We start from the raw sequence: 71278 nt of genomic DNA, 5'->3' as shown, positions 1-71278 counted from the left end.
TTTATCTACATTTAGTTACACAATTATATAGGCTAGTTTAGCAACGCTATACGTACATTCATAGTTTGAAATGCCAAGGAGACTTCATGCAAAAATCGTATGAAGACCCTTCTATACCGCCACAAAACCCAATTTTGATTTAAATCTCAATCATTTGGAAGATCCAACTTATTTAATCTCGGTCTATAGCTTAATGAATGATCCGGACTAAATCATAGTTGGATCTTGTAGCTGCTAGGGGGAACCTTCACGTGAACAACCAAGATTACATCAAAACTAGATCCTGCAACTATTAAGGAAGTTTTCACACCATTCCATACAAAGGCCCCTTCATAGTTGGCACTTCGAAGGTTAACTTATTACTTCAGCTAAGCATGGCTGAGTTCAAAGCTCCCAGATGCCTTTCTAATCAACCAACCTGCATTGTCTCCATCCTAGAGGAGAGGACCCACATCAAAAAACCTTACAAGTTTTACAACATGTGGACTACTCATGAAGACTTAAATCGGCTGGTGGATAGAGGTTGGGAGCAAGCAAATGAGCTGGACCACACAGCACAGTGCAGACTTAAGCTAAAGCTCAATCTATTGAAGAGAGATCTAAAGCAACTCAATAAGCAACATTTTCATCACATTAGTGAGAAAGCTGCTAGAGGAAGGTGCCAATTGGAGAACTTGCAGGAGGCTGGGCTAACAGGAGGTCAAATACAAAGAATTGCAGAGAGTAGCCATCAGGTTTACTGAGGTTGAATATCTCTTCTACCTGCAGCATGCCAAGTACAAATATTTCAAAGAGGTGGATAGGAACACTGCCTTTTTCCACTCCCCGGTGAAGAGAAATAATAAGAAGAGGAAAATAATGACTGTGGAGAAAAATAATGGTGAAGTAAACACTGCTTTCGCTCAAGTAATGAAGGAGTTCACAGATCATTTCCAGTTTCAGCTAGGTGTACCAATCGAAAAAACCCCTATCCAGATGTCTTGTATGCAGTATGGGAGGCTCCTCACAACTAAGCAACAATCCAGCCTTATTATAATTCCAACAGAGGAGGAAATCAAAAAGGCTCTTTTTAATATTGGCGATCAAAAGGTTCCAAGACGTGATGGGTATGGGTCAAAAAATTTCCAGCATGCCTGAAGCACCATCAAGGCTGAGTTTATTGCTGCTGTATTAGTTTTTTACCAACGGGCGGCTGCTCAAACAATGGAATCACACTCTTAATCATATCCCTGATGCCAAAATCAGCCCATGCAAGCAAAATAAATGATTATAGGCCAATCTCGTATTCCACTGTCTACTACAAAGTGATCTCTAAGCTACTAGCAGCACATTTGGCAGATGAAGCAGACCACCTCCTTCACCCAGCTCAAATTGCATTTGTAAAGGGCACAACCATAATGGATAACATCCACTTAGCTCAAGAGCTACTGAGGAACTACAACAGAAAGAGGCTATCCCCAAGATGCATTTTGAAGGTGGACCTCCAAAAGGTGTTTAACTCTGTAGACTAGGATTTCCTTAATCAAGATGTCTTCTTGTAGTTCTCGGAGATATATATTTCATAGATCAGAGAGTGCATCACTACTACATCATTTTCCTTGGCAATTAATGGTGGCTGATACGGGATGTAACGAGCAAACCCAGGACAAGACATGGCAGTCAAAGTCAAGGGGACGTGGCAGTCAAAGTCAAGTAAGGGGACATGGCGTTCAAACATTCCCCAACCAGCTTTGTTATTCGCCCAGCGCTAAGGCTCGCAGTGCCAACCTAACCGAATTACAAGTCGTTCGGAATAGAGCCGACCGGCCCTTAAGCCGATCGGACATAGGGGTTTAATGCTTTACTCTTGAATTGGGAAGCTGGCACGTCTGGTCATTCAATAGCTGACCGAGTTTAGGGGGTGCCTGGCCCACCTCGCAATCGATCGACCATAGGTCCGGTCAAGGGAAAGGTCAAATTCCTTACTCTGTACGAGCCTCTCGACACATGCCTGGTCGACCTTATTATGGGTCATCCCTATGGGTTTCCACCCGACAATATGCTTGTGTAGCCGTTCGGTAATAGAACTGGACGAGTTTATATGGCTCCATAACCGTCTCTTATATGCACAAATGTAAGGTAACTTTCTTTAAAGATTCAGTCAGAATTCTAGGTTCACTTTACCTACAAATTATTATACACTCGGCCGAACAAAAGGCCGACCGAGCCTAAGGCACTTCGGCTTAAAGTATCGATCAAACCTCTCATAACACAGCTTCATTTCTCTGGGCAGCTTCATTTCTCTACGGTCGGACAAAAGGCCGATCGGACGTAAGGCACTTAGCTTCATATTGCTGCCCGGATGGATTCCCAACACACACAAGTTATCAAATGGATTTCCAGCATGCACAGGTTATTATATTGCTTCTCAAATAGACTTCCAACATGTCCAAGGTATTATATTATTCTCCGAATGGATGGCTAACACCATGCAGCACTTGACCAAGCAATTTAATGTAAGGACATGCATAAAGACGGCCGACCAAGATATATACTCAATAGAAAATATGAGGAGAGAATCCTAACAACCTATCAGAATAACAACAATATGTCAGAGAATATTCTTCTGGAACTTTCTTCAAGGATTATTATGTTTCTCATCAGCTGACCACATATAACAACATATTCCTTTAATCACCTTGTCAATGGCATAAGATATAAACGACAAAGGAGGTACACATGTGGATAAGGGAAGATTCCTCAGAAAATTATTGCACAGATTGTACCCTTTCCGTAACTCGACAACGTCTGACATTCTTCGCCACATCATGATTACGGAGGTTATGAGAGGTGGTATATAAAAAGGGTTCTCTCTGTTGGCAAGGTCTGCTCTCTGAACATCTCAAGCGTACGCTCACATGCACGTTCTCTACTGTTCTTCATTCACCCGTCCGGAATTTATTCTAACTTGAGCGTCGAAGGACCTTCGCCAAGGACTCCCCTTGTCTCAGTGTACGCAAGATTGAAAGGAAGCCTCTCCATGGAGTAAAAAGTCTTCTCCCAGTCAACAACCAAGCCATCGTTGTCAGCACGTCATCTCTTCAGTTTTCAAACAGAATCAGTGGCATTTATGGGTATTTTTGAGAAACCAAAGGTCTTAGGCAAGGGGGCCCATTATCTGTCTATCTTTTGGCATCTGATGGAGTATATAACATGACTACTACAATAACACACCATACTGTCTGATTTTCACTCTCACTCAAAGTGTGAGCATCTCAGAATTGCCCACTTAGCTTATGCAGACGATCTGTTACTGCTAGCCAGAGGACATATACCTTCAGTCACCATCTTGGCCACATGCTTGGCATCATTTGGAGAAATGACCAACCTTTATGCAAATCTAGTAAAATCCTGTATCTACATGGCAAGAGTGGAAAAGCCGAATTTTGACCATCACGAGCTTTTAGTAAGGCAACATACCTTTTAGATACTTTGGGACCCCCTTGACCTCAGCAAAGTTACGGATAGCATATTACATCCCACCCAAGGATTCTTTCTGGGCCAAAGAACACCCTATCATATGCAGGAAAAGAACAACTTATCACCTCAGTGCGGCAGGAAGTAGAGTGCTTTTGGAAGTCCATTCTGTCGCTGTCATGCAGTGTTATTGACCATATCTATAGCCTCTTGAAGGGTTACATGTGGGCAATCAAGCACCCTCTAATAGCATGGGCAAAGTTGTGCAAACCCAAGGCGGAGAAAAGGGGTGAACGGTGATTGGATTGATGAGAAAATAAAATCCTGGGTCGCGAACAGTGATTTGGTTGATGATGAAGAAAGAGAATTCTTGGTTCAGTTCTCCACCTTAACGTCCAAAAAAGAAAAAAGGATTGATCAAATTCTATTGAGTCTGACTCATAGTGATCATTTATCAAAGAATGACTCTGGTTATCAAATGATTGAACAACTGGGAGGTCTAAGATTGAGGGATTTGAAAGCATTGAATCTTGTGTTCTCAGCCAAGGTACTATGGCGAATTCAAGAGAAGCAGGACACACTATGGATCAGATGGGTTCATCACACTTACCTCATGCATGTGGATATATGGGAATGACAAACCAAGTACATGGACTCTCCGCTGATCAAGAAGTTACTACAGCTTAGGGACAACATTTTGACTACAGTTAGCACCTCAGAAGCTCCAGCAAAGAAGTTGGCATCATGGTTCAACCAAGGGAAGGGGGAGTGCAAAAAGCTCATGACCACTTAAGGGATGTGGGCATGAGGAAGGCATGGGTGAGCACTATCTGAAAGAGCTATCTGCAACCAAGCCATACATTATGGATACTGACACACAGGATGCTGCCCACTAGAGACAGGTAGGAGTACCTTGAGGGCAGGAGGTGCACCTTCTGCAGATTGGTGGTGGAAACATAGGAGCATGTTTTTTTAGATGTCAACCAATTAGGGAGTTGTGGAGGAGAATTATCATGAGATGTTCACATATTGGCGAATGCTCAGAGTCTTCAAGAAGTACTATCGAGAGACCAATAGCTCGATGAAGGCTCAATACCTTGCTATGTCATCCATGATCCACTATGTATGGACGGTAAGGAACCGAAACATGTTTGAGGGTGTGAATTTCAATGTCAAGCTGATTTTTTAGAAAAATACATGTACATGTCAACCAGTCTTGGGATCTACTCAGATTTGTTACTTTATCAGACATGAGTAGCTATCCTTGGCCAACTTTGTACACTTTGCCTCTTTTATATCTACATTTATCTTTCCATAAAAAAAAACAACTTATTTTGTAGGGCAGGCACATGTCCTTTGCCCCTTGGTTAAGAAAAAGACCCAACAAGCCATTTGCTACTCCAAGACGATGCCTCTTACTCCATAGTCCTTGGCATAAAGGCTATCCAATTCAATCGACTTAACCGTTTCATTCATTCGGGGTTCGACTCAGTGCAAAAGTCTGCACCAGTAGCTCGAGATCAAGCCACTTAACCAGTCTGCACGAGTCTGGTTTCAAATACACTAGCTACTCCAATTACTCTACTTCTTAGTGATTAGCTATCTATCACTCACACAATTCCAAGAAACAAGTTTTTCTGCTCAATCTCAGGGAAAAAAATAATGGAAATTTACTTTCAAATATGATCTCAGGCATTGTAATTGAGTAACATACCTGGAGCACCAGCAGGAGCACCGGCAATGGAAACTGCAAAGCAAACCCCAAAACACAACTCTCTCAACATGAACAAGGAGGAGGAAGAAGAGGAGAAAGCGGGAAAAATGGAGGAAAATTAATGGAAATTTTCTGTAAAATATGACCTCGAGCATTGTAACTTACCAGGAGCAGCGCCAGGTGCACCGGCAATGGAAACTGCAAAGCAAAACCCAATACACAACTCTCTCAACATGAACAAGAAGAAGAAGGAGGAAGAGGAGGAGGAGAAAGCTACAAATATGGGGGGGAAAAGGAGGAGTTTTGAGTAAGGGAGAAGAGCATACTGTTGCAGTTGGAAGCTGAAGGGGTGGAGACGCCGCAGGCGGAGGGCAGGGTGAGGGCCTTGGTGACGTTGACATTGAAGGCTTGGCCTTGGCTGGATAGGTAGCAGAGGCAGGAGGCGGCCTCCTTGATCACCTTTCTGAGGCCGGAGCAGCACTGGGCGTCCGGCTTGGCAGCGGTGCTGCCGTTGGAGACGAAGGAGAGGCAGCCAATGAGGTTGATGACCTCGGAGGAGCAGTCGAGGGAGGGCGATGGAGCGGCAACGGGAGGAGCAGCTTGGCTGACGTGAACGCCGGAGTTGAAGCAGAGGAGGAGCAGGAGGGGCAGGGAAAATGACATTTTTTTTGTGGAGAGGTTGCAACTGGAGGGGGGATTTGATCGGAAAGGAGAAGTGCAGTGTGGAATGGAGAAAATGGGAGGGTCTTGTAGATGGAGGTGACCTGTCGGAATGATGAGTGCAGGTAGCGGCGACGGCGGTGGGCTGGTGGATGTGGGCTGGGGAGAGAGCTGGACCACTGGTCGGTCGACTGCTTGGGAAAATGGGGAAGTGAGAGGAAGATTCCTTTATCTTTTTGCCATAATTTATTTCTTGGGTGAAAATCTAAAACAATACGCTTTAGTTAAAACCGTTGAATAATAATTTTAATTAAAGGAAAATTATTCAAAACTCCCGATAACAAGACATGAAGTCATGCTCCCACACTCGGTTCAATACATACTAATTTGTATGTACATATAAAAAATTGAAAAATAATTAGATAATCTAAAATAACATATAATTCTTCTTAAATTTAATACATTTAATTAGAATCTGAGAATCATATTAATTAATATACTATTTTTTTAAATGATACTGAATATAAAAAAAAATTATAACTCCTTTTAGATTTTTCGTACATATAAAAATAAATATAATTAAATAAATTGATATCCATTATATTTAATTAGGGAGTAAAAATAAATATTTTTTTATATATAAACGAAAGATAAAGTTTAAATTATGTTTGAAATTTTTAAGACAATTTATCGTTTAATTTTAATTTAATTAACACTAAAATAAATAAAATACTTTTGATTAATAAATATGAGTGTTTTTATGATAATATTGACTCTTTGATTTTTATTCTTATTTATTTATTTCTTTCCCTACTTTATAATTTTAAATATTATATCTATTTTATAGTTTATAAAATAAGTCTAGAATATCATTTGATTTTTAAATATAGAATAGGATCCTTTCTGAAAGTAATGAAAATGGTTAGTTGAAAAATGTGACTTTATCGTTGACTAAATTAAGATTCGGTACTATCCTATAATATAGAGAGTATTAGTGACGGACCAGGAAAGGGGTCTTCGATGTTGATCATCTGACGCTCAAGTTAGTGATCAATTTGTGAAGAGGAAATAATGAAGACGAATAGTAGCAAATAAGCGTGTAAAATTATAGAATATCACATATCATTGCCTATAGATGAAGACCCCTTCTTATAGTGTCACTGTTATATCTATGCACATATCTCAAAATATTTGCGCATTTTTCAAAGCACTCCTAAGAAAGAATAGATCATAAAGTGATTTTGACATCTTTCCTTAAAGAGATCCATAAATCCCTGTGATATGATACGATGGAAACTTCGAAGGCGCGATTTATTTGCAAGATATTCCTTGTCTCTCATGAAACAAACTTCCAAAAGAGAGTACAAAGCCATTGGTCCTTGGGGCCACACTAGACCGGCCGACCATTACTCAAGAACGTCACCCGCTTAGGCTTGTCGGACGGGCTAAGTGAGTCGGTCTTCATTCGGCCCTTTAGCTCGCATTAAGGACGTCATATGCCTAATCGGGCCGTAAGTTTGATCGGCTGGTCGGAAGGCCCGATTGGCTAGGTTTTCCCCTGATTATTACACCCTAAAGTCTTGAAGCCCGATCGACCATCCGATCAACCATCCAAGACTTGAACGGGCCACCCCAAGGTTCGACCAGCCACTCGAGGGTCTCCTTATGGCCCATTCGGGTGTGTCCCTAGCTCAATTGGTGACTCTGAAGATTGACCACTTCTTAACTTTGATTGCCATGCTAGTCGGTCTTTCACCTTATGACCTGTTTGTTGAATATATGTGAATGGAAAAGAGATGGAAAAGGATAAAAGTTCCATTGTGAATGAGATTTTAGTCTCACATTAGGAGTTTCTTGGCATATTGGTTGGTTTATATTGATTCATATGCATTGAGGATGTGAACAAATACATGGGGAGACTCTCTCTCACGCGTGGGTGCCCGGAGGGCGAGGCCGCGAGGGGTGTGTAAATCTAAGGCTCGGATTGCATTGAACCATGTTGACTCGTGTGCGGGCATAACCTGCGCGAGCCGAATGCCGGACCGATCGGGGCAAAATTTACCCAAGTGGAACAACTAACATTTTACCATGTACATCGTTTGCTGCTATGTAACAGATGCATTAAATTCGAGATTAATGCAGAATCGAAACGGTTGATTGATAACGAGTGAAACGATGGACATTTCACTGCTCGGCAAGTAATGGTCATTAATCGATCATTAACGCAGCCATTGATCTGAGCTCCTATATAAGAAGGTTGTGATCATATGTTTACAGACACACTGAAAAGTAGCAGAAGCTCTTCGCCTGCGTTCCCTCTTCCTCTGTCGTGCAACTCCTGCTCGGCGGAGTGCACGTGATAGCAGTTAGGTACCATTCAGTTCGCTATGACCACCAGTGCTTGGTGGAATCACGGTTAACCGTTGTATCCTAGAAACAGAAGACCCCAGTAAACCTCGAAGCACTACCAGAGGTGGGGCGAATCTATTTCAAGAAAACTGTGTCAATCGCAGGCCTCGGTCAGCTCGCTCAATCTCTGCATCCGCTCTCCTAGTCGGTCTCCTCATCCGCTCGGTCGACTTCTTTGTCTGCCTGATCGGGCTCCTCGTCTGCTCGATTAGCCTCTCCGCTCGCACGCTCAACATCATTGCTCGGCCGGCACCAGCTCACCCGACCGGCATCGCTCACTTGGCCTGTCTGTCTGCTTCGCCCGACCAGCCTATCGATCGGCATGTCTGATTGCCCGACTGGCCTCTAGCTCGGCCTGTCTTATTTCCCGACTAACCTATAGCTCGGCCTGTCTACTCTCCCGACCGACCTCTAGTTCGGTTGGCCTCTCTGTTGTACGACTCGGGCGCGGGGTTGGTCGCTCACCCGCTCAGCCTAACTGCCTGGTCGGCCACTCTGCACTCTTCCCGATCGGTCAATCTATTATTTGTCCGTCCGACCATTAAGTCTGCTCGGACATTGCTACTTGAATACAGAACTCGGTCTACACTCAGTAATTAGCAAAAATCGGTCCTATTGACAAGCTATTTAACTAAGCTCCAAAAAAAAATCTAGACAATGTATTATTTCTTCCAACACTGTTTTAGGGTCCACTTTTATAGCCGTATCAGGATATATTTCAAAAATTAAAATAAGATTAAATTTTATTCCACCGACAACTTATTCCTTTTATTTATCATCTTATATTATTACAATATGATAAAAAAAAATGATATGCTTCCAGCTATATAATGTTCTATTAGAACATATAATAAAAAAAATACAAGAAAACGATATACAGAGTTCACGTAATAAAAATGTTTTTTTCAATCCATTATTTTGTTGCAAATTGAGTAAAACTTTAGTCCACAATGTAAAGACAACCATAAGTGCATTATTGTAGCTTCCAGATTTTTGTTGTTTTTGTTCGTATTATTTTTTTTTTAGATTTTTCTATTAATTTATTGGATAAGAATCTCTTCTATAATTTATTATTCTATTATACAAAAAAAAAAAACTAATAAGAAAAATCTTAACTAGTTGGTATGAGTTTATCACTCCTAGAATAGAAATTTAGGAGGCATTTGGTTTACGTTTTTCATGTTGTTTTCTATTTTTATTTTTTGATAAAATGGAAAACGCGTTTAGTTTGCGTTTTCCAAGTTTATTTTTAAGAAAATGAGAGAGTGTTTTTTAAGAAAACGAAAAACACGGAAAAGTCATTTTCTAAAAAATAAAAAACATGCATTTTTCAGAAAATGAAAATGAGACAAACCAAACGTATTATTTTCTTAAAAAAAATTCTAGCTTTCGTACTTTAATAAGTCTTTCGATCAAGATCCTTTAAGTCTATTTTAACAAACTACAATCGCATAAAACTCGTCTTAGTACCCGCATTCTTCTCTTTGAATTCATGCCTCTTCGATGGTGTTCGGTGCATAAGCCATCACCGCTTCTCCGACTGTGAGGAAGATCTTCTCCTGCCCTATCAACTCGATGAACTTGGCCAATTGGAGCTTCTCGATCACCGCCGGCCCGGGATTCGCAAGAACAAGCTAAAGAATAAAAAAAAAAAAACACTACATTCAACACTAACTTTGAGTTTTCGATACTTTAGCTAGCTCTAGACATAGTTAACCTGGACTTTGCGCTTTTTGAGGCTCCTATACAACTCTTCCAAGGCATGAATACCACTGGTGTCGATATCCGTCACAGCTGTAGTAAGTATCAATAAGAATTGTCACTATACTCGATCCAACTAAAGTAGAACAATTTAGAGAGATGTGTGTGGCTTATTACGCGACATGTCGACAATCAGTAGATTGATTTTCGGTAGACGGTTTTCTTTTAGTTGCTCCTCTTCGTCTCTCAACCATCTAAGGATCCTGTAGTTCGACATTGAAACTCAAAGAGATCACCAAAATTGGAGGCAAAAAAAAATACAAAAACTAAAATGAAGTACCTTTCTTTGGCATAATTTGAATTTGTGAAGTAAATAGCAGAATCAACTCTCACAATGAGAGCCCCTGGAACCCTTGTTGCCTCGGGATATTGTTCGATATTTCGATATATACTAGTTCCGGGAATATTCCCTAACAAAGCAGTCCTTGGCCTTGTCACTTGCAGAAGGATCTTCGCAAGTGAAATTGAGATCTAACAATAAACTTGGTTTAGCTGGTAACAAAGAAATTAACCTCTTTGGAAGCCGGTCGATATGTAGATTCTTACCGCGACTAAGAGGCCTATCTCAACTGAAATGAAGACGACACCGAAGAAAGCTCCGACGCATGCAATGAAGTCGAATTTGTCTACCTTCCAAATGAGAAATGCTGCCTCATAGTCGATCAAACCAATCACGGCCGAGATTATGATGGCGGAAAGGATGGCATTCGGGGTGTATTTGAAGAGAGGTGTGAGGATCAGCAAGGTTAGCATCACTACTACCGACATAACCACATTCGAAACTGATGTCTGGCAGCCAGCCATAAAATTCACCGCTGAGCGCGAAAAGGAACCTGTGAAAAATTGAAAAGAAGATTGAAAAAAAAAATTATGTTCATTTCAAATTTAAATTTGGCGGTTCTTTTGTTACGATACTATATGTGTTCAATCCTATACCGGTAGACACATAGCAAGATGTCATGGAGCCAACCACGTTCATGGTTCCTAGTGCCACCATTTCCTTGTTTCCATCCAATTGGTAATCCTTCATTGCGGCAAATGTTCTACCGATCGCGACCGCTTCCTGATAAAATTCAGAAATCAATTAAACAGATAGACAAACCGACATCCGTTTTACGAATGAAATGGTGTTTCTTTCGATACTTACTGTCAAAGCTACTACTCCTGCTACCATCCCGATTCTTAGTCCTTTCGCGGCAAATGGACCAGTGAAATGTATCTGATGAGCCGACGGCGGGTTGATCCCCTTGTCTATGTTTCTCACCTTTTAGTTCAATGATTCTTTAAGTATAGAAATAACCGAAGAATTATCGAATCAGAGAATCATGATCTAACTACTTACAATTTTCACACCGTGCTCATCGGCGCGAGTGATGTAGACGAAAGAAGTGGCCAAAACAACAGAAGCTAATGGTGCGACAGCAGGAACCCAGAAAAGGTTCCTTTTCTTCTTTCCCTGCAATGAGTTCGTTTTATCACTAACCGAGTCAAAATTGAATCTTACTCAGGCCGAGCAACAAGAAGTTCATACAATGTATCGAGCCACGAGAAGGAGAGCCGAGAAGGATGAGCCTATCAGTATTGTCTGCCAATTCCACTGCAAAAAGATTCACAATTTGAAGAACAAGTTCGATCGAGAAATCTCGGCCAAAGTAAGAGAGAATTAGTAACTTTACCCCATGGCTAGCCGAGTGAAACACAGACTTCATAACCGAAACTATATCGGTCTGCTGGGTGAACTTGTCTATGCCTAGAAATCCTTTGAGCTGCTGAAGGGCTATCGTAACAGCGGCACCCCCCATGAATCCGACAATGGTAGCATGAGAAAGGAACTCGATCAGGAAGCCTAATCTGAAACACACATTTGAAGCATGTGAGTTGAACAATTTTGAAACCTTACTGTCCTTAGTACTAACAAAAGAGTCACGGAAGTAATATAAGGTAAAGCTGCGTACAATAGATCTTACTATCACTTGAGACATGTCTTAGTACTAAAATGATACCTTAAGAATCCCAGTGCTGCCTGAGTGACACCAGCAAAGAAGGTTGCAGTGAATGCTAGCCTCTGATACTCCTCGACATTGTTCACCGGATCAACTTCTGCTCGAAGAAGGGTCCCGAGTAAGAGTGACACGACTGCTACTGGTCCGATCGCAATGTCCCTCGAGCTGCCCATCACTGCATAAACTAGAGGTGGAACAAAACTCGAATCTACAACAAAGAACGATTGCCAATGTTATCGAATTAAGGACCGATCGAGACCAAGGAACATTTGAATTCAGCTTACACAGTCCATATTTTGGCTCCATGTTTGCGAGTTTTGCATACCCGATATCCTAAATTCATAAAACCCCAAATCAGTAGCCTAACCGAACAACATCGAGTTTCCGGTCGATGCCTAAATATATACCTGAGGGATGCAGAGACTTGCAATTGTAAGTCCAGCAACAATGTCCCGTTTGAACTTGCTCAAGTCATAGTCCCTTCCCCATTCGAGAACCGGAAACAGAAATCTAAGCCCCAACAAGAGCTTCTTCGACCGCGGTTGATCCTTGTAAGGCCGTAATGGATCGTCGGCAAAGAAGGTCTCTTTCAAGCCGTCGGTTAAACCTCTCGCAAAGTTCCTTCTCGGGGGGAATCCAACCTTGTGCACGGGTGAGCCCGAAAGGTTGGCCATGTCCATCTCCTTGTTCCTTCAATGAAGTGCGTTGCTAGGAGATCATTTTATAGGGAGTTCATCATCATGGCAATTCTGAACATGGATCACAATCCAACCACATTCGGGATTTGATAAAAGAATAGAAAAGGTGAACAGGCACTGTTTTATTCAGTTGATCGTCACGAGGACACTTGATGGTTGATGAGTTTAAAGCAGGTGAAGGGAATAATTTGACTACAACCAACGCCACTACCAGAGAGAAAGATTTGCTCTGCAATCTTATGAATCTCTCATGTTCCTTTCAATCTGTCTTTCTAAATAGGAAAAAGGACATGAATGGTTGTGAGTGGTCAAACGATCTACGGTTTCTGTTTTCCACAGACAAAGGCACTTCTGACGGCTATTATGAAAAGAACAAGCTTGCTCTTTTAGACTCGGGTAAAAAAAAAGACAAAGCCTATTATATATATATATGGCACATCCTTTCATTTTTTCCATTTTAGGAAAGAGGAAAAGCGTAATAAGAGAAAGAGTAAAAATAAATTTACACGAAAAAAAAGGAAGAAAAAGATTAAAAAAAATTTAAGTTTAGGCGTGTCAGATATCCATATAGATTGTCGCTCATGGTTGCTCGTATAACGATATGCAAGGTATCAAAATTATAAATATATAACAGTTTGATCACATGGTTGGCTTGGCCACTGGCCACCTAGTGGCCTGGCCGTGTGATTGGCTTAGTCTCTTGGTTGTCTGACCGCGTTGCCTCCTAGCCAGTTGACCGCCTAACCACGTGGCGATGATAGATCGACTTGGCTGCTAGACCAAGGTCGGACTTATAGTATAATAAGTGAGGCAAGTGCCTCAGGCCCAAAAATATTTGGGGCATCAAATTTTTTTAAAAAACTTATTAATTTGATAGGTTCATGAGTCCATTTTTAAGAAGTCCATAAGAAATAGTTAATAAATAAGTCATATCTTAATTTGTATCCTAAAAAATATTCTATCTTAATTTTAAACGTGTAGAAAAGAAATTGACAGATTCAAAAAATATTGAATAAGAGAGAAGAAATCAATAAATCATCAAACGAATAAGAGAGAAGAAATCAATAAATCATCAAACATTTATACGCTGAGGAGAGAAGAAATCAATAAATCATCAAACATTTATACGCTGAAGAGAAGGAGAAGCTTATTTCTTTTCTCCAAGAGTTTAGAAAATCTAGATTTGATCAAAGCTTGGTTGTAGTTGAACATATCGCAAGTGAAATAGGAATTAAACTTATTTTCCAAGAAAAGCGCATGATTAAGAAAAAAAGTAATTTGATGAGATAAATATTGAAAAGGTATCTTAATCTCCTAAAGAAACTTTTTGAGTTAATTACTTCATATTTATAATTCATCAAGCTCATTCTTCACTTCAAATTCGATTTGAACAATTTCAAAAAGTATAAAATTTTTTTTGAATTTTTATTTAGTTTGGAGAAGTTATAGTCTATTGATGATGATGCTCTCTTGAGCTCATGTATCAATCTTCAAAATTCATCAACACATGATGGACATTCCGATGTTGATGAATCATATTTATTTCTAGAATTAAAGTTATTAAGACACTTATTACCTAGAGAAGCAAAAAGAGCGATTGGTAATTATTTGAAAATAATGGATGGTTGTTATTCAAATGGCTACATCGCTTATCGAGTTTTGCTGACTATACCAGTTACAGTTGTATCTATCGAAAAGACAGTTACAGTTGTATCTATCGAAAAGATTTTTTTTAAGTTGAAGTTGATTAAAACTTATCTTCGATCAACTAATCGTAAGAAAGACTAAATGAGTTAGCTATATTATCAATTGAGAAAAAAATTATTGAAAAAAATTGAATTATGTAAATTTAATCAATACTTTTAATTCAAAAAATGGGAAACATAGATTTTATATTTTGTTTAGATTTTTTTATTTTTTTTAATATTTGCTTACGATATTATTTTTGATAATATATTTTATCTATATTTTATTTCTAGATTTCATATTTCAAATATTATTATATTTATATTGAAAAAAAATATATGAACATTAAACTTTGAGGGCATCATGTTTTATGTTTTCAAGCCTCAAAATCTCACGTCCTACACTGTGGCTGCGCGCTGATCACGGGGCCGCCGGATCATATGGGAAAGATTTTTTTTAATTTTATTTTAATAAGAATGATGATATTTTACAAAAGGAAGTGCACTTTTTGAAAAATATGAACTTATGATACGAAATTCCGAAACTCAAGTGGGCCTTTCAAAAACAAATCTAATGAGATTAGCTCCGGTGATCGAGAACAGGAAACGAATAAAGAAGTCAACGTTTTGCGAATAGTCAACGGCTTCGTAGGTAGGGACAGCAGACGAGGGAAGGCGAGGAAACAACTAAAGTAAAATAAAATGGAAGAAGAATAATTATCATCAATGAGAACGTTGGAGATATCAATAAAAAGGCCCTTTTATGTTTTGAATAATTAATTAGACAAGTAAAAAATCTTCATTTTTTTCTTCTAAATTACCAATAAAATTTCTTTTTTATGTGTTTTAATATTTCGCGACTGCCTGCCCATGATTTCGGGCTTGCCGATTTGAGCAGCCTTTTGGAAACTCTTAAAATATACTGAAAATTTCAAGACTGTAAAGCGCATTTCAAAAATAAATCAACCTTCGAGAACAAAATATTTTTTCCTAATTTTTTTTTACTAAAAATGCTAAATTTTAGTGGAGAAAAGACAACAGGTTAAGTTCTGAGAGATAATACACACACCATAATCAATCTTTGGTGCTAACAGAATCTACAACTCCTGATGTTTACTTACATACAATAACACTAACCTTGTTCTTTGTAAGGAGTCCAGATCAATTTAGTAGCATCCACCTCCAAACCTCCTCGTCCAGCAGCCTTGAGGTGACGATCCAAGACCTTCGGGTCGGCGCAGATGACATGCTGGCCCTTCCTGTATTGTATCAAGTCGAGTGTTTGCAAAGTGCTTAGAATGTCATCAGGTTTTATGGCAGTCATGTCACTGAGTTCCTGTTGACAAATCAAGTTACATTAGATAGACAGTTCAGACATGATTAGCTGTGACCCTAAAGTAACCGACGAGAAAACATTGTGGTGATCACCCATTAGAATTATCCTCGTTAAATGATACAATTCCCTTGTTTTCATAAAAAAGTAGTTCGCTCATCAGTTCATCACTGTGTTGTGTCATATGAAAATAGCAACTAAGACTTTGCTCAGACTGATTCATTTGTCACACGGCTGAGACGAAAACCATGTACAAAATTAGAGAATAACATTACGAGAGGAAAACAGTTGGGCAGCGACCATTACCTTGATGGAGATGTTGCCCTTGTGCTTTTTTAATATGTCCAGAAGAACTCTAGTCCAGTACCCTCTATAACTTAATAGGCCAAGATCGGACAACGGTCTCTCTGGGGTTCCAACTTTACCCTCCTTTTTTGAAAGTTCATAGGCTGCTCAAGTTCACAAACTTTGATTAGGAAAATCATGATTGATATCGAAAAATATAGCAATAGCTACAACACACTTAATGCCAAACTAGATTTTTTTACTGTGGTTAAGACTTGAGGTTTCATAGAAGTGAATACTGTCTAAATAATCATCCTGTAGTGAAATAAGTGTTCCCTAATCCAAACTACTATATAACTGATCATCTAAACTTAGAGAAAGAAACATGAAATAACCAACAAAGCAAACAGCATGCCAATTGCGCTAATGTCAAGATCTAAATAACTTGAATTATTTTAACTATTGATATAGGTATAGCAAACCGTTGTTGAAGAAAAACTAACATGCAACCGTAATAAATGGCATATTCCAAATGACAGTCATGATTTTTCTCCAGAAAACTATCATAGCAAGCAGCGCTTCCATTGGATCTCAAGGATGCTGAATGACTGGAGTAGTGAAATATATTAAAAAAATTTATAAGATATGATACCGTGTTTTTACTATGAATCACCAGAAATCAGTACAGAAAGAGAATAGTTTCGAACAATAAAATCAAGGATTCACACAAATGATAAGGTAAGAAGATTACAGAAAGCAATTAGAAATTTCCCATATCCTTTCCTCTGATAAGGAGGAAGAGTGAGAATGCATGCTAAATTGTAAGCCTCCTCTGAATGTTTTTCCTGCATAACAATGTAAAGAAAGCATCATCAATACTGAATCAGACATGGAATAAACGGAGGAGAATTATACTGCAGTAAGGAAGAAAAAGTAGTGTGTGTATATATATATATATATATATAGAGAGAGAGAGAGAGAGAGAGAGAGAAGAGTTATACTGCACCCCAGTCGTACGCGGCAGGCATGCGCGACTGAGGGACAGGAGCCCACGTGGCAGGGGACCACGTAGGGGGCTGCCCCTCAGTCGCGCACAACTAGGGTGCAGCATATCAAGTTTCAAGATATATATATATATATATAATTCTTTGCATAACTTCTAATATAAATTCTTTTATCAAAGAGTCAACAAAATTATCCACCTGGAATATTAATTGTAGAGGGAGAGACTGAACACCAACTCTCTCATGTGATCCTCCAAGTCCTCAACATCAAATTGGAAGGTGCATCATGAAAGGAATTATTTTTTTATAAGCATGATTATGTACAACAACAGCTGGAATTCTTCTATTCGTGAATCTACCTAATTCTAATTACAATTATTATTTAGAATGGGGCTGAGTGCTAACTATTGAGTAAGTTTTAAGGACATTAGCTAATCAGCTTGTGACAGTTGTAAGCTAATCAATTTCTAGGAGCAACTTGGTATTCAAAGACAATTTATAAAACAATATTGACTAATTAACTGGTTAGAAAATCAACTAGAGATGGAGATCATTCTCTGATAATTCCTAAACATCATTCAAACATGGCATGGAACAGGACTCCGGCTAAAAAAAGTCACATACAAAGGGGATGGATGACATAAGCCAGCTTAAGTTAAATGGAAGAAAGACACAAGGAATGTTTGTGGAAGGTTAGCTAAATACTTCAAATTTGTAACTCATTGTCCATGGCTTTAACAGAATGAGAAAAAAAAAAAATCCAAACCAAAGTTGACTTGTAACCAAAAACTGAATAAAGAGAAGAAATATAATTGTATTATAAAATTAAACCCTCAATGCATAATATCAGCAATAAAACAAGAAAAGAAAACACAAACAGGACCAGGAAACTGTAAGATGGATAATATTCTTTGCCCATGGTGTTGATAATTCTGATAGAGTAATCAAGAATCTGAGTTAGAAACTAAGAAAACAATATTAGATAAAATAAATAAAATCATGCAAGCTGATGAATTAGTAAATCCAATGACACAAGACAGCTCATTTCATGTCAAAAAAAAAAATCAGAGAGATTTGTAAGAAGGGCACAAGGGCTAAAAAAATATCAAGGTTTTACCTTTGAGAAATAACCAACCATGTGGCATCCTCGATCATCACATTCACAAAGAATATAAAATAGAAATAGATCAACATCATAGTAAAGGGTCTTGTGATCAAGAAACAATTTAGCCAAATAGCAAAGATTCTGCCCATAAACCTTGTTCTTCTTGCCATCAACCTGTGGGAAAGCTTCTATTAGAGCAATAAAATATAGTTCACAAACAGTGGTAATCAACAGAGATAAAGTCGATTGAACAAGGGAAAATTTCTGGAAAATGATTCAACTGAATTCTATGAGACAATTGGTTGTGTTTGAAGCACCAAATTAGTAGATAGGGCCAAAGGGAGTGGTAATGGCATCAACAAAAAGGAAGAACCATAGAATGGAAGCCACACAAAGCTTTAGGACATTTTGTAGATCCATTAACCATAGATCTCAGTTAACCCAGTAACTATAAAAAGCTGCTTAACATTAACTAGCTTGTCATGATCTTAAAATTTCTCATGAGAAAGTATGTATTTTAATCTAGTCTGAAGGAAATAATTCAGGTAAGGAATGAGAATATGAAGATCACCTCAAACATAGAAAGGGTGCCACTTCTGTATATCTCATCACCAGGAGGGTGCTTAAGGTCACATTTTCTCTACAAAGTATAAGAGAGCATGTTGAGAAAGCAAAGAAATATCAGAACAGATAAAAGGAAATTTTATATACACATACATATACAGATAAGACAACAGAAGTGTGTGTGTGTGAACCAGGAAGAATAACAATGCTTTTGCAAGTCAAAAAGCTGGCTCATGGTTGCACACTAGCATAAACTTTAGTAGATCTCACTAGTCACATTGCCAGCTAGACTGAAAGCAAACATAATCAAGCATTCATTATTGGTTGGACAAGCAACAAGAAAAAGATTATCTAACTTCAAATACACCCTAGAAACAGCTTAGTGAAGATATTTTATGACAACCAAAATTTTGGATTATAAATATTAATCTGTAACAAAGACCAACCCATTACCTTGCTAACAGTCTGCATTTGTTAAGCTTAAGATAATGTAAGTTACATAGGACTCTTCTGTTCTGCTATAGGTAAGTGATTAACCCCCTTAACACAAAACTAAATTCATCTGTCTTTTTCATGAAACTTTGATTCCATTAGAGTATGATACCAAACACCAAAATAGGGAAGGAAAAAATCCATATAGAGTTAAAGAGAATAACTCAGAAAACATTCAGAGTAAATTAATACAAACAATCAATTAGTCACCAATTCTTTTACTAGTCTTCTTATTAGCCAAATTATTTGTATAGGTGAACAGCTAACAAATTCTAAAGAATTTGTATCTGTAGTGAATGAGCTACATAGATGAGTCCATGCAAAACTTACCAAAATGGCTAATAAACTAATTCTACTCTCTACTACTACAAAGTAAACCAAGTAGGATCAATCACATGTATTATGTGCACACAAATGCCTATTTTGGTCTTTTTATACCTTCTTTACTTCACATCTGTTAGGCAAAAAACCTAACATACAAACCGTCTAAACCACAAGAGTTCCGCTTTCCATAGAGAAATATGCACTAGCAGATTCCAGTAATCCTTTTAGTTTTAGGATACTTTGATACCAGCACTTATTTGGCAAACTAAATCACTTATGAATCCTTTTGCAGACGCAGGCTGAAAGCATACAAAAAAAAACCTACTCAACCTGATAAAACTTATAGAATACAAAAGTTTTAGTCCGAAAAAATATAAGTATACCAGTTGAAATACACAGGCCAAGAGAACATCTATTCTTGTCAATATTATTTTTGATCTATAAATTTATAATCACAATTATGCACACAGTCCAAAAAACTTATCAACTAGTTTACTGATAAGAAATACACCGATTAACAGAAACACAGAAAATCACATGCAATAACTTTTCAGCATCATGTAGGAACAAAATGTTCCATTCAAGCTAGGCATCCCAAACTACACATAGTACTGAGAAAAAAAGACCAGAATTATTAAATTGTAATATTTCCAATGTAACAATAATTGTAGGGAAAACCTATAAAAGTGGGCAAACATGTACTTCAATGGCTCATATGTAAACAGTGCACAAAACTAAATTTAATAGGAGGACCAATCAGAAGGTCAGATGTAGCTCACCATATGCCTTTGAAGCTGCTCTTTGCGTTTCATAAAATTGAGGCAGAACTCACAAAAATACAGTTTTGGAGAGTCACTATACTCTGGTGGAAAAGGAGAAAAGTACCATGTATCAATCTCATATCTTCCAAGTTCTATTTTTGCAATGTTTTTCACTTTTGTGAACTCCTCGTGTTCTCGTAAACTAGCAGCATCAAGCTCCTCGTGACCATGCTGAGCCAATGAAAAATTAACAAAAGTGAAGGAGACTTCCGTTAGATCCATCATCCTAGTGTCCAATCGGTTGAAAGTGGTACTTTTTTCTATTTTGATATATTTAACATAATCAGCATTTTTTTTCTCTCTCTCACACATGTCATACCACAATAAAACTCATATCTAATAAAAGTGAAAGCAATTTGATATTTAAATCTTATAAGAAATTTGGAGTCATAATGACAAGACAAATTACAAGAAAGAAAAAAAATTGACTGTTAATATATTGCTATATTGTGAGTTCCACATTGCAGAATACCAAATTAGACCTTAGCATATCGCCGGTATGTGATTGTCCAGACCCACAAAATGGAAAAATAAAACAAACAAGAACATGCAACAAGATCATCATGTAAAGATTTCGGAATTGCCAAGTTTTCAGTGTAGTTTTTAATGAGTAGAAAAGTGCAGTCTAACCAGAATGTAACTAGAAGGATTTCAGAGCAGTAGAAAAGTGCAGTTTGACCAGGATGTAACTAAAAGGATTTAGGAGTACCTCAACATGTGTTTCATCAATCTTTCTTTTCTGATGTCGAGTCATTTTCAAACTTGTTACCTGAAAAGAATTGTGTAGGGAAATTGAACACAATTCATATATAACTATTAGATGTGCATGCTGGATTGCAATATATACACAAACTTCAAGATTGAATTCATTTGATACACAATCCTCCCCCAACTCAATATATTATATCCAAGAAAATAAATACCTATGGCATATACTCATCTGCAAAGTAAACTATGAGAAGTACCTTGTCTTCCACCTTCTCATCGACATCAGCCTCTGCAGTATCAAGATCAAGTTGCTCAAGTTTAACCCATTCATCAAGTCTCCTATTAACTGGCAAAAGAAATACCTCCAAAGGGCATTAGTTATTTGCGCACACACAAAAAGAAAAAGTAAACAGGTAAGGTAATCAGCAAGTTAGTTATTCATAGAAACTAGAATACTGACATCTGAGGATATCACAAATGATGCTTGTAGAGAAGGTGTTACAATGAAGTGCTGATGACGTGAGATTCACGTTGAAACCAAAAATTATATCCAAAAAGCATAATCTAATTTTAAAATAACCTACAAATTAAATTTGTCCCTAGATATGTTTATCATAAAATCATAATGCACAAAATAAACTTAAAATATCTTAAAATGACAAATTTTGAAGTCCATCCAATTTGAATATTTGATGGCCACCAAACTTCTTCAAGTCATTCCCAACTCAACTTTGAATATTCAACCATCATTCACATGATCAATTAATCCATGTCTGAGAAATCAAAGCCAAACAAGGTCAACAAATTCTTGAGGAGGTTTCTCATCTTTTCTAAGGACTAATGCAATTATCCAAGTTCAGACTAAGTATGATAAAATCCAACAACCTATGTGTTTAATTTAAAACATGGAAAAGCACTTGCCTAAAAATAAAGAACTCTCACAAGCACAACTAGAGAAAAGAGACTTAACTGATATACAGAGAATGTTAATTTTTCCAAAAAGATTTCTTTTTCATGGCACATCCAGATTTTTTTTAACTCTGAGATGAAATAACTAGAGTAAGTTGACACATTTCTGATCATCTTTCCTTTAAACAGAGTGTCAAATTCCATATGCAATAGATTGCATTTGCTCTATAGTTTAAATTGAAGGAAGCTACAGAAAAATCGGCTGGAATCAGTAAATATTTGCATTCAAAAGATCTCCATTATGTATGAGAATTGAAACATCCGAGATTTAAACACTAACGCTCATACCTAACAGATACGTCTCCACATAAACATGCTAGAATATGTAAATATTTGCGTTCAAGACCTCCATTGCATATCAAAATCGAAACGCCATAAATTTAAGCACTAACGCCCTCACTTAGCAAATATGCCAAAGTACTGGAATAAATCTTGTTTCCCCATTCCCACTTCGAAAAAACTTCAGAAAAACTCAACTTTGCTAAAAGAAATAAGCTGGGCACAAACCCTAATGTTGGCCATAATCCTAAACGCAACCCAACGCCAATATGGCCAAAAATCTAAAAGCTGGAAGAACATACACTCGGTGTAGTGAACATAGTACTCGTAGTCATTGGGACCTCCAAACGGGATCTTCCGACGCTCGATGACCTTGACGGGGTGAGGCTTCTGATCCCGCCACCGGCACATCACCCGCGTCCCCACTTCGAGCGGCGTCCCCCCGGACATCGCCAGCCTCCCCCTCTTCGGTGGGTTCTTTTCACCTTCGGACGCGGGAGGAGCAGCGCCGCCGTTGGCCGCCGGCGCTGCCGCCGCCGCCCCGTTCTCCGCCTCTGTCATCGAGCCCATTAGGGAACCTGAACCACAACGCCCATTTTTTCGGGTTAAGGTAGAGCGATAACTATGGGCCGAAAAGGGCCTCCTTATTGTAAATGGGCCTCCAAGGAAACAACAAGTGTGGCCCAACGCAACAATCATTCAGATTTACGCATTTCTATTATGAAAAAGGCCGAAAAATTGGAAAAATTATCAAAAACATATTATTTAATTTATTTTTATTTACCGAAAAGACGCCCTTATTATTATTTGTACCAACCATGCCCCTAACGTTATAACATCATATTAGACAAAATTATTGTTTTAGCTATTATAAAATTGTTCTAATTTAGTTAAAATTATTATATATAAAATAGTTAACTATATGGATGTTTTTAAACTCTATTTCATACTCTATTTTAAATAAATTTTATTTTATTTTATTTTATTATTACTAACTATTTTTCTTTCTTATTTAATATATATATTTATCTTAATTTCACATCATCTAATTAAATATTTATTGATTATTAAAATATATATTTATATCATCTTAAATGTATCTTTTAAAATTTTTTCAATAGGTGTTATCTTCTATACTTATATCTTTTTATCTTATCTATTTTTGTATATTCATATATTCACCTTAATATCATTATTTATGATCCGATGGTAAGGACGGGGGCCCTTGTTGGCGGGAGGTCAACGACACGTGGAGGTCAATGGTCAAGAAGGTCAACCCCAAGGTCGTGCCGAGCGGACTAGCCAGCCGACCGAGCATTCGGCCGACCGAACATCCGGGCAGGAGACTCCCAGGCCGGACGAAAGACAGCCCGACCAGGGGTCGGGTTTCCGATGCTCAAGGTAAAAGAGTATCTGGGCCGAGCGGACAAGCCGCTCAGCCGAGTCACAGGATAATAAGGCGCACTCCCATCGTAGCACATGAGCAGAGCTTCCCCCGGTCCGAGGTATGCGCATTCCCGGAGGCCATAAGCGCCGAGTGAATGGTCCGCTCGGACCGGGAATAGGCAAGAGGCGCAAAGGGACTGCTAGTAACAATCATCCTCGAGACACCTGCCGCCGACAAACAGCATGGTCGGCGGCCGGAGAGGACAGAGTATCATAAGGTGGAAGTTTCCACTGTCACATCAGGGATATGCTCGGGCGATTGTGGAATGGCGTCAAACATGCTTTTCTGACACAACCCTACTGAGGTATGTTTGGGGAAGCGTGCACGCATCGAGAAGCGTGCCCCGCGCCTCCCCCGGGGTCCTATATAAGGACCCTCAGATTTCGACGGAGGTATGCGATTCTCATCACTGTAGCCACAATAGCGTTACTCTACTTCTTCTTCACTGCCTGACTTGAGCGTCGGAGGGTCGTCGCCGGGAAACCCCTCCCGGCTCGGCTTCTTTGCAGGTTCGTCGGAGATCCACATCACCTGTCGAAGACAACAGAGAGTGTCACGTCCCCAGTGTCCATCGACTCAGCGCTCGGACAGGATCAAATTGACGCCGTCTGTGGGAACGTTCCTGAATCCGAGCAGAGACGATGGAAGAAGCTGGACGCCAACTCATAGTGACACTCTCTCTCGAAGAACTAGACGTGCTCATCCAAGCGCGGGCAGCCAAGATAGTCGAGCAGCAGCAAAAGGCTCAAGCCGATCGGATAGCACAACAGGCAACATCGGCATCAGGCGGTCGGGCGGCACCAGACAACCGGCCGGAGTAGCTCTCAATATGGGGCCAGAACAAAGGGTCGACCGATACTCAGGTGGAAGCCCCGCCCGCCCCGATACTGTTCCATTGGGCTTTATTCCAAATGCCCTCGGAAGTCGCGTAAGCCAACCTTGACCGGGGCTCTTCGTCCGATGAAGCACCCCTCCGCGACGCAAGGAAGGGCAAGGCACCACGGACAGATTCGTCCCCCGAGCGGATCAATAGACAATTCTCAGAGGTCATCCTGCGCGACCCACTACCAAGGCATTACGCGCCCCTGGCGATCAGGGAATACAACGGGACCACCGACCCGGAAGACCATCTGGGTAAGTTCGACAACACAGCACTTTGCATCAATATACAGATGGTGTGAAGCGCCGGGTGTTCCTCACCACCCTCTCCGAATCGGCACAACGATGGTTCCGGAGGTTACCGATCGGATTCATCACGAGCTTCAAAGAGTTCCACACGGCCTTCCTCCATCACTTCGCGAGCAGTAGGTGCTACCAGAAGACCAGCGTCAGTCTGTTCGCCATCAAACAAGGCTCGAAGGAGTCGGTCCGAGCCTACATCCAGCGTTTCAACCAGGTGGCCATGGATATCTCAACGGTCACTTCGGAAACTATGATGAACGCGTTCACGCAGGGGCTGGTGAACGGTGATTTTTTTCGTTCGCTCATCAGAAAGCCGCCTCGCAGCTACGACCACATGTTGAACAAGGCCAACAAGTACATCAACGTGGAGGAAACTCAGATGGCGAGGTAAAAGGAAGCACCATCTGAGCCATCAGCTCATGCCGAGCGGAAGTCGCCTTCCAATTATCAACCATCGAGAGGACCCCGTGCAGAGGTAGCTCGTCCTCATCAGAGGTTGCACGTCGTCCAACAAATAGCGGCCGATCGGCCTAAACCGAAAGGGAAGATATGGACTCCCATGTTTTGTTCGCTCCATCAGTCAGCAACTTACAACACCCGCGACTATCGGAACCTCCCCCCAATCACTCATCCTACACCAAGGAGCTATCGCCGTCGATCACCTTCGCCGAATCGACGACGTCAGCACCAAAGTCCTGGCCGGCGTATAGAAAGGAGATCTCCCGAGCGGCAACATTAAACTCTAGAGTCGAACCGGCGACTATAAACCCCCCGGCTCGAAGACCGTCGAGCGACGACGTTAAACTCTAGAGTCGGACCGGCGACTATAAACCCCCCGGCTCGAAGACCGTCGAGCGGCGACGTTAAACTCTAGGGTCGGATCGGCGACTATAAACCCCCCGGTCGGAAGACCGTCGAGCGGCGACGTTAAACTCTAGAGTCGAACCGGCGACTATAAACCCCCCGGCTCGAGGATCGTCGAGCGGCGACATTAAACTCCAGAGTCGAACCGGCGACTATAAACCCCCCGGCTCGAGGACCGTCAAGCGGCGATATTAAACTCCAGGAACCGGCGACTATAAACCCCCCGGCTCGAGGACCGTCGAGCGGCGACGTTAAACTCCAGAGTCGAACCGGCGACTATAAACCCCCTGGACGGGACAGCGTCGCGCAAATAGACTGAGGCCTAGCATCTAGGGCCGATGATCAGCAAGCCTTGATCCTAAGGACAGGGAGAAAACAATGGCGTGCGCTTACCAGCACTGATCAACGAAAAACTAACGGAAGTTCCATGCGGAATGAAGGTCGTTTGACCGAACGGCGTAGTTGAGAAAAACACTTCTAACTAAAAACTAACAGAAGTTCCGTGCGGAATGAAGGTCGAGCGGTGTAGTTACAAGAAACACTTCACGGAAGGCTAATAGAGCAAAAATTGGCATTCCAAAATTATAAATTCGCCGATCGGAAGGATTACAAAAAATATTTCATTCCAGATAATTGAAAACATGCTTCGGAATGGTGGTGAGAAGCGCCGCATGCTCCGTAGCAGGGATGACCACGGATTCGGGGAGCTGACCCTTGGACTTCAGATAGTCCGCCATGGCGGTGATAGCCAACTCGAAGGCAATAACCATCCGGTCGCAAACCTTTTCAGCAAATTCCTCCGAGCAGATGTACTTCTGCCTCAAGGTGGCGACACGACCTGGCTCCGCCTCTTGGTACTCCTTGAAGGCGGCGCGGGAAGCGTCGAGAGCTTCTTGCAGGGCCTTCAAATCGTCCCTGAGAGTCGCCGCCTCGATCGAGCGGCCCTTCTTCTCGCGGTCCAGCAAATCCACAAGCTCTTTCACCCGCTGCTCCAGTGCCCTCGCTTCAACATTCTTTTTGTCCAGATCGGCGATCACGGTATTTTTCCGAGTGGTGACGAGTTCTATCTTGGGATCATAAATTTTGACCTGCTGTTCAAGCTGGGCCAGCACGTATGCTTGGTCAGCCGTCTTCTTCCGCTCGGCCTCCAGCAGGCCCTTGCTCTTTGCGAGCTCCTTCTGCAGCTCGGCATATGAAAGGTCTTGAGAAGAAGACGGGTCGCCCGGACTCTTCAGTCTCTTCAGCTCCTCCTCCACCATAGCCAAGCGGTTGGCGACAACGATCTCTTCCACTCATCTTTGATGTACGCAGGAGTGTTAAAATGTCGACCGGGAAGACTACATAAAAGAGCAGAAATGAAGCTTACCCCTGTGGACTGCTGCATGTGGTTGTTAGCTAGTTTGTCGAGCGGTATCATGGCAACACGGGCCCGGGCGTCCGCCCACATCTCAGCAAGGGGCCCCTTGATAGTGATCATGTGTTCAGGAGCCGTCGGCTGATCTGACTCGGCCATAAACGCCTCAGTGGGGAGGTGCAGAGTGGCCTTAATAGTGCGGCGCCGACCCGGAGTCGTGTGAGCGGACGCCGAGGGATCAGAGGCCGGGCTGGACATTGAGGACAGAATGCCCGAGCGGCGGACTCGGCGGGGTACAGGAGGAAGGGAGCTAACCGACACCGCTTCGATGGGGGTCGCAGGCGGATCCAGTTGAGAGGGGGTCCGGTCGGAGGAGAGCGCCTTGACCGATGGCGCCTTGCCGCGGGGAGATGCGGTGCCCGTCCGCTCAGACGCTTGCACTGCGGAGGTTGCCGAACGGAGTGACATCTCAACACGCTGTCTCTTCTGGTTGAGGGGGAGTTTGTCGTCCAGCTCAGAGTCATCCTCCCGAACGGAAGGGCCCTTGCTGGAAGTTGCACCACCAGTCGCTTCCGCAGGTGAAACTCGAGCGGTCGACTCCCCTGCATTTGTCTCGCTCTCACCCTCGTGAGAGCCGACCGGAGCAATGCCCAACTGCTCCATTTCCTTGGCCGCTGTCGCCTTGAGCGCTGCCGCTTTTTTCTTCAAGATCCCGAACAGCACAGACTCCATTACGATGTTCGCTGCAAGGAAAAGAGAAGAAAATCAGTTAGAACTCAAGGCAAATGCACAAGTAAATTTCTTACCAAAGCTGCTCGGGAGTGGGGTCCGGCTCGGACTCAAACCGAATATATACATCACTCCTTCATGTAGGAGCTTGTTGATGTCGAGCTTCAGACCGGCTAGCATATTCGCTGCTTGGAGGTAGTCCAGTCGGGTTTTATACTTTTTCAGCTCAGGAGAGGTGGGCGGTCCGACCTGCCATTTAGTACGGAAAGGGAGCCGCCCGGGAATACGAAGAAAGAAGAAGTTCTCTTTCCAATGTTTGTTGGAAGAGGGCAGTTTATCAAAAAAGACTAAGCCGGGCCGAGCCTGAAACAAATAAGTTCCCGGCTCGGACTGCTTGGGATAGTAGAAATAATAGAAGTCGGGCGAGGGGAATGTTGTGTATCTTAAATAATACCACAACTCCGCACGGAAGGCGAAAAGTGTTGAGAACCAACTGGGCTAGCGGAATGCCAAAGAAGTTGCAAATTTCAACGATGAAGGGGTGGAGAGGAAACCGCAGACCGGTTGTAAATTATTCGCGAAAAAAACAGATAGTGTCGCGCGGAGGGTTGTGTGGCCGAGCGGAAGGAGAGGGTAAAATCAGTTTGGAATCAGAGGGGATGTCAAAAGCGTTTATCAAGCTCTCGGCGTCCCGTCGATCGAACCGCGACTCCATGGTAGTATACCATGGGCCGAGAGTGAGGTCCGCGGACTGGGAAGAGCTAGCCATCGCCTGAACAGTGGAGGAGGCAGGGATCGGAAGAAAACGCAAAGGCTCAGAGAAGACGAACGAAACAGTAACCGGAAGGCAAGAACGCGGCAATGGACGCAAAGAAAACACGAGAACCGAAGAGAGAAAGACAGAGAACCTTACAGAGAAGATGAGGATCGAAAGAAGTGGGCAAGAAGTCGCTGGAGTGCCGAGGAACGAGGTCACCGGAGCAAGGGGCGCAGGAGAGGGCTTCTGAGCACGCGACGACGAAAATGCGGTGGAAGAAGGCGATGAGAGCTTTATAAGGATGGGTTCGAGCCGCCCGAGCCGTCGGATACAGGTCACATAACCCAAGGCCCCTATCCAACCATCCATTTCAAACCGGTGAACGTCACGTAGGGCGTAAGGCGGCGGCTGTGCGATGACATCAACAGCGCCACGTGACGCTCGGTCAGAGGAAGGCATTTAATAAGCCCCATCACGAGGCAGAACCCGCGTGCTCAACCATAATGGCGAAGATTTACACGTATTCCGAGAAAATCTCGCGGACATCATCACAGGCCAGTTGGGCAGTTCTCGGCAATTAGCCGACCGGCGCTATTCGACCCCATAGTGGCCGAGCGGAGGTACACTTTCGGAAGTGGCAGGATGGCTGTCGCTCGGCCAAACTCATAGTCCAGTCAGTCGGACTTAGCGCCTCCTTCGACTAGACTTGAGAGGGAGGCATGTGATCCGGTGGTAAGGACGGGGGGCCCTCGTTGGCAGGAGGTCAACGACACGTGGAGGTCAATGGTTAAGAGGGTCAACCCCAAGGTCGTGCCAGGCGGACAGAGGTCACGCCGAGCGGACTGGCGAGCTGACCGAGCATTCGACCGACCGAACATCCGGCCAGGAGGCTCCCAGGGCGGACGAAAGACAGCCCGACCAGGGGTCGGGTTTCCGATGCTCAAGGTAAAGAGTCTTTGGGCCGAGCGGACAAGCCGCTCAACCGAGTCACAGGATAATAAAGCGCAATCCCATCGGAGCACATGAGCAGAGCTTCCCCTCGGTCTGAGGTATGCGCATTCCCGGAGGTCATGAGCGCTGAGCGAATGGTCCGCTCGGACCGGGAACAGGCAAGAGGCGCAAAGGGACAGCTAGTAACAATCATCCTCGAGACATCTGCCGCCGACAAACAACATGGTCGGTGGTCGGAGAAGACAGAGTATCGTATGGTGGAAGTTTCCACCGTCACATCAGGGATATGCTCGGGCGATTGTGGAATGGCGTCAGACATGCTTTTCTGACACAACCCTACTGAGGTATGTTTGGGGAAGCGTGTACACATCGAGAAGCGTGCCCGCGCCTCCCTGGGGTCCTATATAAGGACCCTCAGATTTCGACGGAGGTATGCGATTCTCATCACTGTAGCCACAGTAGCGTTACTCTGCTACTTCTTCACTGCCTGACTTGAGCGTCGGAGGGTCGTCGTCGGGAAACTCCTCCCGGCTTGGCTTCTTTGCAGATTCGCCGGAGATCTACATCACCCGTCGAAGACAGTAGAGAGTACCATGTCTCCAATGGTCATCGACTCAGCGCTCAGACATGATCAATTTATATGAATTATGTGCTCAAAACATAATTCAATATTTAACTTATACAATATAGCGGGTTTAACAATTATTTTATATTTTAAAAAAAATTAAAAATATTTCATGATGATAAAAAAATACGCTTTTATTCACTTCAACCATTTATTTATATTATATATAAAATATATATCTCAACCCCTTTATCTTATTAAAAATATGATTCTGAGTACTTAAACCTCTTAATTATATATAATTTTTTATTTCATATCTTATTACATATAATATTATTAAATTTAAATTTAATCTATTTTATTTTTACTCTATTAAATTTAAAAATCTTTTTCGTCAATATTCACATTTAATATTTATTCTTTTCAGACGTCTAACTATTAAAATAATATTACGTACCAGGAAGGGGTGGATTTTTAATATTTTTTAAAAAAAATGCTTTTAAGTTTTTTTTAAAATTTTTTGTCCATCTCTTATAATCCTCCATTTTATTTTTTTAAAATTATTTAATTTTAGAAGTCCGATTTAGATAATAAATCCAATTTATTTAAAGTTTAGTGTAACTTTTATATTTATATAGTAATTTAAAATTCTTTAATAATTCTCCCGAGTCCCTTCCCTCTCCGCTTTCCTTACGGCTCCGCCGCAACGTCCGAAACCTCTAGACTGTTCGCCGGCTGAAGGGTAAAGGCGAGCTCGTTTGGCAGATCGGTGAGCAGCAATGGCTACCGTCATGCAAAAGATCAAGGACATCGAAGACGAGGTAACCTAATCTCATAGTCTTCAATAATCCTCTCTCCATCTTGTTCGATCCCCTCTGCGAATCAATCCTGGGATATTTCTCGACCTTCGTTTGGGTGTCCGATCAGACTTAGCTTCCCATGGCTGAGTTGAGTCTAGTTGAGTTGCTCGCGGAGTTCGGAGTGGTCGTGATCGTCTCTGATTTGGCCAGTACGGGGCCTGCTTGCATTTACTTGGGCATTTGTTATTTTGCTTGATGGCGTTCATTTTTCCCTGAAAAATTTGGAACTGATTGCGTGTGTGGATTTAGTGATGGTTATTTAGAAGATGAGTGGTCCATTGCAGTTCCGGCTTCTAATATGGATATATTTCAGTGATCAGTTTTACAATTTAATCTTCTGTCATTTTATTCTTTGGACTACGGTTAAGATGCTAATGGTGTCAATTCTATTTTTTGTTGTAGATGGCACGGACGCAGAAGAATAAGGCAACAGCACACCATCTCGGCCTACTGAAGGTTATTCTCCTTACCTTTTCATCTGCTTGAAGTTGCTTATGCGCAACTTCTAGCTGTTAGTCCTAATTTTCAGAGTAGGATTCTATATTTATACATTAAAATGTTTTCTCTTTCATAGAGAGGAACTGTAAGTCCTCATCAAGGATTTGATTGTTGTTGTTGAACTTGATGTTCTTAATAAAGATTTTTTTTATTTTTATTTTTTATTTTTTATTTTTTATTTTTTTTTAATGGTAAGCAGGTTCTTGGCCATAAGTCTAGCTGATGGGAAGTTGATTCTATTTATTTACTGTGATCCAATATTAGATTATGGTTCCTTGCTTATGTGAACATGGTGGATACTAATTTACATTTTTTTTCCCCCTTTTTGCCTTAGTTTATCATATCAGGTTTATTCAATTGGTCATGTAGACTCTAGAACACTGCCTAACAGAGTCGTTATCAACTTGATAATTCTGTCTTGAGTATGTACCGACCACCATGAGCTTGACTTACTTGAGACACTGACATTGTCTAAGATCATGGAACTCTTCCAACAATGAGTTCCTTCTGATAAGCATTCTTTGCCTTTTGGATTTCTTTTCCAAACTATTTTTGTTGTTTGTTATCCTTTGATGTAGAGGAGCCATTTTCCTTAAGAGAAGTGGATCTATCTCCTAATAGTTCATAACTATTAAGCCATATTTAGTTGTTTTTAGTGGGAGGATAAGATGATGCGCTGGCTATGGTGGTGAGTGTGTTTAGCTCTTCTATCTTTAGAACAAGAAGCTGCATTGCAGGAAACAAGAATAAATGCTTAGTTGGCCCACCTAGAATCCATTAAGTTGCACTGCTCCTCATCCAGCATTTTAAAATGTTTCCTCTAGGAAATTGGAATCACCTTGGTGCATCATCATCCAGTCAGTCAGCTGAGTAGGTAATCATCAGTGATAAACAATCTTGTGCTCGTGCAAGAGAAAGGAAAATGAGAACTTTTTATTATCTGCAGTACCATTCGTACAATAGTTTTTGTATTTCTATGGCTTCATTTTATTTGCTATGACTCATTTTCTTTCAGAGCATGTGACTGTTTCCTTTTGTCTTTTATTTTCCTGTGTGCATTTATTGATTGTTATCTATGTGAAGGCAAAACTTGCAAAGCTACGACGGGAGCTCTTGGCTCCTCCTTCCAAAGGTGGTGCTGGTGCTGGTGAAGGCTTTGATGTTACTAAAAGTGGAGATGCACGGGTTGGTCTAGTGGGATTTCCCTCTGTTGGAAAATCGACACTGTTAAATAAATTAACTGGCACTTTCTCAGAGGTATACCACTTTTATTCTTTGTATGTGTTCACACCTGTTTTTTTTTGTTTCATCGTTGCTTGTATCAATTTCCTTCTCTTCCAGTTCACCTCAAAGATTAATACAATTCTATGTCCAACTCTTTGTTTATGTTGCAAGTATTTGATTTGTTAGTCAAAATGATGGTTTTGCAATTGACACTGCCACAACCAAGACCTGAATATTTCTTGTTTCTATATGTTTTCATCTTAACTTCTCTACAATCTTTCAGAAAATTCAGTTTAGCAGATGTCTGGTTAGAAACTGATGATGCATATAAGCAATCTTAGTAGGTTGCTGATGGCTACTTTAGAAAATAATTTAGGTTTTTTAAATGGATGCTTTGAAGTATTATTTTTTTCAAGAATTTATGATTGAGATTTTCATATGCTACTTTAAGATTCGTCTTTTTATTGGCTATTTGAGTCGATGTATTGGTCAACCAAACTGGCTTGCTCGATCTGTTCTAATTTTAGAGATACTTGATCCCATATTTTATTTAATCCATCCTATTTGGTTGATTCAGTCAACAATAGGATGTTGGATACATCCATGTAGCCAATCCCAAGTAGTTTGCTCAAAATTGCCTGTTGTCGTTATTTGAGCTGATGCTGTATTATGTATTCTGAAGGATAATATGTTTTTTATGTGCTAAATTTGTTTTGTTTAAGTTTTTTTCTCTCTAGAAAACAATATCTATTGGTTTTATATTTGTCAAGTCCAGCGAAATGTGTCTTTTTACAACTCCAAACGTCGTTGATGTGACAGGTTGCTTCATATGAGTTTGCTTCATTGAGATTTTCATATGCTACTTTAAGATTCGTCTTTTTATTGGCTATTTGAGTCGATGTATTGGTCAACCAAACTGGCTTGCTCGATCTGTTCTAATTTTAGAGATACTTGATCCCATATTTTATTTAATCCATCCTATTTGGTTGATTCAGTCAACGATAGGATGTTGGATACATCCATGTAGCCAATCCCAAGTAGTTTGCTCAAAATTGCCTGTTGTCGTTATTTGAGCTGATGCTGTATTATGTATTCTGAAGGATAATATGTTTTTTATGTGCTAAATTTGTTTTGTTTAAGTTTTTTCTCTCTAGAAAACAATATCTATTGCTTTTATATTTGTCAAGTCCAGCGAAATGTGTCTTTTTACAACTCCAAACGTCATTGATGTAACAGGTTGCTTCATATGAGTTTACAACTTTAACCTGTATTCCTGGTGTCATCATGTATAGAGGTGCTAAAATTCAGGTAACTCATTAAGTTCTTATTAGTGTTCAAGCATGTTGAGATACAGTTATCTCTCATTATATTGGGTTTATGATATAATTTAGTTCATTTATTACCCCCATCATGTCACTAATTGGGCTTGGCCATTTATTGCTGTTCTCGGCAACTCGTGTGTTGGCTACTCAGGTTGAATGCGTTCTGAAAGCCTGAGATTGCATAGGTTCTTGTTGAACAAGATAACAAAGAGGAAGTAGCACCGAATTTACTTCCCCTAACGGAAAATATATGATTGTTGTGAATTTGGAAGATGGATTTTAGGCTCTTACATATAATCTTTGAAGTAGAACATATGAATACCTACTCATCACAAGCTTTCTCATGTATTAAAGGAAGATCCATCTATATATATATATATATATATATATAGGGATTTATTACGCTGCACCTCAAGCATGCACGCTTGAGAGGCAGGGCCTAGTACCTCAGTTGAACCAGCAACCCGAATTAATAAAGATTGCACCTATCCAAATAACTCATGTAAAGGATTATGTTTGTTAAATGTCTAGGAAAACTAGAAATACTTGGCTATACTAGCCTTATCCAGACCCTTCTTTAGAAACAAATACAGAAAATCTTGAGCACTTAGATCTTCCTACATATTTACTTTCTGTAGCATATTTACTTCACTTATTAAACACTCAACCCACCATAGACTCCCTAATTTCTAGATTGGAGAAAATAAAGATCATAGGAGAAAATTCTACTAAATACTAGGAAAGAGATAAAGTCTACCGCAAACTTCCCATAATAAATTTAGATTTAACAATTAAAATACAAGACTTAAGATATACTAATTGAAAAGCAGAAGAATGCATCATGCACATTAAACAATTAGTAAATATAGGAGCATTCCAACGATCCACGTCCAGACATAGAAGCCTGACATTTATAGTAAATAAAGGATTTGGGCAAAAACACGGATAGTCAAGAATGATCTTTAATTACAAATGGTTAAATAATAATTGTCAAGATGATAAATACAAAATATGAGTACAAAACTCAAAATGGTATTCCAAGTTTAATATGAAGTCTAGACAACCTTCTCATGTCCAGAAAGACATTTTGAATTATTAGTTATGCCATTTTGACATAAAGTAGCACCACAAATCTTCCAAAGAAAAATGGATGACATTTTTAGAAATGTCTCTATGTTTACATGTGTTTATATTGACGATGTTCTAGTCTTCTTAAAAACAAAAGAGGAACATTTTGCATGTACTATTTTCAACAATTTTGAGAAACATGGACTCATTATCTCTAGAAAAAAGATAAGCCGACTACAAAACATATAGACTTTCTAGGAGCGAAAAATTACCCTCCAACCACATATTAGAGCAAAATTATTAGCGTTTCCAGATAAAATGGAAGATACAAAGATTTTATGAGCCTTTCTTGGACTACTTAACTATGCTAGACATTACTTTCAAAATATTGGCAAAATTAATAATCCTCTATACAATAAAACTTCAATTACTTGGCAAAAGATATTTTAATTAACAAGATATTGACCTAATAAAACAAATCAAAGAAATGGTAAAAACCATTCCAGTTTTGACTCTTCCTTTAAATTATCTAGTAATTGAAACAGATGGTTGTGAGTCAGGATGGGGAGGAGTCTTATTCAGAAAAGCTTTCAAATGTGACCCTAAAACATCTAAAGCCCTATGCTGATATGCTTCAAGAAAATACAAAGAAAAAGGACATTTGACTTCCCTCGATTATGAGTTCTAGCCGCCATTTATTGTCTTGATGCATTCATGTTATTTATCTGCAACAAGTAAGAAATTACTATTAGAATTGACTGTGAAGCTATAGTCAATTATAGGCAACAAACAAAGAGTTTAAGAAAAAACTTAACCACCAAGCGGTGACTTGAATTCATAGAAGGATTAAAAATCAATTGGAAACATATTAAGGGAATACTAGCAGATACTTTATCTAGACTATTATATTAAACTTCACTAAATATTTCAGGATATGGATAGACAATAAAAGGTACGAACTTTTGCCATGAAAACCATGCGGTTTGATAATCAAGAGTTACAACAATTTATAAGACACGAGAAACAATTTTATTTTTCCTCCCAGGATAAACTTGACCATATACAAAATTGCCTACTTAACAATATTTGGAATATTCCAACAATACCAGGAAGTTCCGATTACAAAATTGCTATCATCAATGCTTTGTCCAACTATTTCTTAAAAACAGTATAGAAACTGAAAGACAAAAAAAATTCTCTTGTTACATAGTCTTTTCCGGAACATGAGTCTATTATGACTAGGAGGACGTCAAAATAGCAATACAAGGTTGTGAAAGACCTTCTTACAAAGGCTTTTATTCTTTAGATGAAGCCTTTACTTCTACCAGGATAGCAATAGATCCTAACTTCTTTTTATGCACATTACTTAAGGCAGACGGAAACATTCAGGCAGAAAAACTTATGCTCAAGAAACTATTAATGAGCCTCAACAAAAACTTTCTAGTCCTCCTCATCGACCTAACTACTTAACTTTGACCAAACTTAAAGAGGCTGCTGACATAGTAGAACAAAGAGCTTCAGAAGCAACACCCTTGGGACTCCCCACAACTATTCCAGAAGACATCTCCACATATGTTCGTAGCATGACAGAAAGATCCATCTTCCAAAATTTCTTAGGCTTATGGGAGATATTTAAAACTTTTCATAAAAACCCTCCTATAGGCATGACAATTGTCTATGAGACAGAATTCAGCTATAAAATGAAATGCTAAAAACTTCCCACACCTATATAGATTCAACAAAATATGGTTGTCAATGTCAACTAATCTACTCCTTCAGGAAAGCCAGCGTTGACTATGAAAAATATGTCCCAAGAAACTTTAGAAGAAGACTTATCACTCCATTTACTTTTAATGGATTATGGACTTCTTCATAAGCTTTGGGTACATGACTTACACTCGGTCAAAGATTTTCCAAAGAAATTGGACAGTGTGATAGATCATAAAGAAGAAGAAGAAGAAACCTTTGTGATCTACACTTTTGACCGCGCCCCACCAGAATGGATTGATCTCAAGATAGAGTCAGACGCCTAATCAAGATAGACATCCACGAGGTAAACGACCTCCGATTAGAACTTGAGGAATATCCCTTAGATCCCGAGTTAGAATGGGCAGCATTAGCAGACCAACTAAAAAATTGGCGTGCTTCTTTTCAAGGAAGCAATCCACGAATGGATTAACCTCAAGATAGAGTTAGCCAGACACCTAATCAAGATAGGCATTCACGAGGTAAATGACCTCCAGTTAGAACTTGAGGAATATCCCTTAGATCCCGTGTTAGAATGGACAACATTAGCAAACCAACTAAAAAAATTGGCATGCTTCTATTCAAGGAAGCAATTGGTTATGGGACCAACATGAAGACTCATAAAATTACATGTTAGTCGAAGAAACACACATTAAGGGCAGTCCGGTGCATGAAGCTCCCGCTATGCGGGGTCCCGGGGAAGGATCCATTGTACGCAGCCTTACCCTGCTTTTTGCAAGAGGCTGTTTTCAGGATTTGAAGCCGTGACCTTTTGGTCACAAAGCAACAACTTTACCATTGCACCAAGGCTCCCCTTCTAAGACATGGAAAAAATATATTGGCCAAAAGACATGGATGCTCAATTTTTAACGTTTAATTTTTTCTACTCAACATACGACCCTTTTCTAACATTATCAAAAGAAAGTTGAAAAGTGGACAACCAAGAAAATGACTAGCTCAGTAATATCAACAATGACCTACTGATGTGCTCTAAATAGAGCTTACCCCCAACTCAAACCACTAGCTCCAGAGCACCATCCTTGACTCAATAGGCGAACACAATCTCGAAAATATAATGGAGCCCTAACCAGACATCATAGCTTACGTCTGGTTAGGGCTCTATTATATTTTCGAGATTGTGTTCGCCTATTGAATTCAAGGATGGTGCTCTGGAGCTAGTGGCTTGAGTTAGGGGGTTAGCTTTGTTTAGAGTACGTCTGTGAGCCATTGCTAATCTTGCTGAGCTGACCATATTCTTGGCTGCCCACTTTTCATCTTTCTTTTGATAATGTTGGAAAAGGGTTGTATACTGAGTAAAAAAATTAAATGAAAAAAATTGAGCACCCATGTCTTTGGCTAATATATTTTTTTAGTGTATGTTTCTCCGACTATGTAATTTTCTAAGTCTTCATGTTGGTCTCATAACCAATTACCTCCATGAATAGAAGCATGCCAATTTATTAGTTGGTCTGCCAATGCTGCCCATTCTAACTCAGGATTTGAGGGATATTCCTCAAGTTCTAACCGGAGACGGTTTACCTAGTGGATGTCTATCTTGATTAGGCGTCTGGTTGGCTCTATCTTGAGATCAATCCATTTTGGTGGGGTGCTATCAAAGTGCAGATTACGAATATTTCTTCTTCTTCAAGAGCATGAGCTATCACACTGTCCAATTTCTTTGAAAAATCTTTGACTGAGTGTAAGTCATGTACCTAAAGCTTATGTAAGAGCCCATAATCCATTAAAGTAAATGGAGTGATAAGCCTTCCTATGAAGTTTCTTGGGATATATTTTTCATAGTAAATGTTGGCTTTCCTGAAGGAGTAAATTAGGTGGCATTGACAACCATATTTTGCTGAATCTATATAGGGTTAGGAAGTCTTTTGACATTTCATTTTATGACTGAATTCTGCCTCATAGACAATTGTCATACTCGTAGGAGGGCTTATATGAAAAGTTTTAAGTATTTCTCATAAATTTTGGAAGGTGGATCTTCTTGCCGTGCCACAAACATATGTGGAGATGTTTTCTGGAATAATTGTGGGGAGTCCTAAATGCGTTGCTTTTGAAGCTAAGTTGAGTCAACTAGAAGGTTTTTGCTTAGGCTCATTAATAGTTTCTTGAGCATAAGTTTTTTCTGCCAGAATGTTTTCGCTTGCCTTAAGTAATGTGCTTATAAAGAAGTTAGTACCTATTGTTATCCTGGCAGAAGTAAATGCTTCATCTAAATAATAAAAGCCTTTGTAAGAAGCCTTGTATTGCTCAGTGTTTTAAATCGCGTAACGTTGGTTCATAGCGTTTTTGTCTTGTCATTGCGTAGCGTAAATAACGAAGCATAACGCAAGCTTTTCGTGCACGTCAATGTTTAAATTTAAAAAAAATAAAATATACTTATATAAGTAAAATAAAAATAACATAACCTAAAATTAATCATAATAATTCATTACATGTCAAAATATCCCATAACAATAATTTAAAAAGTCTTATAATTAAAACAATATAACCTAAAAATAATCAGTATCATCCAATTCTATATCACTATCATCATCAATAGTGTCTATGGTTGGAAAATTTCCACTATCAAAAGTTGTTGGAATTACTCCTTCATAATTTTCAGCATCAAGATGATTATCTTCCACATCAACAAGACTCAACCTTGCTTGTTTGTCTTTGCTTCCACCTATTATATAAGAGATACGACATTTAAGAATCAATTATAGGTGAAGTAGATATAAATAAATAATTTGCATATGCTTAGTGCTTACTTGAATTTTCAACAACTCTTTTTTTTGAATTCGTAGGAGGAACTTCAACTATATCCTCTACATCTTCGATTCGCTTATCTGAGTCGAAAAGACTTTCAAAGGTAGCCGACGACACACTCACAATAGGACCACTTTTAAATAATTCATCATCTTCAAGCCATTTAGTAGTTACGGGGAGAACTGGACTTTCTTTCTCAGTTATCCATTCATCATCCGAATTAATTTCATCAACTACAATGGGATCAATCTTGTCTCTCCTCCTAATGCTTCTCTCCCTAAGCTTGAAGTTATATTTCACAAACACCAACGCATTCAACTTTACATGTTCAAGCCTATTTCTCTTTTTTGTATGAATCTAATATTACAAAGAAGAAAACATATATATAAAAATTAAAAATAAACAATGATATGAAAATTATAAAACAATTAAAATTCAAGTAGAGTTAGAAACTTAGAATACTCACCGATTCAAAAGTGCTCCAATTTCTTTCACATCCCGAAGCACTACAAGTGAGACTAAGCACTCGAATTGCAAATGTAGTAAGCTCGGGTGTCTTACTTCCAAAACATTCCCATCACGAGACTAATAAATAATAACATTAAAAAAAATTACAAGAATGTATATAATTTTAAAATATGAATGCTAGTATACTTTTACAAGAACGGTTACAAGAAGAAAATTTTACCCGGAGTTCGCAACATTCTTGTTCGTTTTGCTATTGGAGTTCCAAATTCTCCTTCAGCTTTATTATATAAGTCCAATTGGATGTATGCTTTAAGACGATCATCAGAAGACAACATTCTATCCATTCAAGTATACAATTTATCTCTAACTTCATCACAATCAGAAAATCTTTCTTCATAACGCAATTGCGGGTTCAAATAGTACCCGACCGCGTGTAGAGGATGATGAAGTTGTGGAGTCCATCGTGAATCAATTTTTTTCCAAATGGGCTTGTATTTTCTGTCAACTCCCCCACAATTAAATTTTATTGTCTCTTTTGCCTTATTCATAAGTTCATAAATATATCCCATGGCCGATCTCTCCTCCGAATCAACTTCCCTTAACACACTAAGAGGAACAACACTCTTAACACAAAATGCAACATGTGGCCAAAAGTTGGGATCATTAATAACAATTCTCTTCACAACCTTCCCCTGAGTTGTTTGAGATAGTGGTGAACTAACCTAATATTCGGAAGCAAACATTTGTTCAAGTGACCTTTTAACCTTATACATACTCTGAAGAGTGAGAAATGAAGTAGCAAAGCGAGTAACAGCGGGACGGAGAATTTCTTTACCGTTTGTATACTTTCTCATCAAAGAAAGTATAATCCCATGACCATAAAGGAACTTCACAACCATCTTAGCTTGCTCAATTGTGTCAGAAAAAATCTTTAACTTTGCAATATCCTCCAACATTAGATCAATGCAATGCGCCGCACAATGTGTCCACCAAATTCTATGTCTAGTCTCCATAATTTTTTTCCCCGCCTTAATGCAATTCGAAGCATTATCCGTGACAATTTGAATTACATTTTCCTCTCTCACTCATCAACAACATCATCAAGATATTGAAAGATCAATTCCCCATTTTTAATAGAAGCTGATGCATCAATAGATTTCAAAAAGAAAGTGCCGGCGGAACTATTTATCAAAAAATTGATCAAACTTCTATTCTTTCCATCCGTCCAACCATCGGACATAATAACGCATCCATATTTTTTCCATGCTTTTTTATGCTCCTCATTTATTAGGTTGATGCCATCAACCTCAGCTTTAAGTATCCAAGTTCTTAACTCATGCATTGAAGGAGGCTTGAACCCTCTTCCATATTCCGCAATGCCCTCAACCATAGACAACCAATAAGGATCATTTACAACATTAAACGGAAGTGCGGCAGAGTAAATAAAATGACCAACTCTACACTTCACATCAACTAGTAAATCTTTTTTGTATGTCGAATTTAGGGTTGTTTGTCGAGGTTCAGAACTAACAAATCCATGAAGGGTACCTTTACCTTTTGATTCACCACTACCAGAACATCCAATTGAATTTCCCACTACACTTCCAACTTTTGATGATTGCGTACTCATACTCTGGGGACCTTCACCAATCTCTCGTAACAATTCGGTTTGTTTGCTTTTAGATGCTCTAATTTTGTCAAGTGATTCTCTAATTTCTTTCTTAATATCATCCGGAACACTAACACAAGGTGCAACCCCTTTATGAGTTTGAGCTAAATGTTCCTTCAAGCGAGTAATCCCTCCATTCGATATATGATAGACAAAATTTGCATCGAACATATTTTTCCCCTTCATTTTGATAACAATACTTCCAACCAATATCTTTTTTATCTTTTTTTTTACAAATTCGTAGACATTGCAAATTCTAACCAGACAATCAAAATCCTAGAAAAACAAAATAAAAAAAAAAACAGAACAAATAATTAATTAATTAGAAAAAAATGGGAATCAATCAAGGCATCTAGAAGATCGATCATTGGATTGATCCTGTGATCGATCGAGATCCTTTCTGTTCGAACAGAAAGGGTCTGGATCGATCACTGGATCGATCCAGATACCCGACTCGTGAAATCTTTGCTCCTTTGAGAAAAAAAACGAAAAAACGAAAAAACGAAGGAAACGAAAGGAAGGAGAAAAGCTTTCCTCCAATCGTTGTCCCTCGCCGCCACTCACAAGTCACTGCTTGCCGCTCACCTTGTCGCCCGCCGATCACAGGTCACTGCTCGCCGCCACTCACAGGTCTCCGCTCGCCTCTCGCAAGTTGTCGCTCGTCGATCGCCACCTGTCGCCTCTGCCCTACCTTGACGGTCACGATTCAACGCCTTTGCCCTACTTATTGTGTAAGTAATTTGCAATTATAGCGCCCGCTATGAGCCGCTAAGTCATGATAGCGCACGCTATGTGCGCTATCTACGCTTTTGTCCTGAATAACGTGGGCTATTCGGGACAATCGCTAATCAGCGAACGCTGCAAAGCGTTCGCTGATCGTAGCGCGCTATTCGCCGCTATTGAAAACCCTGGTATTGCTATCTTGACTTCCTCCCTATCTTAATAGACTCCTGGTTGTGTTCCGGAAAAGACTACGTAATAAGAGAGTTTTTTTGTTTTTCGGTTTCTATACTGTTGTTAAGAAATAGTTGGGCAAAGCATTAATGATAGCAATTTTGTAATTGGAACTTCCTGATATTGTCGAAATATTCCAAATATTGTCTAGCAGACAATTCTGTATACAGTCAAGTTTATCTATGGAGGAAAAATGAAATTGTTCATTATGTCTTGTAAATTGTTATAACTCTTGATTGCAAACCGCATGGTTTTCATGACAAAAGTTCGTACCTTCTTTTGTCTATCCATAATTCTAAAATATTCAGTGAAGTTTAAGGTAACAGTCTAGATAAAGTATCCGCTAGGGAATTGTTTATTTCCTTAATATGTTCTCAATTGTTTTTTAATCCTTTATTTATAATTGTGTCTGTGAATTTAAGTCATTGATTGGTGCTTAAGTTTTTTCTTAAACCCTTTGTTTACTAACTGGTCTGATAGTAATTTCTTACTTGTTGCAGATAAACAACATTAATGCATCAAGACAATAAATGATTGCTAGAATTTATAATTGGAGGTATTTTCTTGAAGCATATCAGCATAGGGCTTCAGATATTTTAGGGTCATATTGGAATATTTTCTAAATAAGACTCCTCCTCATCCTAACTCACAATCATCTGTTTCGATTACCAGATAGTCAATGTCTAAAGGAAGAGTTAAAACTGGAATGATTTTTACCATTTCTTTGATTTGTTTTATTAGGTCAATATCTTGTTGATTAAAATATCTGTGCTTAGTAGTTAAAGTTTTATTCCATAGAGGGCCACTAATTTTGTAAGTAATGTCTGACATAGTTAAGTAGTTTAAGAAAGGCTCGTAAAGTTTTGTATCTTCCATTTTATTTGGAAATGCTAGTAATTTTGCTGTAATATGTGGTTGGAGGGTAATTTTTCGCTCTTAGAAAGTCTATATATTTTGTAGCTAGCTTCATCTTTTTTCTAGAGATAATGAATCTATGTTTCTCAAAAAGGTTGAAAATAATATATGCAAAATGTTCCTCATTTGTTTTTGAGACGACTAGAACATCGTCGATATAGACACATGAAAACATAGAGACATTTCTAAAAATATCATCCATTTTTATTTGGAAGATTTGTGGTGTTATTTTAAATCCAAATGACATAACTAATCATTCAAAATGTCCTTCTGCACATGAGAAGGTTATCCATTCAACCGACTCAGGATACATTTTTACTTGCCAGGAAATCAGACTTGATGTCAAACTTGGAATACCATTTTGAATTTTGTATTTTGTTAAGAAGTTGGCCTTTATATGGTATTTTGTATCCATCATCTTGACAGTTATCATTTAACCGTTTGTAATGAAAGACGATTCTTGACTATCCGCGATGTTTGCTCAGATCTTTTATTTACTATAAAGGTCGAGCTTCTATGTCTAGACGCGGATCGTTGGATTACACCTATGTTTATTAATTGTTTAATGTGTATGGTGCATTCTTCTGCTTCCCAATTAGTATATCTTAAGTCTTATGCTTTAATTGTTAGATCTAGATTTATTATGGAAAGTTTGCCGTAGATTTTATCTCTTTCTCAATATTTAGTAAGATTTTCTCCTATTATCTCTATTTTCTCCAATTTAGAAAGTAGGGAGTCTAGGGTGGATTGAGTGTTTAATAAGTGAAGTAAATATACTGGAGAGATGTACATATGTAGGAAGATCTAAGTCTTGAAGATCTTCTGTATCTATTTCTAAAGAAGGGTCTAGATAGGGGCTAGCACAACCAAGTATTTCTAGTTTTTCTAGACATTTAGCAAACAGGGTCCTTACATGAGTTATTTGGGCAGGTGTAATCTTTATTAATTCGGGTTGCTGGTTTTGAGTTGAGGGAATATTTGAGAGTGTTGTAGTAGAAGTAATGGGGGGCTGAAGGGGCATCACCACACTTACGCACAGTGGAAGTATAATCAAACACAATAGATGAAACGACGAAAGTGGAAAGGAGTATAGCATAATCTTAGGTAAGGAGAAGGGCTCGGTCAAGAGCAATGAGAAAGTTTAACCCCAAAATTAAGTGGATATTTGGGTGGAGTAAATGCTTAATCCATAACTTGGAAAGGGATAGGGGAGTTCCAAAAGTATCACAATTATTAAAAAAATTGTAGGTGGATATTTGTGACGAACTTAGTGCAAGTGAGTTTTTGACCATCAAAATGAGTACTAACCAGAGGTTGGGTAGCAGTTTTGATAAGAGCATGATAGAATACCAAAAATAGTGACATCTATCGTGGAATTGGTAGCCGAAGGCATGCAGGTTAAACGCATGGCCATGGATATTGACTAAGCATCGAACTCGGATATCAGTGGTTCGACCAATGTTACAAATACTTGGTGTTTTTATGAAGACCATATCCCTATCTGAATTGGTCTCTTCGATTAATACACCTTTCCCTTTATCAAGTGATGGGGGTGAGGATAGTTGGGTCTGAAGACTGGTAATTCTATTTCTATGAGGTTAAGTTGGGTTTCTAACACCGACACTCTTATTTCAAGAAGTGTATTTCGAGTACTTCCTCGAATGGGAGAAGTTGTGGGTAGTGTAATAGCAAAAGTTTGTACTAGGCATATAGACTTGCTTTCTATCGAGTTTGCATGTGCCTTGTTTGTCTATGGAGGGATAGAATTCACATATAAAACATGAAACATTGTACGTTTCTACTTTTAAGTTCCACTCATGGATGCACTCAAGTTGGTCTGGTCTTGGGTTTTGGACCTGTTGGAACATTAAGTCCATATCCTTTGATGGGTATAGTGTTTCCCATTGTTTGTCTAAGTCATTAAGTTTGTATGGACTAGGATAATCTTCTGGTTGTGGAGGATTAAGGAATGAATTTACGAGTTTGTAGTCAGAGAAGTAAGGTATTTCTTCTATATCATCTCGACTGAAACAATGGAGTAGATGGAAGAGGTATCAAAAACGTCTGAATTTAGCTTCTCAAGCATATAAGTTTTGCTTGGTTGGATAAGCTGATGATAACTTATTACATGCAAAACAAGTAATAGTATCTGTATATGTTTTCTTGAGTTTGAATCGTCAGACATATTTGTCCTTATTTAAATATGATTTCTTTTCTCCACTCTTTCTGACATAGTAAGTTTTTGTGGGTTTGACTTTGGGTTTGGCCCTAAAAGTAGGCTTCTCAGGCCTCCTTTTATATCTTTGTTGTCTATGTTGATTTGCTCCGTATTGTTGTGGCGTGTATATTTGGCTACAAAAATTGTATTGTTGATTTTTAAGTCGCTTTTGTATTTGTATGGAAGTATATTTTTCTTTTAGTACTGGGATGATGTGTTGTATATATACTCCTATGTTATCATATTAGGGTGCTACTTGTAAGTCTATCTATCCCTTATGGATTTCTTTGCCTTAGTCTCCTGCTATACCAAAATTTTATGCTTTGTGTTGAAGTTGTGTAAATTAGTGAACAATAGAAGTGAACAGCAAATGTGAACTGTAATTGTGAACGGTAAAAAGTAAATTAAATGGTGAAGTTGGGTTTATGATGAATCTAGGCCGTGAGAGAGGATATCTTGTTCTTCTTATCCTAATATCAACCTGTTTACTTCCATTGAGCCTCACCTGTAAAAGATCTCATAGTCACCGTTGCCCCGACTATTTTCAGGATTTTTAGGTTGAATGCCTTCCTTAGCTTACCTAGGACTTATCTGGCTAGGAGTCTGCTTATTCTTTATACAGTTACTGTTCTCACCAATGTATTTAGACAAAGACTGTGGAAGTTTTATGAGATTAAATTTTATGAAAGAGAAATAAGGCAGAGCCTTCTATGACCTAGTATAAGAAGTTAGTTCTTCGTCATAAGAAAAGTTTTTATTGGTTCAATGGTGTGATGTTCAAAGGTGACAAATAAATTCTATAGTTAGAAGACCAAAAATGAATAAAACACAGGATTGTGGTCCCTTTATTGACCCCAGTAATAGCCCTAGTCCACCAAATGCACAGTCTAACCTTAACTAGGTTAGGATTGGTATTGTTCATGAGGTTTCACTAAAAAGTTTGAAATCACAAAATTGCTATAATTGCTCGTTAACAAAATCCATTCCTGCCAACTGTCTTAAGGCCTGAGCATCGCTTAGTTGAAATACTCTAAAGTTGTTCGTCTAATTGCAGCAATTGAAACACCCTGCTGCTAACCCTCCTAGACCATCCTGCTATTCTTCTCCGTAAAGAAGTCTTGCACCTTACAGCTTATGATGCCCCAGATTTAACCAATAGACACTGCACTTCAGCTGTGTTATCATAAACAGTCTCTAAGTTATCTTCTGTTTTCCGAACAGCCATATATTGTGCAACTTAGAATCATGACTGTTCTGGGATATGAAATACCTCTTGTCCCAAAGTCATAAATAATAGACCTGGAATTTACCTTTAATTTTTCTCTTATTAAGATAGTGATACAAGTTAAATTGCTGCTTTTATTTACTTGGAGAATTTAGTTCAATATACATGCCATAAAACATATAGACATAGCACGAACAGAAACAAGACCTCAAATGGAGAAAATCTCAAACACAAAAGAAAAGATAAATCTTATCGATCGAAAGTTGCTGCTGTTGTGCGTGTGGTTTTGAATCTCATCAATTGAAAGATCTATGATTTGCATCTCATATGTAGGAATGTTGTCTTTCATATGAGTTTGAAAGAGTATGTATGCTACAGGTTCAAAAAAGTCTGCTTAAGAAAAAATAAAATTGAGATGAAAATGGTCTCTACTGAGAAGAGATATTGACCTTGTGCATCAGTCAATTCCTCAGTGTCCCCCTGACTTTGCCAACTAAAATCTTCCACTTTCAGCTTCTTACTGGGGGGTTCCACAAAGCAATCAGGACATGTTGGCATTAAAGACTGGAAAAAAAGGATATTTATGTGAAAAAAATCCATAAAGCAACTTTACTTTACAGAACTGAGTGAACTGTCGCAATGGGTAGTTTTGAAGACCTGACAAGACTTGAGCCATCTATATGCCATCAGCGAAGACCAAGGAGGGATTTCGCCAACTCAAAATTCTTAAGGCTGTATTGGAGCATTATTTAGATGGTCTTTAGATACACAAAAGAAGTTTCTCAGCTCATATGGAGGATGAAATTCTTATATAGAAGCAAATTATAGATATTTTAGCTTACATAGAAAAATGTAATCCCCTCAAAACCACATGAACAGCAACAATATCAGCTTTTGTAATAAGATTTCTACTTTTAAATTAACTGTGTGAGATTTCCTCTATGTGAGGTCATGTTCCTGTTCGTTCTATGTCACATATTGGTAAAGCCCATTTTGCATTGCATTTCATCTTCCTGTGGTTTTTCTAGTCAATGAAGCTTACTACTTTTTGTTCTTGTAAGATAGTCACATTCTAACATTTTGACTTTCTCTAGTTACTGGATCTACCAGGGATCATTGAGGGTGCAAAGGATGGAAAGGGTAGAGGAAGGCAGGTATGAAGTAGGTTTGCACAGTTAACATGGTGCCTTTTGTTGAAAGAATTTGACATTCTGAAGAAAATAGATTCAAAAGAAGAATTCATGCTTTCGTATGGTTATGTCATCCTAAAGATTGTTATCTCCTTGACTCCATCTTCCATGTGCTCTACCAAATCCATTAATTCTGAAACAAATACTTGTCAGGTTATCAGTACAGCTAGGACATGCAATTGTATCTTGATTGTTCTTGATGCTATCAAACCAATAACTCATAAGCGGCTTATTGAGAAGGAGCTTGAGGGATTTGGCATAAGGTAAAGTAGGAGATGAGTTTATTTATTCTTATACTAGTATTGCCGAGTTAAATGTAGAAAGTTAGAGGTGATATCAATTGCTTGTAAGATACGTAGATTTGCTAGTTCTTTATTTCTCCTGATTGTCTAGTTAGTTGCCATTGGTACTCCATTGGGTCCCCAGGCATTGTTCAAATATTACGTCAAAAGATCATTCTTGAACAACAAATAGCCATGTTGCAACAGTTCTTAAAGCATCAGGGCATCTATGTCAGAATGATGCCCTGAGAATTAATAATAAAAAAAAACTGAAGGACGGCGAAAGTTCTTTTCTGAAAAAAAGCAGATATGAAGGAATTTCTTCCAATATATAGCCTGTCTTTTTTATATCACCGGTTAAAGCTCAAACATTCAAACTGATGCTTTTGACAAAATTGAGGACCTTTTTTGGATATATGTTAATGGCCACCATTTCTTCTGTTGTATGGCATTCTTCCCTAGAGTTTTGAGCTTTAGTTCCTATTTTGCATAAGATTCTGGTTTCTTTATCACCTTTGTGTCTTTTCTCTTTGTTGGTGGCCTTGTTGGTTAGTGTGCTTCTAGTGATCATTTACGTCTGAATCCTCAAAAAACTAATCTTGGAAGTTTTTTTCAGAAGCAAGCAGATATCAAGGAATTCCTTCCAATATAGGCTGTCTTTTTCATATTATTGTAGAAAATTCAAAGCATGCTTATAGTATCATATAATCTGATGAGTTTTCAAAATTATGAACCTTTTTGGATCTAGATCAATGGTCACTGTTTCTTCTGTTGGTATAGCATTTTCCTCACTAAAAGTTTGAGCTTTAGTTCCTATTTCACATAAGATGCTGTTTTTTTTTTTTTTTCACCTTTTTGTGGTTTACTCTCGCTATTGATGGTGTTTGTTGGTTAATGGGCTCCTAGTGATCATGTATGTCGTGGTCCTTGAGGATCAATCTTAGAGGCCATATACCATAACCGATGTACTACATCTGGGCACCCAACTTAAGGGCATCAGTGGCAGGGATCCTTTGCGTGTATTGTTGATTCAACTGAATTATTCTTTGCCATAAGCTCAAGCTGACATTTAGTGGATTTTTCGATACAGACATTGAAAGTACCTGATACAAATCAATGATCAGATAGATTGCAATTCAGTATGCAACTTGATGCGCATGTGCAGCGCAGTTTTGTGTGGACATTTTCATTCAAGGATTTGATTTGAGTTATTGATGCATAAGAGTTCATGATTTACATATTTTGAAAGCTATTTGTAGTCGTTACAAAGTATCAAATATTGTTACATTTATATCAATATTTTGAGTAAACTCCAAACTGATTCTCTCGTTACAATTCACTGATTGCAAAGGCATAGCCCTAATACTTTCATCGAATGACAGGTTAAATAAGGAACCCCCTAACCTAACATTCCGAAAGAAAGACAAAGGTGGCATCAACTTCACCTCCACAGTTACAAATACACAGTTGGACCTTGAAACAGTCAAGGCAATATGTAGCGAGTACAAGATACATAATGCTGACATTTCCCTGAGATACGATGCTACAGCAGATGATCTAATTGATGTAATTGAAGGCAGCAGAGTTTACATTCCATGCATCTACGCCGTAAACAAGATAGACCAGATAACGGTTGAAGAATTAGAAATCCTAGACAAGCTTCCACACTACTGTCCGGTCAGGTATCAACTTATCTTTCATGTCCTTCTGTTCCCTATATTAAACCCGCAACATGGTTGGTCGAGTTTTAAGAGGATTCTTATAGAAAGATATTCTTCAAGCGACTGATTGTATAGTGTAACTTCAAAACAGTGCTCACCTAGAGTGGAACCTCGATGGCCTTCTAGAAAAGATATGGGAGTATCTCGATCTTGTTCGGATCTACACAAAGCCAAAGGGCTTGAATCCGGATTATGAGGACCCTGTGATCCTTTCATCCAAGAGGAGAACCATAGAAGATTTTTGTAATAGAATTCATAAAGACATGCTGAAGCAATTTAAATAGTAAGTCATCTTGCCTCAAGTTGTGCCACTATTTCTTCTCTTCATTCTTCCAAGATGACCCCATTCATTTACTTGTACCGATCAAAATATGCAGTGCATTGGTTTGGGGTTCGAGTGCAAAGCATAAACCACAAAGAGTGGGCAAGGTAATGATCTATTTTATTGAGTTTACTTTAAATTCGCAATGATAATACTCGGTTGTGAAGCTCACTTAATGATACAGGAACATGAACTTGAGGATGAAGATGTGGTTCAGATCATCAAGAAACTGTAGACGTGTGAAAGAGGTTGATTCACTGTTGAACGAGAAGAGCTGAAACTCGGACAACGATTCGAGTTAGAGTTGCACCATCTTTGAGTAGGACCAAACATGGAGCTACTATTCGGAAGCTGTGTTTGTGTTGGGAGTTGTTTTTGAGTATGGATTTGAATTACTTACACAGACGAGCAAATTATTTAAGGATGCACTTTTGTCAATCCTGTTTTCTTTATCATTTCAATTATTGGTAAATTCCCAATAACTACTAGTAAATGTGTCGAAAAAGAGAAAACTAGAGCTATAATAAATCGAACCATTAACAAGTCTTCAAAACTTATTTGTTCAATACCCAATTAATTAAATAAATTTATTAAACTAAACGAATAAATTATATATATATATATATATATATATATATTTTGTTAATGTATATAAATAATATTTATGAACAACATTCATGAATAATATTTATAAATGACATTTATACATAATATTCATGTTAATCAATATTCATCAACAAAAAATTTATTAAAAACAAAATTTTAAAATAAATCTTTATTATCAAACTTAATAATCTATCAAATAAATTTAAAATATAAAAATTTCAAATAATCCAATCACATATAATTGAGAGTTTGAACAAATATAAGTTTGGACAGAGAAAACTTATAAAAAACATAAATCAAACTCAAGTTTGAATAATATTTCAACCGCTTGATTTATTTTAAACTTTGATTTAACTTGAGTCGATTGTCTTATTAAATAAATTTGAACACTATAAAATTTAACTTGGCTTGGTTTGTTTACCACCCTAGAAAAAATTTTATGCTTACCAAGTTCCATCCATGACAAGAAGTTAAGAAGCGCAAACATGGAAGAGTCGAGAGTCAGAATTTAAGAAACATAGAATTTATTTTACAAGATTTTTTTTTATTAGAGAACTCGCAAATAACAATCTCTTATAAAAAGAAGCGTAAAACTGTGTACAATAGATCCTTCCTAAGGACTCCGTATGACGGAAATTTTATGCATCGGACTGTCCTTTAGAACTCGCAAATTACACCATTAGCATTCAAACTACAGAACTTGGTCCTGTGCACCTATACAACACTGGAAGTACTCCCTGAATTTCTTCCTCCTCTGCAGACACCAAATTGAACAATTAAAAATAATAATAAGAAGACATTGAACAGACTATTTTCGTTTCCTCTCAAAAAGTCAAGGTTTTGTTAGTGTGGGCGAACTTAAACTATCATTTCTATATCTAAATTTGGATTTTTGACTTGCCATATCGACACTTGGAGTGTCATAATTTGGCACACTCCAAAGAATGCGGAGATTTAATCTTATAATATTTTTTCATCACCTAGTTTATTGTTTATCTCCAAATATAAATGTATCAACTAAATGTTAACGGAATTAATATATAATAAGCTTTACTAATACTGAAGCATCACCCGAGAACATCAAGTTTTCTAGCATTTTAGTAGATCAGCCTCACAATCATTGAAGACTTATATTTAAGAGTGAGCAAAATCTCAATTAAATCGAAATAACTGAATTGATGGAATTGGAAAGTTAGATTCGATTAATTTAGAAATTCATTTTTTTTAAAAACAATCTTGATTATTTTAATTTATTTGGTTCAATTTTAATTTTAAAGTTTAAACTTTGATTAAACTGATTAAATCAAATCCATTTATTGATATGTCATGATCAATTAATTGATATATCTAGATTGATTTAAAAAAAAAAAACTAAAAATTATCAAATTCAGCCCCAACTTTGTCCCATAGCGATCAACTGATATTATGCATTAGTCTATCACTAAAAAAATTTGATTAATTCAATAATTAATCCAATTAATTGATTTTTTTTATCGGTTTAGTTTTTAATGGATTGCTAAGCTCTACTTATATTAAATAATGCTCCTCCAACATCATCTAGTGTTAGTGCTGATTTCTTATTGTATCTCAAAGAATTAACCTGGGACTATAACAACTGGAACCGGAACAAACAGAAGTATAGGATACTTATGCACCTTTTTTGGTGCCACTCTTTATTGTCCCTAGTGCTTTGACTGGTACTTTCTTCCCTTTGCTTTGTGGTGTTTCATTCATGATTGACTAACAAAATTAAAGGAAGCATCATCCAAAAAATTGAAAAAAGAAAAATCTTAATAACTATTAGAGCATATCATTCACCCTAAGTGACCTAGTATTATCAGCCTCATGATAAGATATAAACATATAAATTAGTAGGTAATCCTGAGCATAAGAACCAAGACAAATGACATTTACCTATACTGATATAGTATTGGCCTCGATCGATGGGAAGAATGACAACTTTTGACCATGCTAATCATTGTGGATCGACACTTGAACCATGTTCAAATGACAGATTGACTAACTAGGTTCAATGTGGCATCTTCGATAATGATTCTCTAAGTAATCTTCATATAAACATATTGATCGATGGGAAGAATGACAACTTTTGACCATGCTAATCATTGTGGATTGACCTGAAACCATGTTCAAATGACAGATAGACTAACTAGGTTCTACGTGGCATCTTCGATAATGATTCTCTAAGTAATCTTCATATAAACAAACATATCTGGTTCCGGTTGACACAGTTGATATTTGCATAGATGTTTACTCCGATAGGTCTTGTAGTCAATTTCCAGTAGGTATAAAATATCTCGTTACATGCCTGATCTTCTTGCAAAGGGCCGTTGCGCTAAAGTAAAAATTCTCCCCGTGATTTACTTGGTTTTAATTTATCGTGGAACCGACGATACTCGACTGTTGAGGTGAACAATATCATATTTTACTCCCATATAAATATATCTTGCTTTCCAAAACTGATATATGATGGCAATAATTTACTCAATATTCACTCCTAGAATATGTGTGACAGATATGAAAAGAAAAAGTTTGGTCAGAATATGACTCAGACTTAATTTAAAGATTAACAAATTTGACAGAAAGTATTCAAATCCAAAACAAAAACTATTTTGTTGACCATAAGAACTGGGGCTCATTTCCTTAGTTATCTACACAATACAAGCTGATAAAAAGTCTGTAGTTGTGAGTTTTTTTTTTTTTTTGGATAATTTAGGTGTTTAGGTTTCACTTGACTAAGTCTAGAGATAGACGGTCTTTTTTCCCTGATTCACCTATCGGATAAATCCAAAACACAACTTATGGTCAATTTTCAAAATATTCGTCCCTAATGAGATTATCCAACTTTTACGATCTGACTAATCCTAGAGATGACCAGTCCGATCTCACGAAAGTTTCTCATCAGTCACTTGAGTAAATCAGGAAGCACAGATGGATCATAATGGACGGTCCTCACAAGTAATTCGAACTTCTCATGTATAATATATCTTGGATTTGATTCGAACTTTCATTACTTAGGAAGCTCATCCCACCAATTACCATTGCACTGCAGTCCGTCCCGGGGGCTGATCAATCTCTATCAATGAATCAATGTAGTCTGGCCTGCCACAACTATCAATGTATTCTGCCTGCCATCACCACAGTTGTCTTTAACTATTTGTCTACTTCCCTACAGCAGACGATCAATAGTCAAAAAACACCCAGTGGGTTCCATTGCCATCCTAATGATATCAATTCATTTCGTGGCCATCTCAATCTCATGGCCCAGACCTTAGTAAACACAAATTCCGTGGCCTATATTATATGATAGAACCCTAACACTTTCGTCAATTTGCTCCAAAATTGGCAAGTAATCATTATTGTTCCAGCGGCATATTTTTGTCCAACACTGCTGATAAAATTTCTCATTTTCTTTCCTTGCCAAGAATTACTCAAAAACTCTCTTATTGTTTCACAAACAAAATCCCTTTTTTAGGTTAAATGGAATTCACAAGAGCAACCAATCGATCAAGAAAACTGAAATAATTGTAAGTAATTGCGGGAAGAAGTAGGTGAAAAGTTTTCATTGTTCTTCCAATGCCTAACCATGTCGACAAGATTTACTCTCTTTTTTTCATCAAGAATTAGCTCAAGAACTTTTTCTTGTAGGAATTGTTTCATAAACTTATCCGCGTAGTAATCGATCTGTCACTGTTATTATCTCACTTTTTCAAACAAAATCCCAGTTTTCTATGTTAGCGGAAATCAGAAGAGCCAACAGAACAGAAATAGATGCAGAAATCAGTGGAAGAAGTCGGAGAAAAGAGCGTACGGTAGGGGAATCGTGGCTGTGGTGGATGGGGGGTCGGTGGAGATCCGATTCGGGATCGCTACGTTGGCGACGGTGGCGATCCTCTCCCTCGGATCCGTTGCCGGCGAGCTTGCTGAGCTCCTCCTCGTTGCCGAGGCTGGCGCGGGAGGGGTTCTTGTTGTGCTTGCGCATCTCGCGGATCTTGGAGAAGTCCATGGAGTAGTCGGGCACGCCGTTCTTGGTGTCCCACTCTCCGAACGCCGGCACCGACATCCACCCGCCCGTGCTGTGATTCTCCTGCCGAACAAAAGAGGAACCATCAGCCGAAGAGAAGATAGCCGACAGAGAGAGGGCGGTTAAAAGCGGCGGTGGTCACCTCCTTGGAATCGGCCATGGCTGGTGGCGGCGGAAGAACCCTGCTTCAAAAGAGTTCGATCGACGGAGGAAGATTTATAGGAAGAAGAAGAAGAAGGGGGGAGGAGATGTCAATCGAGTTGGAGCGAGGCTGGTCGACCTCGAGGTGAGTGCTCGAAGCACACCGCGTCAATGGCGATCGAAGTCGGCTCGCGGCGCCGACCATTGAAGTCGGCTCGCTTCAACCGACCGATTCACCTGAAATCTAATTTATTAATTTTTTAAATTAGTTTGAAGGTTTTATTAATTTTTTAAAAATAAAAAATATATTTCATTATCAATTTTTTCCAGTAATTTAGAAAAATAAATAAAAGTAGATATTTATTAATATTTTAATTAAAATAAACAAGGACCAAGATGCCCCACAGTTGATATATATATATATATATATATATATATATATATATATATAAAAGAAAATAAATAATAGATAACTACTAACTATTATAATTTATAACTATTAGTAAAGGTGACAATTGGTATAGTATATATGTTAGATGTTACTTTAATTAGTTATTAGAGTCAAATTTTTAGCGGGTATAAAATGATTAATTAAATATCTATCTGTATAAAATGTTAGTGCGTTAGGATAAAATATTTCTTATAATAAGGGATACTCCAGTTAAAGATGTTAGAGATTAAGAAAATGATTAACAGAGATAATAAACGAGTTAAGTTGAATTATGTTTAAATTATTTATTTAGTTTTTTTAAATTTATTCATGTTTATTTATTATTTTTTTATTGAACTTAAGCATAACTCTTTTTTTAATCAAATTCAATTAACGGCATTATTGTCCTATAATTTAGATACATAGAGTGTTATATTTTTCACGTATTTAAACTTGTTTTATAAACGTCAATGAACTCATATCTTTTATTAAATAAATAAATTTATTAAATTGAATATTAGTTATGAACCTTTAATTTATTTACGATTTAATCAACTGTAATTTTTAGAAAAGAATAATACTAAGCCAATGATTGTATCGGGTGCTAGGGTGCCTGCTAGGAGGCTGAAATGAGAGTAAAATTTATTTTATTTGTATTTTTGGTGTTTGGTAGACAGAAATCAAAATTAAAATATCGATTTCATAACCCACCCTCCATATTATCGTTAAACTCATTTCTCCTTGGTCTGTGTATCTGTATGAACCTCCCTCCATATCTATGGGACCAACACTAAGGGGACCGCTAAGGTAACGGATCTATCTTTTGTTAAACTCATTTCTCCCGTTGGAGGTGAACCTATTCACCTTTTGCCACTATTAAACTCATTCCCACATTTCATCTTTTTTTTTTGGACAACTCAACCCCCGCCTCCTTCCTTTTCTTCTTTGCCCAACTTCTTCCCCACCCACCCGCATCTCTTCATCCCCATTCTCCTCCTCCTCCTCCTCTTTTTTCTTTTCTTCTCCCTTTCTTCTCTTCCTCTCTTTCTCTCGGCCGCCCCCCTTTCTTCTCCCCTCTTCTTCCCGGCACCTATTTCTCCTCCTCCTTCTTACTCGACCGTTCGAGCTCCTCCATCCCCTTCCCCTTCTCTTCCTCCTCTCATTTTTCTTCCTTTCTCATCCTTCTTCTCATTCTTCTCCTCCTTTCTTATCCTTCTTGTCCCATCCCAAATTTGTCCAAACCAAAGCTGTCATCGAAAGGAGACTTTTGATTTTAGGGCAAACCAAGACTGTTGAAGAGGAGAGTTTAGGATTCGAAGAAGCTACAATATGAAGAATTCATACAAGAATTCCAACCGAAAATCTAATAATATTAGTGTTTGTGAAGAGGGAAATTTTCTGTCGAAAATTCTTTCAAGCCATATATGGTGTTTATATTTTTTTGATGCTAAATAATGTTTATCTATTTATTATTTTAGGCATGGTTGTGGGTTGATCTGTTTATTTTTTTTTCTATTGTGAGTTTATTTATTTATTTTTTTCTCGGATGCTATGAATGGTTTTTTGGAATTATTATTTTTCCTAAGTGAATGACTTCTCCTCCCTGTGTTCACCTATGTTGGGTTTAGTTTTAGATAATTGTAAGATGAATATGTTTGATACGAAGAGGGATGGATGATTATAGAGAATGGTTGTTTTGTATGGTTTTGTTTTGATTTATTATTGGTGATATCGGTTGTTATGTGATGTAGATAAACATGACACGACCATTGTTTAACATAGAAGACATAGATTAATGTGCACTTTATGGAATATGTATGGAATGCTCATGGTTTATTTGCTTATCGTACTTTATCAAATTGCAATATTTACATATCGTCGAAGTAAGATTCATCAAATAAAAAGTAGAGAGGACAAATGGATTACGCATGTGGAATGGATGCTCAACCTTACAAAAGAGAGCGATGAAATAATATTAGTGAACTTCGAATGGATAAGAGAATATTCATGATATTGTGTGATATGATACAAGATGTTGGGGTTTAAAAGCCACAAAAAATACCATCATTAATGAAATTGTGGCCTTATTTATCTACGTGTTGGCACATCATAAAAAAATTGAACGATCAATCTCCTTTTAAAATGAAGTTGAGAGACAGTGAGTTGTCATTTCAATCTATGTCTTCGAGCAATTTTACAACTGCACAACATATTACTCAAGAAACTTGAACCAATATGCAATGATTGCAAAGAAGATAGATGAAAATCATTTAAGATAAGAATTTTTTAATCACCTATAATTCTTTAGTTTAATTATATTTTTTTATTCCAATATATAATTCTAATAATTACCTCTAATTATTATAATTAAAATTTATTATAGGGTTGTTTAGCTACTTTAGACGATACTTTTATTCAAGTAACACCCTCTAAAAAATAAAACAACATTATCACACAAGAAAAGGGGAGATTGCAATAAATGTGTTGAGAGTGTGTTACCTACAAATGAAATGCATATATGTTACCTGGGTGGAAAGCTTTAGCCCATGATGGTTGGGTACTTCATGATGTCATCAGTAGATCATCTAGTCTTAAAGTCCTCCAAGGTAAATAACAAATACACAGTTAGACACAGGGGTTAAAAATCATTAGGGCCTAACCTGACTTAGTTGATCACATCAAAATTACCTTGGAGTACTAACACTTTCGTTGGGTAATTACTATAAGCTCGTAAAAATTATAAAAGTTAAGTACAAATGCAAGAATAATAAACGAGTACCAACAATAGAAGGAAAAGAAAACTTGATTGCTAGTTGTCAGAGTAGCTTTTCATTGTCGTAAAAGCCTTTTCAAAGCATAGTGCAAGAGCGAAAGTTGGAGCGAATGTTGTTTTGAAGCTTCTGATCAAAGGTGATCTTGTCCGAGTGCTGAGTCGATAGACGCTGGGGACGTGATGCTCCTGTTGACTAATCGAAGACCCCAAAGACGTAGATCCCTTGCCGCTGTGAACCTGCAAACACAGTGACGAGCCGATGAGAGGTTCCTGGCGATGACCCTCCAACACTCAAGTCAAACTTCCAGCAGCAAGAAAGAAGTATAGCATAAGCAAGAACTATAGCTACAGTAGAGATGTAAAAAACATACCTCCGTCGAAGCCTAGAGGTCCTTATATAGGGCTCCCCAGAGGTGCGTGCACGCTCCCTGAGATGTGCACGCCCCTCGAAGCATACCTAGAATGGTTTTATCAAGAAAGTGTGTCTGACACCATACCTCAATAGTACGAGCATATCCCTAATGCGACAGTGGAAGTTTCTGCCGTACGATTCTCTGTTCGACCAGGCCGCTGGTCATGCCTCTTGTCGGCGACACTGGTTTCTAGGAAGATCTCGCCACCTGCTCCCTCTGTCTTTTACCAGGCCGAGCGGAGGGACCGCTCGACTAGCACTTTTCCCGGGTCGAGCGGAGGAACCGCTTGACCAGGGCTTTTCTCGGGCCGAGCGAAGGCCCGTCGACTGACGGCCTTCAGGCAGATGCCCGCTCGGCCGGACGCCATGGCTACTGTTGGCCGAGCGGGATGGCCGCTCGGCTAAACTCCGTTTCTTCTTGCTTTGCCTTATGAGTGTCAGAAACTAGGCGTCAGGCTGAGCTGTTGAGGTGTCGGGTCGGCTAATCCTTCTGCTGATCAGAAAGGTACCCCCGCCTGGGTCGAACGTCTGTCGGGTGTTGACCACTTTGACCTTCTACCAGGCGGGCCTCCTCCTCTTACCACCGGATCGCATGCCTTCCCTTCAAGTCTAGTCGAAGGAGGTTGAAAGTCCGACTGACTGGACAAATACTAGCGAGTGGTTGGCGGGTCAGCCTATTGAATGAGTGGGACCCCCGCTCGGTCTCCATAGGACTGATCTTTCTCCTCAGGTCGGCGATTCGTGCCTCTACACTTGGCTATTTTGGATACTTTTCCTTACCTCTGTCGAAGGGACGCGAGTCGGTCAGCTAATGCTGACGCCGTCCAAATTTTCTCGCGATGTGTGCAAATCTATTCCATTAAGGTCGAGCACGCGCCCATTAAATGCTAACCTGTGGGACGACGCCATGTGTCGCTGGTGCAGTCGCCGCACATCCGAGGTGACAGCTGCTGATGTGACATTTGGCGGTTCGAATTCAACGGCCGAATGTGCGCCTCGCTTCCTGCGCCCTAGATCGGACGACCCCGATCGGCCGCGTCCATCTTTATAAAGCCTCAACGTCGCCGCTTCTTCCTCTGCGCTCTCCTTCTACCTTTCGACCGTTTTCTCCGGCGACGTTGCCTGCTCCCAGCGCTCCGGCGACTCCCGGCTTCTTCCAGCGGCTTTTCCTTTCCCTGTAAGCTCTAATTCCTAGTCTTTCATCTGCCTTTCTTGTCCTCTAGCATTTTCCGGAGTCCCATTGTCTTGCCCAGTGAACTTTCATCGTTTTTCCGACGATCTTCTGAATGAACTCCTCTGTTTCCTCGTTTTCCACCCATGGCCAGGTCTTTCCAGTCGGTCGACCTCGGCCCTGGTCCCTGGTATACCACCACGGAGACCAAGTTTGATGCGAGCGACACGGCATATCTCAAAAACGCCTTTGACCTTCCGTCCGACCATGAGCTTGTCCTGGCCAGCCCATCCGATCGACCACACGACCCGCCAACCGACACCATTTGCTTCTTTCGGGACCAATTCGTGGTCGGCCTACGGTTCCCCGTCCATCCCTTTATTATTGAAGTCTGTAACTATTTTAGCTTTCCGCTCGCCCAGCTTGCCCCTAACTCCTTTCGCCTCCTGTGCAGGGTTGTTATACTGTTTAAGGTCCACAACATTCCCCTTAAGCCTCAAATATTCAACTACTTCTACTACCCTAAGTAGTCCGAGCTGGACACTTATCTCTTCCAGTCTTGGATCGGCTTAGTCTTTTTTGATAAAATGTCCACTTCCAATAAACATTGGAAGGACTACTTCTTTTATATAAAGCTCCCCGAGCTGCCTCCTTTTCGAACCAAGTGGCAGGTTGGACTCCCCCCTCCCCCCGAGCTAAAGAGGTATAAGACTCGGTCGGACTACCTTCATGCGGCCAACATGCTTGCCGCCCTGAAACTCGACATCCACAAGCTGTTACCAGAGGGCGTCCTGTATATGTTCGGACTAAGCCCGATCTGAATGCCTCTCCCGGGCGGCATAGGTAAGGAATTCCACTTGACTTTTTCCTTTGGGTCTAGCTGATTTTCCTTTTTTCTATTGCAGCTAACACAATGATGAAATCAATAGTGCTTGGCATGCTGAAGGCTAAGGCTGTCGAGGCCGAGGCAGCCGTTGCTAAGGAGATGGAGCGACTTGGCCTTGCGCCGGTCGGCTCTAATGAGGGTGAGAGCGAGGAAGCTCCTACTATTGGTGGTGGGTCCGCCACCCGGACATCACATATCGAGGTTGCTGGGGAGGTTGCCCCCTCCGACGTGCAACCGGCCGCTCGACCTGAAGAGACCGATTTTGCTGGCGATAAAGAGCCATTGAACAGACGCAAACGACGCCGAACGGGCATGCCAACCCGTTCGACTTCCTCGGCGGTGAGAGCGTGCGAGGGGACGAGTGTCCCCCACCCGACCATGGAGACCGTGGAAGCTGTCTCCTCCGATAGGACACCTTCGCAGTGCGACCTCCCGTCTGATCCAATCGCCGCTCAGCGTCTTGTCCCCCACTCGCAAGAGGATTCTTTGGTCAGGGATCCATTCCATTCTGACAGGCCCCTCCTTCGGCCCTGCGGTATCTGCTCCGTCCACCCAGAGCGATCGTCGGTCGATAATGACAACCTTGCATCTCCCGATGGAGGAGCTTCTGTTGACTGCCGATCAGTCAACATCCCCTAAACATCAAATAGTTATCCGGGGTCAGCTGACCAAGGTTTGGGAGGAGGCTTGAGCTCAGGTTGCGACCATGTCGCCGGGGCTGCTCAGCAATAGTTATATGCAGATGGCAACTCGGGTAAGTTGTCTATTTTATGATTTATTTTTAACTTGGTATTAACCTTCCACCGATCGGTTGCAGTACTGGGTGGAAAGCGTGGCGGTATGCAACCGCCTGGTGATGTTGTAGGAGGAGCTCAAGGGGCTCAAAATTTCTGGGGTGGGTCCCTCCTAGGGCCCTACATATGTCGAGCTGCAGGCGAACCTGGCCAAGACCCAGAAGTTACTGGAGGAGGAGCGAAAGAACTCCTCCGGCCTGCAGACCATGGTGGGTCGGCTCGAGACCCAGGTCAAGTCGTATGACCAAAAGATCGATCTGGCCACCACCAGGAAGAACCGGGTCGTTGCTGACCTGGAGGAGAAGAATGTGGAGGCCCGAGCTTTGGATCAAAAAGTTAAGGAGCTGATGAGTCTGCTAGACGCCGAGCAAAAGGGGCGCTCGGCGGAGGTGGTTGCTCTTTGGGAGGACTTGAAGACCTCCCAGGACGCTCTCGAGGCCTCCCGTCTTGCCTTCAAGGAATACCAGGACACTGAGCCGAGTCGTTTTGCTGTAATGAGGCAAAACTACATCCGCTCGGAACAATTTGTCAAGAAGACTTGCGAATGACTTGTCAGTGCCTTCGAGCTGGCCATCAATGTCACGGTTACCTACTTGAAGGCAAAGGGTCACCTTCCAGAAGCCACGACCATTCCGGTTTCGGACCGTGCCAAGCTCCTCACCACCATTCCTGACGAGCTCTTTGATTACCTGGAGTGAGGATCCGATAGTTTTTTGTAAGCTTTACTTTTTGTAAGCCTTGTTTTTTGCAAGTGTTAACTGTATTCCTGTCGTTCGGCAGTGTCTATTAATGAAATCCCTCTACATCTTTCATATGTTGTTTGTTTGCTGTGTATTTGGCTGCGCAGTCTCGATCAGCAGTGCCTATGCTGATACTCGCTTAGGATCATACCTCTAGGGCCGCTCGACTTCAGTTTTAGTATTTGCGTTAGAACGATTTTCCAAGGCTGGGGTTTAACGTCGCCGCTCGACGTCTTCCGAGCTGGATATTTATAGTTGTCGCGTCGACTCTGGGGTTTAACGTCACCGCTCGACGATCTTCAGTGCGGGGTATTTATTGTCGCCGCTCCGACCCTGGGGTTTAACGTCGCCGCTCGACGGTCTTCTGAGCGGGATATTTATAGTCGTCGCATCGACTCTGGGTTTAACGTCACCGCTCGACGATCTTTAGTGCGGGGTATTTATAGTTGCCGCTCCGACCCTGGGGTTTAACGTCGCAGCTCGACGATCTTCAGTGCGGGGTATTTATGGTCGCCACTCCGACCCTGGGGTTTAGCGTCGCCGCTCGATGATCTTCAGTGCGGGGTATTTATGGTCGCCGCTCCGACCCTGGGGTTTAACGTCGCTGCTCGACGATCTTTAGTGCGGGGTATTTATGGTCGCCGCTTCGACCCTGGGGTTTAACGTCGTCGCTCGACGGTCTTCCGAGCGGGGTATTTATAGTCGCCGCATCGACTCTAGGGTTTAACGTCATCACTCGACGGTCTTTAGAGCGGGGTATTTATAGTCACCGCTCCGACCTTGGGGTTTAACGTCGCCGCTCGACGGTCTTCCGAGCGGGGTATTTATGGTCACCGCTCCGACCCTGAGGTCTAACATCGTCGCTCGACGGTTTTCAGTGCGGGGTATTTATGGTCGCCGCTCCGACCCTGGGGTTTAATGTCGTCGCTCGACAGTCTTCAGTGTTGGGTATTTATGGTCGCCGCTCTAACCCTGGGGTTTAACGTCGCCGCTCGACGGTTTTCAGTGCGGGGTATTTATGGTCGCTGCTTCGACCCTGAGGTTTAATGTCGCCGCTCAACGGTCTTCCGAGCGGGGTATTTATAGTCATCGCTGTTGGAGTGTATACTGAAAGCCTAAGCTTTGTAAACATTCATTATGTATAAAGAATCACATTTGGTCAAATTGTCTACATTTGTTTGTAGTTGTTCATTTAATTTATATTGTAGATAACATAGTATGTGGTGTCACATGCAGAAGATAATATTATTAGTACTTTATAAATTATAAACAGTAGCTTACGACCAAAATGGAAAGGAACAAACCATTAGAAGGTCGTAGTGTAATTAGGTATTAGTTTATCTTGACTATATAATTACACTAGTACACTCAGAGTGTATTGAGTAGGACCATTTGAGGTCGTTTCTTTTATACTGACTTTATAAAGGAACAAAGACCTCGGTTATTATGGAAGTGCGTGCTCTTAATCCTAATATAATCACAAGCACATATATTTGATATTTATTTCTTTAAATTATCAATGGGTGAGATTTAGTTCGATAAATCAATAAGCCCGATAAGTTGGGAAATGGTATCACTTATAGTGTGTGTTGTTGATTATAGAAGGAAACTGTGTCCTAGAGATACTAGGTTGATAATGTCCTCAAGAGGAGCTCATAAGGATTGTCATGTTAAACCCTGCAGGTGGACTTAGTCCGACATGATGATAAGGTTGAGTGGTACTACTCTTGGACTAAGATATTAATTAAATCACTTAATTAGTGGACATTCGATATCTTAAACACGGGGAGACTAACACACTCATAATAAGAAGGAGCCCAAAAATATAATTTGGGATTGGTGCGGTAGTTCAATAATAGTTCTCTAGTGGAATGAATTATTATTGATAAAATTAAGTTGTGTGTTCGGGGCGAACACGAGATGCTTAATTTTATCGGGAGACCAAAATCAATTCCTCCTCTCGGTCCCTATCGTATCCTCTTATTTATAGAGTACTATACCCACCTATACCCACCTTCTATACCCACCAATAGGGGGCCGGCCAAGCTAGCTTGGGAACCAAGCTAGGGCCGGCCTAGGTATAAATTGGGGTGGCCGGCCCTAGCTTGAACCCAAGCTAGTGGGGACCGGCCAAATTAAATTAAAAAGGAATTTTAATTTTGATTTTTATTATGTGGAAGAAATAATTTATTAAAGAGAATTAAAATTAAAATATCTCTCTTGTAAAAGATCTACAAAAGATTAAATAAAGAGATTAGATCTCTTTCCTTATTTGTAGATTGGTGAGATATTTTATTTTCTCTTTAAAAATTATTCACATGTTGTAAAATTAAAATTATAGAAATTTCCTTTTATCAACCATGAAGAGATTTTTAAAGAAAAATTTTAATTTTTAAAATTTCTGGAAACAAATTAAGAAGTTTTAATTGTTGATTAAAACTTGTCTAATTTACCTCTTTTGATGTGGCCGGCCATTAGAGATTAATTTGGGAAATTTTATTTTATTTTTCTCAATTAAATCATGTCAAGGTAATTAAGGAAATTTTATTGTAATTAAATTTCCTAATTTGCCTAGGCCAAGGAATATAAAAGAAGGGGTGAGGGTGCCTTCATGAGACACAACATCTATTAATTCTCTTCCTCTTTTATTCCTTGGAGTGGCCGGCCATCCTCTTCCTCTCTCCCTCTTTGTGGTGGCCAAAACTCTCAAATGCTTGGAGCTCTTGTGGCGGCCGGATACTACTTGGAGAAGAAGAAGAAGAAGAAGGAGAGAAAGCTAGCATCTCTTGGAGCTTGGTTGGTGTTTTGTTCTTCATCCTTGGTTAAGCTATTTGTGGCCGAACCTAGCTAGGAGTAGAAGAAGGTGGTTGGTGGTTTCTCATCTCGGAAGATCGTTTCCCACACAACGTCCGAGGTTAGAAGAGGAATACGGTAGAAGATCAAGAGGTTTTTCTACAAGGTATAACTAGTAATTTTTCTTTCCGCATCATACTAGTTATTTATGGAAATAATATCAAATACAAGAGGCTTACGATTCTAGAATTTCGAATATGTTTTTCGATGTTGTGTTCTTTTGTTTTTTCTTTTCCTTGTGATTTGATTGTTCTTTTCGGTTAACCTAAAGTTATTTTAGGAAATTAAATATTAGCTTTCTATAAAAGGTTTTGTCTAGTCGGTGGTGGTTGCTCCCATATCCAAGAAGGCCATGTGCCTCGCCACGTCAGTACTGGGAACCGATTATGGAAATTAATATTTAATGGAATTAATAACTTAAGGTGATTTGGGTCGAACGTGTTAAGTTCCGCAGGAGATCCAAGTCAAAACCTAAAAGAACAAATAGATTAAGTTTTGGATCAAACGTATTAAGTTCCGCAGGTGATCCAAAATATAATTTAAAAGAACACATGGTAGCTAGGAAAAGGTTCAGACCTTTGTACAAAATTTTTGTACAATGGAACCTCTAGGCTTTCCGAGTAGCAACCAACAATCGCGTCGACTCTGGGGTTTAACGTCGCCACTCGACGGTCTTCCGAGCAGGGTATTTATAGTCGCCGCTCCTACCCTGGGGTTTAACGTCGCCGCTCGACGGTCTTCCGAGCGGGGTATTTATGGTTGCCGCTCCGACCCTGGGGTTTAACGTCGCCGCTCGACGGTCTTCAGTGCGGGGTATTTATGGTCGCCGCTCCGACCCTAGGGTTTAACGTCGCCGCTCGACGGTCTTCTGAGCGGGGTATTTATGGTCGCCGCTCTGACCCTGGGATTTAATGTCGCCGCTCGACGGTCTTCCACTTTAAGCTTGTCGTTCAACAGTAATTTTGACAACCTTTGCCTTTGATTCAATCCTGCAATATCGAAAGGGATAAGAACATAGGGGACATGGCATTGATTACATCACCACACCTTTTAGCCAGCTCGGTATGGCTGGAGATGGTTCGTGCTCCAAGGGTGTTCAAGCCGCCGCCCGTCCTGGTGTTAGCTAAAGCCCTAGAGCCAATCATTTGATGATTGTATTTGAGACTTGTTGTATCATATTCTATATAAATAAAGGTATTTGGTTTTTGGTTATTATACTTACTTGTATTGGTGCCAAATAAACTAAGTATAATAACGTCCTTGAGTAGAAGGTTCTTACCTATATCAATCGATTGGTTGAATCGATAGTGAGATGATATAGGGAACACTACTCTTAATCATTCCTAGTCGAGTATTAACATTCAGGGACAATGTTAATGCAATAAGACTAGCATGTAGGTCAACTCGATGACTTGATTTCACAAGTCATGGATATAGAGATATCAAGTTGACACATGAGTATACATTGGAGAATGTATACTGAATGACCCGCCATGAGAAAGTATCATGGATCGTTATATGAGTGTCATATACTTTCTCATGTGGCTATTAGCATGACTATTAGTCCTTAGACCTGAAGTCACCATGGATCCCTACATAAGGAGTTATGTACTTTAGTTTCGTCAAACGTCACCCGTAACTGGGTGGACTATAAAGGCGATTACTAGGTATGTAACGAATTATGCAGAGGGATGTGAGTGATGTAGATGTGATCTATCCCTCCTATATGACGGGAGAGACATCGATATTCTTGATAGAGTGAGACCACGAAGTGCATGGCCATGCCCAAATGAGTCAATATGAGATATTGAGCTCATTTGATTTAGTGAGTCTACTTGGAGTTCAAGATTTAGATTGATTAGAGGATGACACGGTCTATGTCTCACATTGATCAATCTAGATGTCTAGGATAGAAGGACACTTGTCATATATTGTGAGGAGTCACAATTAGTAGTCACAAGGTGATGTTGGATCTCAACATTCTTGTAACTTGGGTAGTAATGATGTGTTGCTAGATACCGCTCATTACTTATGCTTCTAAATGGGTTTAGGAGCATTGCCAACGTTACAAGAACCTATAGGGTCACACACAAAGGGCAATTAGATGGAGATTAGGTTCATTTGATGAACCTAAAGGATTAGGTTCATTTGATGAACCAAATTGGATTAAGAGTAATCCAAGGTAGGCTAATTGAGTTGGACTCAATTTGGTTCATGTGTTAAGTGAGTCTAATTTGGACTTAGACTCATTTAATTAATTTAATTCAATGAATAGAGATTCATTAAATTAAAATTGACTTGAACCAATGGTTAGATTAGATCAACCAAGGGAGAGAAGTGGTCAAGTTTGACTTGACATAAGTAGGAAGATGAAGAGTCAAGTTTTGACTTGACTTTGACTTGACCAATGCCACATCATCAAGGCTTCTTCATTTGGTCAAGTTTGACTTGACCAAATGCCACCTCATGGGAGTTACCAAGAGTGGTGACTCTTGATATTCCATGGGAGTTACAAGCCAAAAATGTGGCCGGCCACTTTTATTCATGAAAAGGAGTTTCATTTTTCATGTGTAACTCTATCTTCTTCTTCCTTGGTTCTCTTCTCTCCCTCTCCTCCTCCACTACTGATCTCTAAGGTTGCTAGCACATCCTTATAGGTTTTTCTCCATCTCTTGCTTGTGTGGATACACATAGAGAAGTGTCTACTTTGACACTTTCGAGATCCGGCGAACCGAGGACGAGCGGGATTGCGAAGGGCTTCGCTACAAAGGTATAAAAGGTTTATCCTTATGTAGATCTACTGTAGATCAACGTTTAAATTCGTACTCATATTTTTCGAATGTTTTTCTTCGCACGAGATCCAGTGGCTAGGGGGTTTCGGGGTTTCCGCGATGCGAAAAAGCGGTTTTCGCGGCCCGAAAAACCCAACACCTGGTCCTCCAGGTAATAAGCGCCCGAGCGAAGCTTCTCCATGACTTCGAAAGGTCCAGCCCAGGGAGCCTCTAGCTTGGTGATGTCGCCGACCGGCTTCACCTTCTTCCATACGAGATCAGCCACCAGAAAGGATCTAGGTATCACTCGTCGATTGTAGTTATGACGTATCCTTTATCGGTAGGAAGTCAACCGAACAGCATCCCTGGCACGTGCTTCGTCGACCAAGTCCAACTCCAGCTGTCTCCGTTCGGCGTTGTCCTTATCATATCACTACACCTAATCGGACTCTACACCCACCTCTACCGGGACAACTGCTTCTCCTCCATACACCAAGTGAAACAGGGTTACTCTTGTTCCCTCCTTTGGAGTCGTGCGAATTGCCCATAGGACTCCCGGGAGCTCGTCTACCCAGCTGCCTCCTATATGGTCGAGCCGAACTTGAAGGATCCATAAGATCTCCCGATTTACGACTTCCTCTTGTCCGTTGCTCTAGGGATATGCTATAGAGGTGAAGGCCTGATGGATGTCGTACCCTTTGCACCATTCTCTGAGTTGCTAGCCAACTAACTATTTTCCGTTGTCCGAGATGAGCCGACGCGGGATGCCGAACCGACAGATGATGTACTACCAAATGAACTTTCTAACCATCTGCTCGGTTATCCTTGCCAGCGGCTCGATCTCGACCCACTTGGAGAAATAATCGACTGCCACAAGCAGGAATTTCCGCTGTCCGGTCGCTATTGGGAACGGTCCTACGATACCCATTCCCCACTGATTGAATGGGCAAGACACCACGGACGACTTCATCTCTTCCATAGGCCAGTGAGAAGAGCTATGGTACCTTTGGCAGGATAGACAGGTTGCCACCATCCGAGCGGCATCTTCCTGGGGAGTCGGCTAAAAGTATCCTGCCAACAGAATCTTTCGTGCCAGTGAGCGACCGCCCGGATGCCCTCCACATGGCCCTTGGTGCACTTCTTGCAGTATGTAGTCATTGTCTTCCGGTCCGACGCACTTGAGCAACGATCAGGAAAAAGCTTTCTTGTATAACTGATCTCCGATCAGTGTGAACCGACTCACCTTCTTCTCAACCGATGGGCCTCTTCCCGGTCGGGAGGCGTCTCTCCAGATTGCAGAAACTCTATCAGCGAGGTCCTCAGGTCACTCGGGAAGGTGAGCCCCTCCATTCGGTCGATGTGTGCCACCAGGGAGACCTGTTCGATCGGCTGTTGGACGACGATCGGCGATATGGAGTTGGTTAGCTTGGCCAGCTCGTTCACCTCTTGGTTTTCAGCCCGAGGTATCTTCTGTATAGTCACCTCCCGGAAGTCAACCCTCAATTTCTCAAAGGCCTCGGCATAAAGTCTGAGCCTCAGGTTGTTGATCTCGAATGCCCCAGTAAGTTGTTGTGCGGCCAGCTAGGAATCTGAGTGAATCAAAAACCTTGATAACTCCTACGTGCCGGGCGGCTTGTAGCCGGCAATGAGCGCCTCGTACTCGGCTTCGTTGTTGGTTTCCTGGTACTCCAACCGAACTGACAAATGCATTCGTTCTTCCTGGGGGAGATTAGCAGCACCCCAACTCCACTTCCTTGTCGAGTGGATGATCCGTCCACGTATATCTTCCAAACGGCCTCCGGTTCAGGAGTCTGCACCTCAGTAACGAAGTCTGCCAAGGACTGCGCCTTAATGGTCGTTCGGGGCTGATATTGGATGTCGAATTCGCTGAGCTCCGTTGTCCACTTGATTAGCCGCCCTGACGCTTCTGGATTGAGGAGGACTCTCCCCAGGGGGTTGTTGGTCATTACAATGATCGTGTACGAGAGGAAGTACGGGTGGAGCCTCCTAGCGGCAAGTACCAATGTGAAAACAAGTTTCTCGAGACCAGTATAGCGGGATTCGACATCTTTTAAAATATGGCTCAAGAAATACATCGGTTGCTCCTCGCCGTTCGTGTTAGTATTAGCCTTAGTACCAATTATGAGATGATTGTAAATGACTTATTTTGTATCATATATCACTATTAATAAAAGGCAAAGGTTATGGTTATTATATTTATTGCAGTTTAGTGCCGATTGAATAAATATAATAATGTCCTTGGGTAGTAGGTTCTTATTTACAATATATCAATTGGTTGAATTGATAGTGAGATATTGTAGAGAACACTACTCTTAACTATTTCTAGTCGAGCATTAATATACAAGGACAATATTAATGCAGTAAGACTAGCATGTGTTGGAACCCCAAGGTGTTTTGATGTGATCAAACAAGTTAAGTTAGGTCCTGTTTTGTCTAACCCTTGTGTCTAAGTGTGCAGGAGCTTAGGAACACAGGAAGTCGAGCGGAAGACGCGGCTAGCGAGAAGGACGACACGGGGAGAGAGCTGACGGGCTTTGTGCGTCCGAGGGACGAGGTGACCACGGAAGAGTACACCCGTGGACGAGAAGAACGTACGCGGCATTCGAGGGACGAGAAATCGGGAAGGAACGCTGCTCGAGGAGAAGGCCGGAACTTGGGTTCGGGTGAGGCCTATTCCGGATGGCCGAGATCACCCAAGCTAGCAGAGCTGGAGCAAACAAGACCCGGATCGAGACGAGCTGAACCGGAGACGAAAAAGTCAACTTCTGTTGACTTTAGGGCTCAGGGCGCCCGGAACCATTCTGGGCATTCGGAGCAGCCCGGGGCGCCCGGAACCCTTCCGGGAGCCCGGACCAGAGAAGTTGACCAGATCGAGTTTTGACTCGATCTGAACGTTGGGGGATAAACTTTTATCCCCCAGGGCGCCCGGAACCCTTCGAGGCGCCCCGACCAGTGCTATAAATATAGCATTGGTTTGCACAGATCATTTAACTCACTTGTAATCAGTTTTCTCTGTGCTTTCATTTCTGTTCCTTTTATCTGTGCTGTCAACGCTATAAAGAGGCTACTCTGCCC

At 40.0% G+C, this 71278-nt stretch overlaps 5 protein-coding genes across 7 annotated transcripts in view; 1 reads left to right on the top strand and 4 right to left on the bottom strand.

Moving 5' to 3' along the window:
• The window catches only part of LOC122041283 (non-specific lipid transfer protein GPI-anchored 31-like), a 6697-nt gene extending 647 nt beyond the window's left edge, over positions 1-6050 (bottom strand). Inside the window, exons 1-3 of the mRNA XM_042600921.1 lie at positions 5497-6050; positions 5336-5368; positions 5171-5203 (exon numbers count right to left, since the gene is read on the bottom strand). Of these exons, the coding sequence (XP_042456855.1) occupies positions 5171-5203; positions 5336-5368; positions 5497-5833 (403 nt within the window). The 5' untranslated portion in view covers positions 5834-6050. The remainder of the gene's footprint in view (positions 1-5170; positions 5204-5335; positions 5369-5496) is intronic.
• A 3600-nt stretch (positions 6051-9650) lies between these two features.
• On the bottom strand, positions 9651-12700 carry LOC122041280 (sulfate transporter 1.2-like). The gene is made up of 13 exons (XM_042600919.1): positions 12411-12700; positions 12288-12336; positions 12004-12211; positions 11677-11851; positions 11532-11597; positions 11343-11456; positions 11148-11264; positions 10937-11063; positions 10547-10833; positions 10281-10471; positions 10118-10203; positions 9957-10033; positions 9651-9873 (listed from the first exon to the last, which is right to left on the bottom strand). The coding sequence occupies exons 1-13, from the start codon at positions 12681-12683 to the stop codon at positions 9730-9732; spliced, it is 1914 nt and encodes a 637-aa protein (XP_042456853.1). The 5' UTR covers positions 12684-12700; the 3' UTR covers positions 9651-9729.
• Positions 12701-15335: 2635 nt separating this feature from the next.
• Positions 15336-22875, bottom strand: LOC122041281 (putative MYST-like histone acetyltransferase 1). The gene is made up of 9 exons (XM_042600920.1): positions 22573-22875; positions 21280-21368; positions 21024-21083; positions 20273-20485; positions 18685-18753; positions 18126-18287; positions 16756-16849; positions 16026-16168; positions 15336-15722 (listed from the first exon to the last, which is right to left on the bottom strand). The coding sequence occupies exons 1-9, from the start codon at positions 22838-22840 to the stop codon at positions 15519-15521; spliced, it is 1302 nt and encodes a 433-aa protein (XP_042456854.1). The 5' UTR covers positions 22841-22875; the 3' UTR covers positions 15336-15518.
• A 7892-nt stretch (positions 22876-30767) lies between these two features.
• On the top strand, positions 30768-51001 carry LOC122041279 (developmentally-regulated G-protein 3). Its single transcript, XM_042600918.1, has 10 exons — positions 30768-30940; positions 31382-31435; positions 32561-32734; positions 33938-34009; positions 48144-48203; positions 48393-48502; positions 49903-50202; positions 50333-50524; positions 50619-50670; positions 50748-51001. Exons 1-10 carry the CDS (start codon positions 30899-30901, stop codon positions 50796-50798), a joined length of 1107 nt encoding a protein of 368 aa, XP_042456852.1. The 5' UTR covers positions 30768-30898; the 3' UTR covers positions 50799-51001.
• Positions 51002-51642: 641 nt separating this feature from the next.
• LOC122041278 lies at positions 51643-55587 on the bottom strand. Of its 3 annotated transcripts, none has more exons than XM_042600916.1 (3): positions 55354-55587; positions 54999-55274; positions 51643-52909 (listed from the first exon to the last, which is right to left on the bottom strand). In XM_042600916.1, exons 1-3 carry the CDS (start codon positions 55369-55371, stop codon positions 52817-52819), a joined length of 387 nt encoding a protein of 128 aa, XP_042456850.1. In that variant the 5' UTR covers positions 55372-55587; the 3' UTR covers positions 51643-52816. The 3 variants fall into 3 exon arrangements, with proteins under 3 accessions (XP_042456850.1, XP_042456851.1, XP_042456849.1); XM_042600917.1 differs by having other exon boundaries at positions 51643-51923; XM_042600915.1 differs by lacking the exon at positions 51643-52909 and having other exon boundaries at positions 53508-55274.
• Positions 55588-71278: the final 15691 nt, after the last annotated feature.

This window comes from Zingiber officinale, chromosome 2A (assembly GCF_018446385.1).
Source record: "Zingiber officinale cultivar Zhangliang chromosome 2A, Zo_v1.1, whole genome shotgun sequence".
In the NCBI taxonomy this organism is placed as follows: Eukaryota; Viridiplantae; Streptophyta; class Magnoliopsida; order Zingiberales; family Zingiberaceae; genus Zingiber; species Zingiber officinale.
Note: the sequence above shows the minus strand (reverse complement) of the source record. Positions and strands in the feature narration are given on the sequence as shown.

Excerpts from the sequence above, each read along its gene's own strand:
- LOC122041281 (XM_042600920.1), bottom strand. The coding sequence starts at position 22,840 with ATGGGCTCGATGACAGAGGCGGAGAACGGGGCGGCGGCGGCAGCGCCG. Across the intron at positions 18,288-18,684 it reads GCACCCTTTCTATGTTTGAG|GTTGATGGCAAGAAGAACAA; the intron begins GTGATCTTCATA and ends GCTTTCCCACAG. Across the intron at positions 15,723-16,025 it reads AGGGCAACATCTCCATCAAG|GAACTCAGTGACATGACTGC; the intron begins GTAATGGTCGCT and ends ATTTGTCAACAG.
- LOC122041280 (XM_042600919.1), bottom strand. The coding sequence starts at position 12,683 with ATGGACATGGCCAACCTTTCGGGCTCACCCGTGCACAAGGTTGGATTC. Across the intron at positions 12,337-12,410 it reads CAAGTCTCTGCATCCCTCAG|GATATCGGGTATGCAAAACT; the intron begins GTATATATTTAG and ends TTATGAATTTAG. Across the intron at positions 11,598-11,676 it reads TTCACTCGGCTAGCCATGGG|TGGAATTGGCAGACAATACT; the intron begins GTAAAGTTACTA and ends ATCTTTTTGCAG.
- LOC122041279 (XM_042600918.1), top strand. The coding sequence starts at position 30,899 with ATGGCTACCGTCATGCAAAAGATCAAGGACATCGAAGACGAG. Across the intron at positions 34,010-48,143 it reads ATAGAGGTGCTAAAATTCAG|TTACTGGATCTACCAGGGAT; the intron begins GTAACTCATTAA and ends GACTTTCTCTAG. Across the intron at positions 50,525-50,618 it reads ATGCTGAAGCAATTTAAATA|TGCATTGGTTTGGGGTTCGA; the intron begins GTAAGTCATCTT and ends CAAAATATGCAG.